This window comes from Chenopodium quinoa, unplaced genomic scaffold (genome assembly GCF_001683475.1).
Source record: "Chenopodium quinoa cultivar QQ74 unplaced genomic scaffold, ASM168347v1, whole genome shotgun sequence".
NCBI classification, from domain to species: Eukaryota; Viridiplantae; Streptophyta; class Magnoliopsida; order Caryophyllales; family Amaranthaceae; genus Chenopodium; species Chenopodium quinoa.
The window spans coordinates 532,020-604,108 of record NW_018744517.1 but is presented as its reverse complement, the minus strand read 5'-3'; the positions used below and the strand labels follow the sequence as shown (position 1 = coordinate 604,108).

The 72,089-nt window shown below is 41.0% G+C and overlaps 1 protein-coding gene across 2 annotated transcripts; it reads right to left on the bottom strand.

The window, feature by feature from the left end:
- Nucleotides 1–46,170: 46,170 nt before the first annotated feature.
- On the bottom strand, nucleotides 46,171–49,692 carry LOC110698357 (NAC domain-containing protein 78-like). Of its 2 annotated transcripts, XM_021875769.1 has the most exons (6): nucleotides 49,221–49,392; nucleotides 48,750–49,027; nucleotides 48,430–48,621; nucleotides 47,276–47,755; nucleotides 47,072–47,198; nucleotides 46,171–46,940 (listed from the first exon to the last, which is right to left on the bottom strand). In XM_021875769.1, the coding sequence occupies exons 1-6, from the start codon at nucleotides 49,390–49,392 to the stop codon at nucleotides 46,519–46,521; spliced, it is 1,671 nt and encodes a 556-aa protein (XP_021731461.1). In that variant the 3' UTR covers nucleotides 46,171–46,518. The 2 variants fall into 2 exon arrangements, with proteins under 2 accessions (XP_021731461.1, XP_021731462.1); XM_021875770.1 differs by lacking the exon at nucleotides 48,750–49,027 and having other exon boundaries at nucleotides 49,221–49,692.
- Between the last annotated feature and the right edge of the window lie 22,397 nt (nucleotides 49,693–72,089).

Below are 72,089 nucleotides of genomic sequence, written 5' to 3'. Positions count from 1 at the left end.
GAGCAACAAATACTTTGTTCTCGGATTTATTGTAGAAGTAATACCCTTTGGTTTCTTTTGGATATCCCACAAAGAAACACTTATCCGATTTGGGGTGAAGTTTGTTTGAAATTAATCGCTTGACATATGCTTCGCATCCCCAAATCTTGAGAAAAGACAACCTGGGAGGTTTCTTAGTCCATAATTCATATGGAGTCTTTTCAACAGCTTTTGACGGAGCTCTATTCAGTGTTAGTGCTGCTGTTTGTAGCGCATGTCCCCAAAACGAGATAGGGAGTTCACTAAGACCCATCATTGACCGAACCATGTCTTACAAGGTCCGATTCCTCCGTTCGGACACTCCGTTCCATTGAGGAGTTCCAGGAGGTGTCAACTCTGAAAGAATGCCACATTCTTTCAAGTGATCGTCGAATTCATGGCTCAAATATTCGCCACCTCGATCCAATCAAAGTGCTTTAGTTTTCTTTCCAAGTTGATTTTCAACCTCTTTCTGAAATTCTTTGAACTTTTCAAAGGATTCAGATTTATTCGACATTAAGTAGATATAGCCATATCTACTATAATCGTCGGTGAAGGTGATGAAATATCGGTAACCTTGCCTTGCGGGTGTGCTCATAGGTCCACATACATCCGTGTGTATTAGACCTTATAAGTCACTTGCCCTTTCTCCCAACTTGGAGAATGGTTGTTTGATCATCTTGCCTAATAAGCATCCTTCGCAATTTTCAAATGACTCTAAGTCAAATGAGTCAAGAACACCTTCTTGAAGAAGTTTCTTGATGCGTTTGATGTTAATGTGGCCAAGACAACAATGCCACAAGTAGGTTTGATTCGACTCGATGGTCTTAGCTTAGTGGTATCAGCTTTTATCGTATGTAAAACATGCAATTTAATTGAACATAAATTTGTAAACTTGAAACAATTATTGTTAAAAGTTTTATACTTGAAGTTCCTAGGTGTCCAACACCATGGATAATATGTTCAAAGCATGATAAAACTAGAAATAGTTTTAATTACATGTCATAGACAAAATAGTGCATGCAAGCACGATCGAAAAATCATCTTCGTCGTCTTCATGCACCAACACTTGATAAGCTTCTCACTTGGTCCCTTAAAAGGCAACATTAAGTGAGTCATACTTGGTATCCAATACCTTATGATAAGCTTAATCCACAAGTGTTAAGGAAGATACCTGAGGCGGATGCTCCATTCCTCTCCTCCTCCTCCCGAAAGAGCTTGCATTCTCTCTTGAAGTGGCCTTGCCCGCCACAGTAGAAGCAACGCATCTTAGCCTTAACCTTGAGATCCCTCCTTCTTGATGGTCTTTTGGTTGCCCCAAATGAGTTGGCCCGGTGCAGAAGCTCCACCACATTCTTTAAGGAATGTGTCTCCTTTGAATAAGAAATATATGCCTTTAATGCGTCATATCTTGAGTGGAGTGAAGTGAGCAAAATATGACCAGCCATTCCATCTTCTAGTGGAATTCCGAGGAGTTCCATGTGCTTGAAGAGCTTAGTCATTCTTGCCACATGGGGTCGGAGGGGCATACCCGGTCTCAACTTAGTGTTGCAGACCGTAGACCAAAGATGGTACCTCTCTTTCGCAAGACAACCTTGATCCGATGGATTTACATTCATGTCCGTAAGTGACCTAGTCACTTCAAACAAGAGTCCATCATTGTTGTCGTTGAAACTCTTAGAGAATCTCACACCGACAACATCCCTTAGTCCTCCAAGGAACAAATCTGGGAAGGAGAATGGAAGTTTTTCATTCCATTCTTCCGGGATGGAGTTAGCCATGAGCTGTGACACTAATTTGCAGTCTTTCGACCATGCACAATAAATTTTGTCACTCAAGAGGGTCTTGGAACAGAGAGTTGGGAGGGAAGTATCCAGAACATACTCCTTGGAACAACTCCGGAGAGTTTTCCTAAGTTCTTCTTCCCATTCATCAAGGTTTGTTAAGTTAAGCTTGATAGCTAACTTATCGGGGAGTTCCGGGCACATTTGGTTGTTGTTTGAGTTACTTGCAGACATAATTTCTACAATTGAAAGAAATTAAAATGAAAAACCATTCATACATCAATAAGTTGAAATTTAAAGCGTTCATGCACTTATTCACACTTATTGAACATTTTATCCACGCATTTTAAGATTGTCCTTTATGGGCGAGAATAAAATGATTCCGGGATCCCAAAGATCAAGAAATGGATAAGCATGCTTTGGCTTGTCTTAGCCATTAAATATCTTAAGGTAAGCAATCCAATTGCTTATAGCTCCAAGCTACTCTCGGTTTGATAAAATGTCGCATCTAATGCATACTTGACATTTTATCTCTTTTGCCACGACATCTAAGGACTCCTTACTGATATCGTTGAGCTTAACCAAGACAACTTGTATACCTAGTATACCTTACGTTCCTAGGGAAGTAGTGATGCCTCACTTTGGCGTAATCCATCACGTACGCGCATTAGTTCGGTAAGTGTTGTCCTTGGAATGGCAAATTTTAGCTCAATATTATTAAGGGACCTAGGGTTTCTATGTTGGTTGATTTAAGTGAACTTAACTAATCATCGCAACATCATAGAAATCCTAGACATGCATCTAGCATATATATAACAATATATATAAGGCATAAAATGGATGCATTTGGCAACTAGCATGACCCCTTGAAATCTTCAATTTCCATGGGTCTTCATCTTGGCTCGTCTTCGTCGAAACGTCGTCTTGAGACTTCTTGGCCAAAATGAAATAAAAGAAGCTAGCTAGAACGACTAAGATTAATCTAAATAGTACAAAAATACTTAACGGTTCGCATACCGTATTTAGATTTACAAAAATACATAACGGAACGCAGTCCGTATTTTCTATCCTAGTCGGGCCCCACTAGTTGCCATTTTCAAACAACCTGTTTTGAAAGAAATTTTTCATTCACCCGTTCACTATTTGTGAACGGCCCATGCAATTTTACGAAATACATAATTAAACACGCAAAACTAGTAACTAAGTTAGGTCGTTAATCCAATTAACGCGCCTAATTAAAACTAGTCAAAGTGGTTTAATCCATTATTTCTAAACGCAAAATGCTAACGCATTTAATTAAGCTCCCACTAAATTCTGCGTCCGTACTTAATCAATCCGATTAATTAAGTCGGCATAACCCGTAATTTGTCAAAATTTTGCAAAATCAAAATCGAGGTTTTTAGCCTCGTTAAAATAAATAATTAAAATTATTAACACGGTAAAAATCGCAAAATCATAGCTCAACGTTAAGAAAAATCATCCAACAAAGCCCTTGGTGGGTGCGCACCATGGCTGCTAGGCAGCCCATGGCATGGCGCCATGGTGCGTGGTTGAGGCCTGCTGTGCCTAGCAAGCAGCGCCTCAAGCCCCAGCTGCCAGGCAGCATGCTTCGCATGCTTGCTAGCACGCTGGTGCCTGCGAGCATCTGGCCTGCTAGGCAGGCGCATCATGATGCTCGTGGTGCACTGGCTGATGCTTGCTGCCCAGCAGCTTGCTTCGCAAGCCAGCCCAGCCACCCCACGCACCCCTGCCATGCATCCCAGCCACACACACACAACTCATAGCAGCATCAAGCCTCGCCCTTGTGTTCACCATAGGAAGCCACATGTGGGCTGCTAGGCAGCCTGGCTAGCCTTGGTGGCACTTGGGTGTGTGGCCTTGATTTGCGTGCTATGACTCGGGATTTTAATCCCGATTTACGTGTGACATGAATTAATTCCAAATTATACTTTAGAATTAATTTTAGGGAAAATAAAATAAAACAACCATTAAGTCTAACTTAAACAAATTTTATTTTAATTGGTGCACAAGCCTAAATTTATCAAAAATTACAATTTTGAACAAAATTAGGTCAAACATTATGCTTAAAATAAAATGAGCTATGTCCAAAATTAATCTTGCCAATATGCAAATTAATCATGGATTTGACAAAAGGAAGTTGGAAAAATAAATTGATCATCCAATGATAAAATTTTCCAACTTGCATACTTGTGTAAAATACCAAGATTACATCTTCCAATATGAAGATTAATCAAATTTTACTCACAAGTAATTGAACATAATGGATTTTAATCAACCAAAACATGAAAAAATCCAAACTTTGTTCGACATGGAATTTAGGGTTAGGGTTCCAATCATTTAAACACTTAAAGATTAGAACTTTTACATTACTTGGGAACTCAAAATACAAAATCACAACAAGTTTTCACACCTTATTGCAATTTATTTGCAAAATTGTGAAAAACAAGTTTATGTGATTACTTGGTATATCAACTTAAGCACTAATAAACACTCCATTATTATGCTCAAGGATATTTTAAAACTAGTAGATTAGTGATGCAAATGTGCATTTAATCTAACCTTCTAATGCTTGCATTAATCAAGGTTTAAAAAGAATTCAAACTTTCGTTGAAAAACGAAAAACCCAAGATAAAATGGGTTTCTGGTTCGAATTTGGCTTCTGGACAACCCTGAAAGTTCTGAAACAGTTCCAGAATGTCGATTCCACCCAAAAATCACCATTTTTGAGCCAAAATCTGGGTTCGACAGCCAAATCGATAATAAAATCGAGTTTTAAAATTTAATTAAAACGAGCATCTAATCTAATTAGATGAACATGAACCAGAAAAATAAATCCTTTAAAACACCTTAATTAAACAATAATTGCAAAAATTAAAAGGAGCGTGGCTTCGATACCGCTGTAGGGTTTCGTAGTGACCCGACACTACGCGGAAGGAAACCCACCAAGACCCGCCCCTTAATTAAAGCAATTAAACAAGCATAATAAACTTAATCAAACAAGATTAAGGATAAGAATTATACCTTTGACGCGTGCTTCGCTCCCAAGGAGCTCTTGCTTCAAAATCTCGAAAAGACGAGATCTCCGACGGATCTTACTTCAAATTCAAAATCTCGAAAAGACGAGATCTCCGAAGGTTAGTCAAGACCCGAACAAAATAACTATGAGTTTTACGAATCAAAGGTTTACTATTTCCTAGAGTTGCCTTTTTAATTCCACTCAAGGTTGTGTCAAATCCCAATACCAAGCTTGTTATTTATAGAGAAATGATCCCTTGATATTTCATCCTCCACCAATGTGGGAGAATGAATTTTGCTAATTAATTTATTTCTAAAATAAATCAATAAACAAATCCTATCACAATTCGACAAGTGTCAAGGAGGGAGAGAGTGTTAGGTGAGGACCATGGAGAGGTGGGGGGGACCAATGCCTTGCTCCCCATGGCTTTCCCAAAGCCTTGGTCCCCACTCTCCTCATAAACCGCCTCACCCTAGCATATTGCCTAGCTGCCAGCTAACGTGCCAGCTGGCTGTGCCAGCTAGCCTAGCATGCTAGCACAAGCCCAGCAGCATCGCTGATGCTCGCTGGTGCGTGCTGGCGCTAGTGCTGGCTGGTGCATTCTGGTGCTGGCGCTGGCGCGTACTGACGCTGCTTCTAGCATCCCTTGCATCCTCGCTACTCCTATGGCCCAGCATGCGTGCTGCTAGCGAGCCACGCATGCTGGCCTCTTGCCACGCACCGCACTCCCACATCATGCGCACCACGCATCTCTCTCGCACACAGTGCCTAGCATGCGTGCTGCTAACAAGCCACGCATGCTTGGCTTGACGTTGCTTGCTAGCTTGCCAGCCCCTCGCACACACTCTTGCACTCCCTCACGCATCAGCCTCGGCACTGCGCACTATGCACGCACATGCCTCGCCCAGGCACCACGCACCACGCATGCGCCAGTGCCTAGCACTAGCTGTGCTTGGTGCGTGTGGTCCTGCCATGCGCCCACCACTATGCTAGGGCTGCTATGGCATCAGGCCATCCTAGGGAACGCATGGTGCGCCTAGTGATGCTGCCTGGATTGCGATGGCGCCCAACCATTCTAGGCCACGCATGGTGCGCCTAGTGATGCGTATAGGCCCTGCGATGGGCTGCTGGCTTGCGATGGTGCCCAGCATCATGCTAGGGCTGCGATAGCGCCTAGGCATGATGCTAGGGCTATGCTGGCGCGCCTGGTGCTAGCGACAGCCAGCCATGGTGCCTAGCCATCATGATAAGGCTGCCATGGCGCGCCTAGAGACTATGATGAGCTAGCATAGCCTAACTATGGCTACGCTCATGCTTGTCGATTGTGATTTTGCGATGCTCGGTCTCGACGCCCTAGGCTCGACTTCCGACGTCTGTATTCGTAAAAATCTGGCGACCCATTAAATCCTTTCGGATAAATTCGACGTCTCGGATCGGAGGTTCGATTGGGTTCGACCCGAAGGGTTCAGTTAAGATTAAGCTGTAATATCAATTGTACCTTGATATTACTGATCGGAAGCGGCCTCCACCTAGGCATTCCGATCACTTGACCTTACTAAAGAATTACCTCTGTAATAATTCTGAACCCTGTATCAGAATAATAAGCTTGTTGGAAGGACACCATTCCTTTCACCTTGTTCTCAAAAGGAAGCCTAGACAAATTATCCGCCACAATGTTCTCCGCTCCCTTTTTATCTCTCATCTCCATGTCAAAATCTTGGAGCGAAAGAACCCAGCGAATGAGGCGTGGCTTAGGTTCCTTCTTGGTCATAAGATAGCAAACCGCTATATGATTCGTGTACACAATCACTTTGGAGCATATGAGATAGGACCTAAATTTGTCCGTGGCAAACACAACCGCAAGCATTTCCTTCTCCGTCGTTGTATAGTTCTTTTGAGCCTCATCAAGTGTTCTACTTGCATAGTAGATGACATGAGATCTTCCTTCTTTCTTTTGACCAAGCAGCGCACCTACTGCAAAATCACTTGCATCGCACATTAGCTCAGAATTCAAGCTCCAATCCGGAGCTTGCACAACAGGAGAGGAAATAAGAACTTCCTTGAGTTTTTGAAATGCCTCAAGACAAGCCTCATGAAAGTTACACACAACATCTTTCTTGATTGATTTGGTCAAAGGTTTGGCGATTGATGAAAATATTTTGATAAACCCCCGGTAAAAACTGGCATGCCTTAGAAAAGCTCTCACTACAGTAACGGAGGTAAAAGGGGGCAACTTTGCAATCACCGAAACCTTGGTCGAATCAACTTCAATGCCCTTTTTCGATACTTTATGGCCTAGGACAATACCTTCCTTGACCATAAAATGGCATTTCTCCCAATTTAAAACCAAACTCGTCTCTGGACACCTTTTCAAAACTTTTTCAAGATTATAAAGACATGTGTCAAAAGACGAGCCACCAACACTAAAATCGTCCATAAAAACTTCAATCTCATTTCCAAGCATTTCAGAAAAAATGAAAGTCATGCATCGCTAGAAAGTTGAAGGAGCATTGCATAACCCGAATGGCATTCTTCGATATGCAAATGTTCCATATGGACATGTGAAAGTAGTTTTCTCTTGATCATTTGGATGGATAAGGATTCGGAAAAACTCGGAGTATCCATCTAAAAAGAAAAAGAAAACATGATGGGAGAGTCTCTCCAACATTTGGTCCATGAAGGGGAGAGGAAAATGGTCTTTCTTTGTATTTTTGTTTAACCTCTTATAATCAATGCACATTCTCCACCCGGTCACCGTCCGAGTAGAGATTTCCTCTCCTCCTTCTCCCTTAATGATGGTCATTCCACCATTCTTAGGAACCACGTAAACCGGGCTAACCCACTTGCTATCGGAGATAGCATAGATTATCCCCGCTTCACGCAATTTCAAGATTTCCTTCTTGAAAACCTCTTGGAGGTTGGGGTTCAACCTCCTTTGAGGCTCAATTGAGGTGGATTGATCATCCTCAAGGTGAATACAATGCATGCACAAAGAAGGGCTAACACCCTTGATATCATCAATGCTATACCCTATCACATCTCTATATTTTCTCAATAGATCATGCAATTTTTCCAAATCAAGACCATCAAGGGTAGCATTGACAATAATAGGGTATTCCCCTTCATTTCCAAGATAAGCATATTTCAAAGAGGGGGGAAGGGGTTTGAGTTCTACCTTGGGATGAGGCTTGGAACTCTCCTCCAATTTCTCCTCTGCTAGCTCGAGCTCATCATCCCTAGGATCATCCTCTTCCTCCTTTTTAGTTTCTTTAATGGCTATGACAAACTATTTTGCTTCTTGAGAGTGGTACTCTTCCTTGCATGTAAGAGCTTCAACCATTGGATCTTGAGGACTCATGATAACCCTTCCCAAGTGATCTAACTCTTCATTCACAACATCAACCCTATAGCACTTCTCAACCATGGGGGTCCCGAGTAGCTTAGAGAACTCAAAAACAATCTTTTCATCGGCTACCTCACATGTAATGGTGTTGTTCTAGCAATTGATCACCGCCCCCAAGGTCTTCAGAGCTTCACAATCAAAAATCATGGGAGTATCAACATCTTCCTCCATATCCATCACTACAAAATCACAAGGCGCATAAATATGCCCAACTTGAATAGGGACATCTTCAAGCTCACCACAAGGTAGCTTCACCAAACGGTCGGCCAATTGGATAGTTTTTCATGTAGGGATATGTCAATATTATGATTTTGAGCAATGGATAGAGGGATCAAACGAACACTTGCTCCAAGATCGGCTAAGGCACCCCTAGCTTCCATGTTCCCAATCTTTACCGGCAAAGTGAAACTTCCGGGATCCTTTTGCTTCTTAGGCATCTTATGTTGAAGTGCACTCACTTGATGGGGGAGAGTGATAAGCTCATCATTAAGCTTCCTCTTATTGGTGAGGATATCTTTCTAGAACTTGGAGTATGAAGGCATTTATGTGACAACTTCAATGAAAGGGAGGTTTATGTGCAACTTCTTCATCACATTAAGGAACTTTGCAAATTTGTCATTCAACTTCCTCTCCGCAAGTCGACCGGGAAAGGGAACCTGTCCATCAAGATTCCTAGCCTCACTAGGATTTGAAGATTTCACCACATCTTTAGACTTCTTTTTCTCCATACTTCTCTCTTTCTCAACAACTTTCTCTTCTTCAACTTCCTTGTCTTCACTCACACTCTCTTCTCCTTCCTTCTTTTCCTCACTATCCCCCTTCTTGGGAACCTCATAAGACGTACCCGATCTCAATTTGATTTCCTTACAAGAGTCGGGTTTCACAATGTTGGAAGGGTTAGTTTTTGATCCGGGAAGAGTAGAAGGTGAGTTGAAAGGAACTCTCTCGGCCAATTGAGCTAGTTGTGAATCAACCATCTTGTTATGAGCCTTGACCTCTTGCATTTGTTGATTCATGGCTTGAAGTTGTTTAAGAATTTGGGTTTGAGTAGAATCGGGTTGAGATGCTTGCTCTTGACTCCTTTGAGTTACTTGATTTTGATTGTGGTATTGGTTTTGATTATTGTGTTGGTTGTTTCTTGGGTAGTTTCCCCTTGGGTTTTGGGTTTGGAATGGAGGTGGGTTTTGGTATTGGGGGTTGGAGTTGTATGGTTGTTGAGCTTGTTAATTCCATTGTTGGGGTTGGTGAGCAAATCCGGGTGGTGGTTGCCTCCAAGCTACTCTACCAACATTTCCCCTATATCCATCTTATCTTGTGTTGTAAGCCGCCACATGCTCCGGGTTCAAACCTCCACAATAAGATGTATTGTGGTTCGTTCCACCACAATTTTGACAAGAGAAAGAATTGACTTGAGAGGAGATTGCCCCACTATTGACACTCGTATTCAACTTTGTAAGCCTTTTGTCAAAAGCTCAATTTGATGTTACAATTGATCAAACTTCTCCAATTCATACTTTCCACCCTTCTTTGGTGCATTCCTCCTTCTACCACCCCAAGAGTAGTTCTTCACTACCTCTTCAATTGTTGCTTCAACTTGATTTTGAGGGACTTTAATCAATTGGCCACCCGCCCCCGCATCCAAGTTAGCTCTAGACATAGGTTCCAACCCATCATAGAAGAATCTCATGAGCAAGCTTTAATTGTATTCGTGATGAGGACATGCTTGTACCAACTCTTTGAATCTTTCCCAAGCTTCACTAAGACTCTCATTCTCTTCTTGTTCAAATGATGCAATCTTCCTTCTCGTCTCGGCGGTCTTTTCTTCGGAAATGAACCTCTTCAAGAATGCCTGGACTACCTCCCTCCATGTCGTGAGAGAGTTGGCTTGACTTGTTTGAGCCACTTCTTTGTTGTACCCGAAACAGATTGTCGGAATAAGTGCATACGGAGGTATTCTTGATAAACTTGGTTGGTTTGCATCATGACACAAATCTCAAGAAATCTATCAAAATGCTCGATAGGATCTTCACTTGGAGAACCCGAAAATTGCTCCGCTTGAACCATTCTAGTGTATTAAGGATGAATAGTGAAATTTGTTTCCGTGAAGGGTAGCAAAATCCCTCCCGTGAGCTCATAATCCTCAGGATTTCCAAACTCACGAAACAAAACATCATTCTCTTGCCTCGCCATTTCCTCGCTTTGAGAACTTGAAGACCAAAATCACTCTCACTATAAAAAATAACACCAAGACCTCGCCCCTCTTCTTGATAAAGTCTTCGGACTTGTCTCAAAGTGCGGTCGATTTCGTGGTCAATGTAGTGTGTAGGAGGTCCATGAGATCTCCTTTGCATCCACCAAATCTAAGCAAACAATTAGCAATGACTAGCAAGAGAGTTAAGAAACAAAATAAAAAGGCAACAAATCCAATAATAACACAATAAAAGTGCAAAACAAGTCGTTTCCCCAGCAATGGCGCCAAAAATTTGATCGGGGGATAATAGGTCGTTACTACTACCCTAGATCAAATCTACAATTTTTTTTCCTAACCTAGCTCTATCAAATTTATGTGAGATAGTGGCAAGTTAGGGTCGAATCCCAAAGAAACGGGAGTAATGCACGATTACTGTGAAATCTAGAATCTATTGCTAGTGACAAAGGGGGGTATTATAAATTGTTTTAAGAAGTTCTATGACTAAACTATCTACTACAAGAGACTTAATCAAGCCAAAAATAAGGAGATTGAACTAGACACTCTAAAATGAAAATGAAAAGCAAAACTATAGAGATAATAAGGCCAAAAAAGCACTAGGGAGAGGGGGTTCCAATCATGACTAACAAGACGACTAATGAAAATCAATAAGGATATATACCGAGGAGTACAAACTCTACTCAAAGTAATTCATTCTCATGCAACGATTCAAAGCAAGTTGATGAAATCAATCAAACCTAAACTATATCATTCTCATGCATCTAATCTAAGACTAAAACATTGGGGTTAAAGGTGCACGCAGTAATTCCAAGCATATTTAAGCACAAATCATCCACTCAAGGTAAAACCCAATCAATAATAAATAGAAACTCAAGCAAACATGATTTTCACCCCCTTCCCTAACTAGAAATCTAAGCTAGAGAAAGGAAAATAGCCATGACAACTAAACTAAACATGTATTCAATCCCAACACAACTTAGCATGATTCTAAATCAAAGAGAGAGCAATGAAATAAGTAAAGCTAGGAAATTTATGGAAGAAAACACAAATAGAACAATAAAACCAAAGACTAGAGAATAAGGAAAAGTGATTACTATTATAAATGTTGAAGGATTAACCAAACATGAAATAGTTGCAATAATCTTGAAGAAAACTTGAATATCTTGATTAGAAAGATTGAAACTTGAAGACTAGCTAATTTCTCTCTCTAAAAGATGTTCATATTTTCTCTCAACAAAATGTTTTTTGATGTCAATGGAATAGTAGTTGGATGAAGATTCAAGCCAAAGACTATTTATAGTCTCTTGTTAAAGCAAGGCAAAAGGCCATGGGAGAGGCCTCTCTAGTCAAGTTGTCGTGCCCTCTCCTTGGTGGGTACGAAGGTGGGAAAACCCAGCTCGCCGCGCCCGCGGCCAACACTGACATGCCCGTGGCCTTGAATGCTGCGCCCATGGCCCTCTGAGCCGCGCCCTCTCCAGGCCATCTCCTAGCCATCTCCCGAAACTTCTATGTAGCTCAGGATCCCCCTTGTCTTATCCGCGGCTACTTGTAGAAACTTGCCCTCTCCTTTGCAGCATCTCCTCTTCCTTGAGTAAGCCACCTTAGCAACTCCAACTCCGTTTGGCAATCCAAAATCCACCCACGAGTGCTAAGGGATATCAAAACACACGAATAGAAGGTAAAAGGTAAAAGAAAAGATAAAAGAGAAGGAAAAATACGAGAGGGACCTAAAGTAACTAAAATAAAGGCAAAAACGGTAAGACGAGGTAAAAACAAGTAACAAATCAGGAGAATTCTATAGTGAAAAAGGGTTAAATGGTGGCATAAATGCCACTCATCAATGCCTGGAAACCGTCCCGACCTTAACAGTTTGTTCTGGCTGTGAGTCATCCTATACGATATCAATATGTTCACCAGTAAGCTGGAGACGGAGCTCATCCGACCGTTCCCCGGTCAGTGATTGCTATTGCTTTTCTTTTTTGGCGGCCACCAACTGGTCGGCCTTTTTCTTTTTGCCGCCTGCTGTTGGAGTAGGTGCCACTTCTTTGACCTCTTCAAGGTCTATTGGTTCGTCACCCTGGTCGGATGCGGCCATAGTGGGCTTGACATCTGAGAGATAACACTCTCTGGCCGTCTTCTGGTCCCCATTTAAGGAGCCGACAGAACCATCATCTTTCTCAAAGTCAGGAGCATAAGGGATGGAATGATAACTTCCTTGGATTCATTCAAAGTGGGACGACCCAAAATCAAGTTATAGGCCGTCAGCTCTTTAACTACTAAGAAATGGACCATCATGTGGCGCCTTCTCCCTTCTCCCCTAGCCGAATGGGTAGATCTATCTGGCCTATCAAATGCACCACTCCACCCCCAAAACCAACTAAGGAATGAGATACCTTGTGCATGCTCTTAATCTTGTACTTGAGCTTTGCCAAGCACCTGTAACTGATGAGATCAAAGGAAATACCAGTGTCTATGAGGATTCGGCCTACCTTTTGGTTAGCCACCTTGCACTCGATGACAATGGGGTCATCATGCGACCTCCTGACCTTCCACCTATCTTTCTCAGTGATGATAACTTCAGAGAAAGTATCCTTGGACGCTTGCCCCTCATCAACTGAGCTGACATCCAGTCGCCTGATGTAGTCCTTGGTACCCCGGATGGTTGGGCCACCTCCAGCAAAGCCACCTTCTATTATATAGATCATTTCTTCATCATGTCCGAACTATTAGCAGATTGAGGCTTCTTTTTGGACGGCTGCCCATGTTTAGTTTGCAGAGTAACGATGGACCTCAGAATATAAGACTTAAGCACTCCTTTGTCAGCTAGACGGTCCAATAGTCGCTTGAGACTATAGCAGTAGTTAGTGTCATGGCCAATGTCCTCATTGAAATGACAATATTTATTCTTGTTCCGGTTATAAGCGGAACCTTTCATAGCAGCCGACTTCTCAATGGTCACCCAGTCTTTGATCTCCGTGAGGACGGAGTAACAATCTTTAAACACTCATACTTGGGGGTGTATGGTTTAGATTCTTTCTTTCTCTTTTGGGACGGCTGCTCAGACACTACTAGAAAACAGTCAATCAACGATGGAAAAAATTTGTCGGAACACCCTGAAATTCCGTCGGAAATGCCCATTCCCAACGGAATTCCGTCGGAAAGCACCGTCGCATTACGCTTTGTAAGAATTTTGCGATATTCCGTGGGAAATTCTGTCGGAAAGGTCCTTTCCGACGATTTATGTTCTGTCCGAGTCAAGTTTGACTTGATGGGAAAGTCCGTCGCAAGTTTCCGACGGAACAGTTTTCGTCGATATGAGTTAATTCCGATAGAAAATTCCGTCGCAACAAGCCAAGCTTTCGACGGAATTTTCCGTCGGAATATTCCTCTTTCGACGGAAAATTCCGTCGGAATCTACTACCTTCCGACGGAAATTTATGTCGGAAACTTTAATAGAAAAAAATTTTAAAAAAAAAGCCCCACCCACCACCCCTACCACCAGCCCACCCCCTGCCCCCACAACCCAAATCCCCACCAACCAGCCCACCCCCTGCCCCTACAAACCAGATCCCCACCCACAAAACCCCTACAACCCAGATCCCCACCCACGAAACCCCCCTAACCCACAGCTACCCACAACCCACCACCACTACAACCCACCACCGAATACCCAGATCTACCCACCCACCTAAACCACATTCCAAAAAAAAAAACAAATTCAAAAGCAGAAAAAAAAAATCAAAATCAAAATCCAAAATCAAAATCAAAAACAAAAAAAATCAAAAAATAAAAAAAAATAAAATAAAACGCGAAAAATCAGAAAAATCAGAAGAAAAAAAATACTAAAACATTAAAAATCGGAAAAATTAGAAGAAAAAAAATTGAAAAAAGCCAAAAAAAACAAAACTAAAACACGAAAAATCAGAAAAAAAAAATAAATAAAAAATAAAAAAAATAGGCGGAGAACTTACCTTGAATTCCATCAAAACCCCTTATTTGGCTTGAATTTGGGTTTTAAAGGTCAAATTCGACCATGAAAACTCTAGATCTAGGGTTTTCATGGTCGAATTTGACATGAAAAACCTTATTTTGTTCTTTGAAAAACCATTAGAAGGCGGTGGTAGTTCATGGTTGCGCAGCGGCAGTGGTTCGTGGTTGCATAGCAGCGGTGGTTCTGGCTTTGAAAAACAAAGGGGGAGGAGAAGGGGAAAGGGAAGGAAAAGGAGGAGAGAGAAACGAAGGGGAAGGAGAAGGAGGAGAGAAAACGAAAGGAGAAGGAGGAGAGAGAAACGAAGGGGAAGGAGAAGGAGGAAAAGCAGAGAAGGAGAAGAGAGAGAAAGAGGAGAGGAGAGGAGAGGAGAAAGAGAAACAAAGAAAAGTCGATTTTTTTTAATATATTAGAACGTTCCGACAGATTTTTCCGTCGGAATATTTGGGTTTTCCGAGGGAATTAATTTCCGTCGCAAGAATTCCGACGGATTTTCCGTCGTAACATACCTTTTCCGACGGAATTTTCTGACAGACCCTAATTTAGTCGGAAAGTTTGAATTTTCCGACAGAATTTAGGTCCGTCGGAACGATTCCCTCGAAAAACGGCCTATTTCTAGTAGTGAGAGCTGTCGACCGCCCAGACTTCCTTTCCCTTTTTATTCTCTTCTTTCTTAGGCGGCTGTGATGGCCGAATTTCTTTTTTATCTAACCGCTTTGGATCTGACTGCTTACTGATGTTGCAGAGTTCGGCTGCCTATATATAGGCGTCTGCCTCCATCAGTGCCTCTTGGAGGGTAGCAACCCTCTTTCTGATGAGGTCGAACTTAAAGGTCGACCCGTCGTTCAGACCTTTGAAAAATTATGTATAGGCCACCTCATCAGACAGCCCTTGAATCTGAATTCTCATCAAATTGAACCGCCTGATATATGACCGAAGCCCTTCTCTATCCCCTGCAGAATGGCTCCCATGTCAAGACTTGTTTTCTTAGCAGGATATTCGTAAAGAAGTTGGATGAAAAAAAGTAAGTAAACGTCTTAAAACTGTTGATGCATCCGGCTGGCAAGTTGCTGAACCATCGTTGGGTGATGCCCTTCAATGTGGCCGGGAAGCATCGACATCAGGCGGCATCATCCAACCCTTGTAGATACATAAGGTTGGTGTAGGCCATGATGTTAACTTCTAGATTGGTGGTATCATCATAAGTACCTACCAGAACATTTTTAACCTTGGCCGGCTGTGTCGCCTCGGTTATTTCCTTGAAGAACACTGAAGATTGTTCCGCAAGTTTTAGCAGACGGAGCTGCCAGTCCAAAGGTTAGACGTTTTGTGTCGCCTGTACCCCAAAGAGGGTTGGCTTATGTAAGGTTGTCCATATGGTATGTGTGACTGCTGAGGCACATACGAAGCCGAATGGATTATTTGAGGGCCAGAGTGGACGGATAGGCCGCCTGACTGGCCCTCTTGGTTTGATTGTGAATACCTCATTGAGGTATTCTGAAAGCTGTCTGGATAACTCGACGTTGAAGCCGACTCAGACAGCTGTTGGCTCTTCTTTTGCTGGATTAACATCCGGGCATCAAAATAAGTCTTTTTTGTGTCATCCAGCTGGACGTGCCAAATGGCCTTCCTCGTCCCTGTCTCAAGGAATCGGATCTTTGTAAGATCGATTAAGAGCCGCTTCCCTCCTTTGAATTAGGATGCGGAGTGGGTCCTCAATCCTTGACAAACTTGTTCCTCCCAGAACAGGAAATCTTCTTGGTCGACTGCTCCTTATTAGAGCCTGCCGACTTTTTCTCGATAAGGTCCTGTATCTCCCCCTTGAAACTTGTCATGAATCTCATGAGGTAGTCTCGAGTGATTGGGGCTGAGTCTTCGGCCGCCTGGGGTTGCCCAGTCGGCTGTCCGAATGGTTGACTAGAACCTGCTTGATCATTGTACCGTTCCCTTCTTTCTATGGGACGAGTGCGCCTTGTTCTCAGTGAACCGTCGGCAGCCACATATGTTTCGACCTCAAAGTTGTCATTAGTGTCTTGGTCCGTATAGACTTCAGCATCAGCCATGGGCCATTTCTCATTAGGAGGCGGTACAGGTTCTTGTGAAGCCATCTTAGAAGTACTCTCCCCACAGACGGTGCCAAATGTTTCGGGGTTTCTACGTCCTGCGGGAGAGTTACAATTCTAAGACTGGATTCCAGGCGCCTGTACCTGCAAAACCAAGGAGACTCCGGTGGGTGGGAGCTCCGCCTCCGACGATCAAGTTAGAACGTGTTCGGATGTATAAAATGCGGAATGTCAATGGGATCAAGCTCCTCTTGGAAGAGAAGTGATCATCCGATTATAGCGAACAGCCTCAATATCCGAGTGTAAACTCTCAAGTGTATTCAATTCTGCAATTAAAGCTATCTGAATATTTTTTTGAATGAATATCGCTCCCCAAGTGGGAATATCTCCCTATTATAGGGTCTCGAAGTAAGTGCCCATTCCTAGGTTACGGAAACCTAGGACTGATTAGGCTTCCGAGGAGTTTAGGGCTTGAAGGTAGCAATTCCAAGTCTGACATCTGTCTGCCATGTGTCATGCCCTGATTGGTCCACTTTGGACTCTTCACTAAGTGATACGTGGCGGACTCTGGTTGGTCCACGTGGATGACACGTGGAGGGTCTTGATTGGTCCACGTGGCGGGGTAAAAATCCCCTAATCACTAGCTAGTCGAGATTTTGTAGACCCCAAGCCATGTAAGTTTTTTAAACCTGATTGAATGACTGTCACATTTATAACAGTCAATATTTTTTCATGTGTAATTGTTCCTGGTGCAACTTTGATCTTGATTTTGCCTTGAGACTCGTAGTAATTTTGGTTGTGATGAGTGCATGATTGAAATGATAAAGATCTTTCTTTTTCTTAATTTAAGCCTCCAGAAGTTATTTTTGTACATTTTATCGCTAATTATTACCCATGTTGAGCTTTACCCTTCATTGAATTAGCCATATTACAAGCCTTCGTCCTCAATTGGTTACTATTCCCAAGCCTAGCTTGGGAGAGTTGTCCATCTTGTGATTTGTGATTTTTATTTGGCTAAAATGGTGTAATAAAGGAGATTTTGAATGGAAGTCCAAAGTTATTATTCAAAAGAAAAAAAAACCTTCAAAAGAATTCAAAAAAAAAAAGGAAAAATAAATGTGTATGAAAAAGAAGAAAAAAAACGAAGAGAGAATAAAGGAATGAAAGAGGAAAAAATATGAAGAAGAAAAGAAAAAGAGTTGAAGAAATAAGGGAATAATAGGAAATCAAGTTGCTTTGGTGTATAGTGATTTTTGATTGGGCTTTTATGGTGTATGGGGAGCGAGATGCTAAACAAGGTTATCTTTAACATGCATTCAATTGTTTTGTTATTGTGAACTATCATTATCACTCTCCTAGCTAGCTCATCTCTCACATTTCCCAAAATGTTTATCCTACCTCTCACCCTAGCCCCATTACAACCCTCATAAAGAACTTTTGATCTTCATGCATAAGTTATGATTGAGTGGACCGAGTTTTGAGTCAAAGTTAAAGAGTATTTGTTGCATTCCGAGTTGACATGGTATAAGTTGAATGTTTGTTATACCCTTAAGCTGGTTGAGACACTTCTCGTGCTCGACTTCAGCATATCTACAGGAAATCATTGAAGAGTAGCTTGGAAAGAGACTGTTTGTGCCTCTAGATTGGTGAGTTAATTGCAGGATTATGAATGCTACGTGGTTCTATATGTATCCGAGCCAGATTTCAGTTTCACTAACTTTACTTTAATTGTTTGCTCGAGAGTCGAGTCGGTCTTATTCTGGTTCCCTAGAAGTCATGTTTGTCTTTTTTCTCCGTCTTGAGTCTAGTGTTTCTTGGGGACAAGCAACTGTCTAGCTTGGGGGAATTTGATTAATCTTATTTATATAGGATTCTTAGGCACATTTATGCTAGTTTTTATACCTTTTTCTTATTCTTTTTAGTCGATTTAAGGGTCGTATTTTTGCATAAGTCATCATATATCGCTCTATTACGCTCCGTTTGTGTATTTCTTAATGTTTCAAGTGATTACATAGTCATTTGGACGCTTTCGAAGGATTTAGAGTTGATTCGGGTGATAGTTGGATGGAAGCCAATAGATTAAGTTGTTGATTGAAGATTTTATGCTTGTAGACGTCGATTTTGATTAGTGTGTACATGGAAAATGGACATAGCATCCTCAAGAGGTCTCTATGTGCCAATCTAGATTGAATTTGAGTGAAAACGAAGCAAACACTAATCAACGACGAGGTGAAAAAGGACCCTTGTGAACTATTTCAGCCATAACATGAGTTCTACATATTGGATTGAAGTGATTCAAGTTGTGTTATCAACTAGACTTGAAGAGCTTTTCATTGATAGGTCGAACGCCTTCATACGATTCCTATATCATAAGTTACAGCCACTTGAAGTCAGGCCTGCAAATCTGCCACTCAAGCGTCCAGCCATCAGGCGATGGAGCTGCTGCACACACAACCCTTCGAATTTGCCTGGCCCACTGGAAAACCATCAGGCCTGCAAATCTTCCACTCGATCAGCAGCCACCCATCGAGCAATGGGTTTTGCGTGAAGAAATTGTACAATTCGTCTTCCACCGATTTTGATTCTCCAAGGGACCAATCACATGACGACTTTTGTTATTTTTATTTCCTTATTTTATTCTAGTTATTTTTTTATTTAGAATTAGGCTTTAATATAAATGCTTGAGAGGATTTTATTTTCTTCTCTTATGCTTTATTTTATGTTTGAACGTTCTTTTAGTTTTCTTCTCCATTGTTAGATTATTTTTCTTCATTAATTCAATATTTGAGGTATTTCATTCAATCTTTCGTCTTTAATTTTATTAATTATGAATTCAAGTTTATTTATTCCTTTTGTTTTATTTATTTCAATTATGAGTGAGTAGTCGTTTTCTAGGACTAAGTAAGGGAAGCCATGTTTATACCTTGATTATTTGTGCTTAATTATTTATAATTTATGAATTAGGGTTTGAATGATTCCAATTGATTTGTGCTTTATTGTTTGATTCATGTAATTGACCAATATCATGAGTTGATTATTTAGCTAATTAAAATTAGAATTGAAATATCATATTTTTAGAGGCTTAATTATGGTGAATTTGATTATGTTAGCGATCGAACTACATATGTTAATTCGTAAGCGTTAATTCCCGACCGTAGGATTAACATGTGCTTTAATTATTCTACCTAGTTTATTTATTAATGAATTGTTTGCATTTCTTGGATTGGTATAAGCATGGTGGACCGAACGTATGCTCTAGACCTTTATTTATTTGAGAACAACCTTATTTTCATTATTGTCCTAGTTTGGTTAATTAATATCAAATCACTCTTAGTTTATTAAAATAGTTTATAATAATTGGGCAAAAACTAATAGAACCTGTCTCCCTATGGGATTCAACCCGTATTTGCTATGTCTCTGCTAACAAAAAACACCGTGCACTTGCAGTATAACTTTATATTCATCACCCCGCGTGGTCAGCATGCCTAACACGCTCGTCCGGCTACTAGGCCATACGTCGGCCTTACTCCCACGAGCCTAGCCCTCGCATGGCTAACACTTTTTCAGGCCATTGCGAGCCTGCGGCTCGGGGTTTTGCCTTGTGACGTGTTGGTTGACTTATTTTCTCATCTCGTCGATTCCTAGATTTGACTCGATGTCTGACGTTCGGTTTCGACGCTCTAAGCTCAGAATCTGACGTTGGAGTACAAATCCTCTTGTTTGACGTATTAAGGCCTTCGGCTTAATTTGTCACCTTATTTTTGTTGCACACTTGGGTGTGACCCATTGTATTTAGTAGAAGGAAAGCTATGAGATTAATATAATTAATCTCACTTATCAGAGATGGCCTCTAGCCCGACTTTTCGATCACTCGACTTCATTGAATAATTAACTCCATAATTAATTCTGAACCCTCAATCAGAATAATACACTTGTTTGAAGGATATCAATCATTTCAATCCCCCACATGTCCTTCCATACAAGTGTGCTGATAGTGTATATTATAGCCTTTTCTTATGTCACTTAATGCCTCTTCATGAACTATAAGGTAAGATTCTTCGTCTTCCTTATTACGTCCAGAAGTTTTTCTCAATTTTCGAGTTTGACTGTCAATAAGTAGATGATTTCTAAAATCCATCTGAGCACAGCTATGCATTTTTACAGTCTCGCTCTTTGAGAGGCCTTGTACCAACAAAGACATGTTCCCTACTGTTAATAGGGGGACATTCCTATTCTTGCATTGTCAACTTCTCTTACTAAGACGCCCTAGCTGGCCGAGTGTTGCCTTTATAATCCCCTTGTACACCAGACGTTTAATAACATCAAAGCAGACTAGTACTCAAACAAGAGAACTAATAATACTCATGGTCGAGGAAAGAGGTTTCGATAGCCATAATGAGTAATATACTTATGACGATTGTTAAGTCTCTTAAAGTATTCTCATAGGTCGATCCGGTATAGCTCCAAACTGATACCTGTGCAAATAATTTATGACAAATTTGTCCTTGTAGCATAAGAAACGGTGCTACAAATCATACTACACACTAATCTTATGCGATCATTAGTCGTCCAATTTTCAAATGACCTCGATTAGGGATAATTTTCAATATGATATTCAACATTCACTTAATAGGTGTTTCTTTATCCAAGACATTGTCTTGAAACCCTATATTGAATATTCTCAAATCGAATGGACTCATTATTTAATTCTAAGCCACAATTAAATAGAAATGGAATAACAATTTACAGAAAAATTAAATAACTCTATAAATGAATGGTTTAACATAGTATTTTACATTAAGATCTCCACACCTTAATTAAAACGCACAAATAGGGAAATAAAATCCAATCTCCAATATGCTTGTTTCCCATTGCCCCAACGTGCCTGTTGTGTTTCACTTGAGGCAAAGGTTTGGTGAGTGGATCGGCTATATTGTCGTCCATTCCAATCTTGCAAATTCTGATTTCACCCTCAGACTTCCATTCCCTTATAATGTGAAATCGCCTCATGACATGTTTGACTTTCTGATGCTCCTTGACTCTCTTGCCTGAGCAATAGCCCCACTATTATCACAGTAGAGGTCTATTGGTCCCTTTATTGAGGGGACAACATCAAGTTCTCCAACAAACTTACGAATCCAAACTGCCTAATTAGCTGCTTCTGAGGCTGCCAAGTATTCGGCTTCCGTTGTAGAATCTGCAGTCGTGCTTTGCTTAGCACTATTCTAACTAAACGCTCCTCCATTAAGACAGAACACGTATCCTGATTGTGACTTGAAGTCATCTCTGTCAGTCTGGAAGCTTGCGTTTATATAAGCAACAACCAAATCCTTACTCCCACCAAAGACCAGAAATTTATCTATGTTCCTTTTCAGGTACTTTAAGATATTCTTGGCCGCGGTCCAATGCGCCTCTTCTGGGTCTGATTGGTATTGGCTCGTAGCATTCAAGGCATACTATACATCCGGCCTAGTACATATCATGGCATACATGATCGATCCAAGAAGCAAAGCATATGGAATCTGACTCATCCTTTCTTGCTCATCAGGTGTCTGCGGACACTGTTTCTTGCTGAGAGTTATGCCATGAGACATGGGTAGGTGGCCTCTCTTGGCTTCCACCAAACAGAATCGTGCCAACACCTTGTCAATATAAGTACTTTGGCTTAATCCAATCATCCTCTTAGATATATCCCTATAAATCTTGATACCTAATATGTATTGTGCCTTTCCCAAGTCTTTCATTGAAAAACATTTTCCAAGCCAAGTCTTTATAGACTCCAACATTGGAATGTTGTTTCCAATGAGCAATATGGCGTCGACATATAAGACAAGGAATGCGATGTCACTCCCACTGACCTTCTTGTAAACACAAGACTCGTCTGGATTCTTAATAAAACCAAACTCACTAATGACTTCATCGAATCGCAGATTCCAACTTCTGCTTGCTTGCTTAGTCCATAAATGGATTTCTTAAGCTTGCATACCTTCCCAGCACCGTTTGTATCTACAAAACCTTCCAGCTGTGTCATGTACACATTCTCTTCCAAAATCGCATTAAGGAAGGCGATTTTGACGTCCATTTGCCATATCTCATAATCATAATATGCGGCAATTGCTAGGATAATCCGGACGGACATAAGCATGGCGACTCGCAAAAAGGTTTCATCATAATCAACGCCGTGAATTTCCTGTAACCTTTTACCACCAATCTAGCTTTGTATACATATACATTTCCATCTTTGTCAGTTTTCAACCCATTTGCAACCGATAGGTGTGTAACCTTCGGGCAAATCAACCAAGTCCCAGACTTGATTTTCAAACATGGAGTTCATCTCGGATTTCATGGCTTCTTGCCATTTTGCAGAGTAGGGGCTCGTCATAGCTTGTTTCTATGTCGCTGGCTCATCTTCATCCATAACTACGATGTCTTGATTCTCGGTTAAGACAACACCGAGGTATCTGTCTGGTTGAGATCTTGGCTTTTTGCGACCTACGTAGGGTAATAGATTGAGCATTTGATTTGTCATTTTGACTTTGAACATTGTCGGTTTGACCCTGACCATTTTCACTAGCTGCTTCCAAAGCACTTTGATTGTCAGTTTTTTCAGGTTGACTTTGTTGCTCGTCTTCTCGAACTTCATCAAGTTTGATTTTTCTCCTACTTGTCATTTTGGAAAGATTCTCCTTTTCCAAAAAGACACTATCTCGAGCAACAAATACTTTGTGCTCTGATTGGTTGTAGAAGTAATACCCCTTTGTTTCTTTAGGATATCCCACAAAGAAACATGTGTCAGATTTTGGTGTAAGCTTGTCAAATATGAGTCTTTTGAATATGCTTTGCAACCCCAAATCTTAAGAAAATCCAACCGTGGAGGTTTCTTCATCCATTAATTCATATACATTCTTTTCAACAGCTTTTGACGGAGCACGGTTTAGTGTAAGTGTCGCGGTTAGAAGTGAGTATTCCCAAAAAGAGATAGAAAGATCACTAAGAGCCATCATTAATCGAACCATGTCTAACAGAGTTCGATTTCTCCTTTCGGACACTCCATTCCATTGTGGAGTTCCAAGAGGTGTCAATTATGAGAGAATTCCATGTTCTTTCAGATGATCGTCGAATTCGTAGCTCAAATACTCGTCACCTCGATCCAATCGAACTGTTTGATTTTCTTGCCAAGCTGATTTTGCACTTCACTCTGAAATTCTTTGAATTTTTCAAAAGATTTATATTTGTGCGACATAAGGTAGACATAGCCATATCTACTATAGTTGTCCGTGAATGTGATAAAATAGCAATAACCATTTTTTGCAGTTGTGCTCATTGGTCCACATACATACGTATGTATAAGAACCAATAAGTCACTAGCCTTTTCTCCCAACTTGGAGAATGGCTGCTTCATCATCTTGCCTAGTAAGCATCCTTCGCAGTTTTCAAACGACTCTAAGTCAAATGAATAAAGAGTTCATTCATGAAGAAGCTTCTTAATGCGTTTGATGTTAACGTGCCCAAGACAACAATGTCATAAGTAGGTTTGATTCGACTCAACAGTCTTAGCTTTTTTGGTGGTATCATTAATAATATAATTTTGATTGTCTAGTCACATTTAGAATGTGTGATCCCATAAAACATATAAGCAAGACATTCAAAACAACCATAGTTATAGACTTGTGATCAAAACAACCCGGCGTCCAACGCCATAGATCAAAATATGTTCGATGGTAAGCAAAACATAATAAAACGAGAATTAGTTCTATTACAAGCCAAAAGACAAATATTGTGCCTACAAACACCACAAAAGGACCATCTTCATTGTTTGGTTGTAGTGGCCCATTCACTTGTGAAGCCTCTCACTTGGTCCCTGAAAATAGGAGCATAAAGTGAGTCATACATGGTATCCAATACCTATGAGTAACTTATATAAAAGTGTTAATGAAGATACCCGAGGTACATGGAACATTCCTCTTTTCCTCATCTTCTCAGAAGATCTTGGATTCCCTTTTCAAGTGGCCTTGCCCACCACAATAGAAGCATCACATCTTCGCTTTGTTCTTGAACTCCTTCTTCTTCACTCTCAAGGGCATCTTGGTAGCTCCATCGGAGTCAACCTTGCGAATCATTTGCACCACCTCATTCAATGAGTATGACTCCTTCCTGGCTGCCATATGCATCCTAAGTGCATCAAAGCCCGGGTGGAGTGAGCCATGCAAGATATGACCCGCCATCTCATCCTCTAATGAGATTCCAAGAAGCTCAATATGTTTGAAGAGCCTAGTCATTCTAATCACATGAGGTTGGAGGGGCATTCCTATTCTTGGCAAGGCAACCTTCCTCCGAGGCCTTGATTTTCATGTTCACAAATGACCTAGTCAAATTATGAACATTCAAGTCCCGAGTCTCGGAAGACATATTAACTAGCTCATTAAGACTATTAAGAAGCATGTCCTAAAGGTATGAGGTGAACTTCCCCTTCCAATCCTCCGGAAGGGAGTTCCTCATCAAATTTGTGACCTTGTAACAATCCAAGGACCATGTTTCATGAGTTTCATCAATCATGAGTCCCTTAGAGAAGAAACTTGGAATGGGAGTGTCCAATATGTACTCCATGGAACTATTCCGCAGAGTTCTCCAGAGTTCCTCTTCCCATTCCTTTAAATTGACCAAGTTTAGGCTAAAAGCCAATTTTTCGGAGAGTTCCACGCACATGTTATTGTTGTTATTAGTTGCAGACATGTTTCTACAATTGAAAGAATTTGCAATGAAAAACCATTCATAAAACCAATAAGTTTGAAATTTAAAGCATACATGCAAACTTTCAATCTTATTAAGCGTTTAATCCATACATTTAAAATTGTCCCTTTTAGGCAAGAATAAAACGATTCCAAGACCCCAAAAATCAAAAGTGATTAAGCATGCTTTGGCTTGTCTTAACACTTAATATGTTAAGGTAAGAAATCCAATTTCTAATAGCTCTAAGCTACTCTTGGTTTGGTAAAATGTCGCATCTAATGCTTTCTTGACGTTTATCTCCATTGCCACGACATCTAAGGACTCCTTACTAATATCGTTCTGTTTAACCAAAACTAACGTGTATATGATGCCTTGCTTTGGCAAGCACACCAACATACCTTAATTCCCTAGGAAAGTAGTAATGCCTTGCTTTAGCATAGCCCATTACTATTCTCATTAGTTCCGTAAGTGTCATTTTGGAATGGCAGATTTAACTTAATATTCTTTGGGACTTAGGGTTTCTATGTTGGTTGATTTAAGTGAACTAAACTAATTATTCAACATTCGAAATCCTAAACATGCATCTAATATCGCAATTATATATAAGCAAAATATATAGGGCATAAATAGAGATGCATTTGGCATGACCCCTTGAAACTTGAATCTTCAACTCTTCAAGGGCCTTCATTGCATCTTCTTGGCTTCATATTCTTAGAACACCGTCTTTGAGACATCACCACTAATTATGAAACTACTAATAAGACTCAACGGCACGCAGTCCGTATTTAGATTTACAAAAATACAAAACAGAACGCAGTCCGTATTTACTTTCTTAGTCGAGCCCCACTAGTTGCCATTTTTTAAAACCTACATTAGAACATCTATTCCATTCATTAACGTGAATGGCCCATGCATTTTACAGATAATTCAAGCAACAATGCAAAACATGCGCAAAACTAGTTACTAACTTAGGTGGTTAATCCAATTAACACGCGTAGTTAAAACAAATCAAAGTTGTTATCCGATTATGTAAATTAACGCAATTATAATAGCTCAAGCGATTAATGAAGCTCCCACTAAATTCTACATCCGACTTAATTAAAATTAATCCAATTAAAATTAATTAAGCCAGTTAACCAAAATTTTGTCAAAAAATTTCAAGTACATGAAAAAACCGAGGCCTAACCTCGTTTTAAACAACATTGCAGAACCGCAAGCCTAGACCAAAGCCTAGCCTCCCAAGCCAAGGGTTAGGTGCTTTTAGGGTGCCTAGCCGAGCAGCCTTGATGGCGCTGGGGCTAGGTGTTGCCTAGCAGTCCCAGCGCACTACTAGCATGTGATGGCCGCACATAGCCCAGCAGTGCAGCACTGGCTGGCCTTAGCAGCCGCACACCATGCTTAGCATGCTTGCGTGCGACTGGCTGGCTGGTGCATGCGCGCTAGCTAGCTGGAAGGTGTTGCTCGACAGCCCAGCTTTGCGAACTGGGTGCTTCCTAGTAGCTCATGCCCTTGCGGTATGCACATGGCAGCCCTCACACACCTAAGCTCGCACACACTCGCATATACTCGCACGCATTACCTCGGCAGCCACATGTGGGTTGTGCTAGCAGCCCAGCTAGCCAAGTTGGTGCTTCAAAGCTTGACGCTTCGATTTTTATGCTCTTACTCCGGAATTAAATTCCAATTTTGTGTGTGTCTTTAAATTAATTCTAAATTTATTTTACAACTAATATTTGAGCAATATTGAAATTAAAACAAGTCTAACTTTATTAAATTCAATTTTAGTCAACAAACCAAAAGTAATTCAAGAACCATTCTTCAAATTATTTTTGGCTCAACTTGATGCTACAAAAATTGAGGGTTATTCTCATAATCAATTTAACCAATATAAATTAATAATGAGATTTGACAAAAATAGTTGAATAAATAATCACGCATCAATGAAAAAATTTATCCAACACTCACTTATGCACATTTGAATATTGTAATCTTCCAATATGAAGAACAATATAATATTTCAAGCACAAGTACGAACATTTAAGACTTCAATCAACTTAAAAATGATTAAAACCAAAATTAGTTCATTATGGATTTTAGAAAGTTAAGATCCAACCAAATAAACAATTAAAGATTGAATCTTTAACATTATAAGGTCTTTAAAAATATATTTTCACCATAAACATTCACACTCCAAGAGATTGATTTGCAAAAATGTGAAATTGCACGTTATGCGAAAATAAGAGCTAACCAAATTAAGCACCAATTATGACTTCATAAACATGCTTAATGAGGGTTAAAATTGTAGAAGATTAATGGTATAATCAAACACATAATCCAACAATTGCATGCCATAATTAATCAAGGTTTAAGGATTTTAAATTTTTCGTTAAAAACGAAAAACCACTTTTTGGGTGGGTTTTGGCTTCTGGAAGGCCATTATTAATCACAATGTGGATATAGTCTAATTTAGAACGTCGATTCCACCCAAAATTCACTATTTTGAGTCAAAATCGGAGTTCGTAATACAAAATTAGCATAAATACGATTTTTGATCCAATTAAAAACGAGCTCCTAATCTAATTAGGATGCTAAACCAGAAATTTAAATCCAATTTAAATCACCTTAATTAATTATTAGTCACAATAAATAAATGCACGTGGCTCATGATACCGTTGTTGGCCTTTTGCAGTGTCCGATACGACGCAAAAACAACACTGATGGGCGTCAGAACGGTCGCACATTCCACACTCATTCAAACACATTTATAAGCAAACATCTCACAAACCAAGCACAATGATAAGTAAGAGTTTGGTCCACAAGGAACGGGATATAATTGCTAAAGATCTTAACACGCAAGCTAGTTCAAAGACTTATTGTTGGTTGGGGGTTCGTCAAGTAGACAAACAAGCTATTGTTCTAAATCAAGTAAATAAAAGCACTAGGGAGTGGGATCCACTCAACCATGGCAATCAAGCATATTGGGAGCAAATAGAGACAAGATATAGCAATGACTACATGTAAGACCAACCTCATGCAATTAAAAAAAACAACTCACACTCCTAAACTTAGATTCCTCATTAGTTTAGCAATTGGAGATACATAATCAAATTTACAATAAGTAATGACATACTTAATCTACATTCCCATGTCAAATCAAGCATATCATGCCATAAAGCCCAAAATCAAGGGTAGCTACTCCTATCATAAAGAACTAACAAGCAATCTCATGTAATCAATTTAATCACAATATAAACATCAATAATTCTCCCAAAATCACTTAATTAACCATTAGGTTGAGTTTTCACCCAACCCCTAGCTCAGAGGACTACTCACAATTCATTTTGAGCAACATGCAAACCAAGTTAGGGATTCTAAATAGTTCAATAATTGGGGAAAAGTGATTCGCTATGGGTATAACTAACATGCAACAACAAATTATCAAGATCAAAAGAGATTCGAATTGAAAGACTTGCAATAACAAATAAAATCAGAAAATAAGTAGAGAAAGGTGAAAGAAGTTACTAATTAAAGCTTCAAATGTTGAATACAAATGCTGAATTTCTGAAAATGATCTTTGAAACTTGTACTACAATGATTAATTTGAGAGTTTCTCAGCTAAAATACCAAAGATGATTGTTACAAACTAAGAGGAAGTTTCTAAGTACTATGCTAAGACTTCTGTCTTTAAATTGAATTAAAGGGGTAGTATTTACACTCCCCGAATTACATAGGTTAATCCGTCAAAAGAAAGGTGGATTTCCAGTTAGGAGCGCCCGCTCCAGAATGTTGCGCGCCCGCTCCTCATGTCTTTAGATGGAGGCAAGTTCAATGATAGCATCGAGGAGCTCCCGCTCCTATCAAGGTGCGCACCCGCTCCTCATGTTTCAGGATGATGGCAGATTGTAGCAGGTCAACTAGGAGCGCCCGCTCCTTACAGAGTGTGCGCCCGCTCCTAGTAACATCAGTAGGTAACAGATTATAGTAGAGCAACTTGGAGCGCCCGCTCTCTTGTGAGTGTGCACCCGCTCCAGCTGCTCTTGGATTTGGGAAGATTGTTGTGATCTTGTAGGAGCGCCCGCTCCTGGATAGGTGCACGCCCGCTCCTCTAGGAGCGCCCTCTCCTTCTTCATTCTTGCTCAATCTTAAGTCTTTAGAGAGTTATTTTTGTGCCAAAAATTCACCTACACCTACAAATCATGTACACAATAAGTGGTCAAATAAACCACTTATCAAATCCCCCCCAAGCTAGCTAATAGCTTGTCCTTAAGAAATTCACAGAGCCTTAAACAACCGAGAGATTAGTTTGCACAAAGAAAAGCACGTGCATAGATAAAAGAATCCTTAAGCAATAAAACTTAAGCATGAGGTATATGCCCAAGATCAACCACGGTCATGATTAGCCAAGGCCTAGCTAACCTGTTGGGTTTTGTAGTGTCCAACACTACGCGGAATGAAACCCTCCCAAAATCCGCACACAAATTAAAGTAACTAAACATACATATTAATTAATTAACAATCACATAACTAATTAACAAGGAGAGAGAAAGAAGAAAAGGAGATCTTACCCTTGATGCATGCTTCCTCTTTCTAAGAGCTCGTACCTAAAAGCGTAAAGCTTCACTAATTCGCAAGCCTCCGGCGGATCTCACCCTCGAGACCCAACCCGAACGGCTCTTACCCCGAAGCTTAGTCGAGGCTAGACAAAAAGAACTTAGAGTATTAGAACTAAGGTATTCTCTTCTTAGAGATCCCTTAAAGTTCACAACTCAAGTGTCCCTTCCCAATTACAAGTGTCAAGTGGTGAGCAAGGGGTTAGGTGAGGACCATAAGGTGGGACCACCCTCCCCTTGCTCCACAAGCAAACCCACACACACTTCATGCACACGCCCCACCACATTATCCAACTGGTGTGGCCTACCTTGGGCGCCTATAATGCCTTGTTGGCGGCCTGGCCCCTAGGTTGGGCCTGCTGGCTAGTAGCGTGTATGTGCAACCCAGCAAGCATGCCTCGCATGCATGCGAGCTGCTGCTGGGCGTGCTGCCGCTGCTGCCGCAAGCCCTTGGAGCTATCTGATGATGTGCTGCCTTTGCTAGCTAGCTGTTGCTTCAATACTTATGTTAGGCGTTACCCAGCACGCAAGCACGCATAGCCCACAGCACACGCACGCATAGCGTGTTGTTGCTGCTGATGCGATGCTTGTGCTATGCGCAGCCTAGCTGCTGCTACGCTTGCTGCTGAGTGCAAGGCACTAGAATGCTAGCACGCATGGTGCGCCAGCTGTTAGCTTGCGTGCAACCAGGTGCACCAGCACCCAAGCATGCTCGGCCAGCAAGATTAGCACGCATATGCATGCTTGGCTTGCGGCACAGCCATGCATTGCAATTGGTGCCCTATGCTAGCCTAGACTTTGCATGGCTAGGACAATGCGAAGCTACGGCTTAGCTTAAACTTGTCTTTTGCTTGATTTCTCGTCTCATCGAATTCTAAATTCGACCCGACTTACAACGCTTGGTTTTGACGCTTTAAGCTCGATATCCGACGTCTTTATTCGTATACTCTAATGACTCATTTTAGCCTTCGGATTAATTCATCTTTTCCTTTCGGTTACTCTATTGGGTGTGACACGAAGGGTTCAATCAATATTAAGCTGTAATATTAATTATGCATTAATATTACTGATCGGAAGCGGCCTACAGCTAGGCATTCCGATCACTTGACCTCACTGGATAATTAACTTTCTAATAATTCTGAACCCTCTATCGGAATAATACACTTGTTCGAAGGACACCATTCCTTTCAATCTCCCACTTGTCCTACCGGACAAGTGCGTTGTTAGTGTATAGCCCATTTCCTATGTCATTTAATGTCTCTTCATTAACTACAAGGTAAGATTCTTCGTCATCCTTATTACGTCCAGTTGTGTTTCTCGATTTCCAAATTCGAGTGTCAATAAGCAGATGATTTATAAAATCCATCTGAGCACGGTCATGCATTTTCACAGTCTCGCTCTTCGAGAGGCCTTGTAAACAACAAAGACATGTTCCCTATTGCTAATAGGGGGACATTCCCAGTCTTGTATTGTTAGCTTCCCTTACTAAGAGGACCTAGCCGCCCGAGTGTTGCCGTTATAATCCCCATTTACGGCAGGAGTTTGACAACATCAAAAAGGACTAGTACTCAAACAAGAGAACTTACAATACTCATGGTCGAGGAAAGAGGTTCTGAAAGCTATAACGAGAAATATACTTTTGACTATTTTAAATCTCTTAAAGTATTCTCATAGGTCGATCCGGTATAGTTCCAAACAAACCCCTTTACAAATGATTTATGACAATCATGTCCTTATAGCACAAGAAACGGTGCTATAAATCATACTACACACTAATCTCAAGTGGTCATTATCGTCCAACATTTAAATGACTTTGGTTAGGGATAATTTTCGATTAAAATATTTAATGTTCACTTAACAGGTGTTTCTTTATCCAAAACATTGTCTTGATACCCAGTTTTGAATATTCTCAAAAAAATCGAATGGACTCATTATTAAATTCTAAACCACAATTAAATAGAAATGGAGTGATGATAATTTGTTGAAAATTAAATTACTTCAAAAACTGAATGGTTCAACATAGAGTTTTACATTAAAATCCTCAAATTTAATTAAAACACATGAACAGGGAAATCAAAGCCAATCTCCAACGCGCTTGATTCCCATTGCCTCAACGTCCTTATTGTGTTTCACTTGAGGTAAAGGTTTAGTGAATGGGTTGGCTACATTATCGTCTGTTCCAATCTTACAAATTCTGATTCCACCCTCAGACTTCCATTCCCTTATCATGTGAAATCACCACTTGACATGTTTGACCTTCTGATGTTCTCTTGGCTCCCTGACCTGAGCAATAGCTCCATTATTATCACAATAGAGGTCTATCGGACCCTTGATTGAGGGTACAACATCAAGTTCACCAATAAACTTACGAGTCCAAACTACCTCCTTAGCTACTTCTAAAGTTGCCAAGTATTCGGCTTTAGTTGTAGAATCTGCAGTTGTGCTTTGCTTAGCACTCTTCCAACTAAGAGCTCCTCCATTTAGACAGATATGTACCCAGACAGCGACTTGAAGTCGTGTCTATCAGTTTGGAAGCTTGCGTCGGTGTAACCTTCAACAACCAAATCATTACTCCCACCATATACAAGAAATTTATCCTTGTTCCTTTTCAGGTACTTTAGGATATTCTTGGCCGCAGTCCAATGCGCCTCTCCTTGGTATGATTGGTATTGGCTCGTAGCACTCAAGGCATACGATACATCCGGCCTAGTACATATCATGGCATACATGATCGATCCAATAAGCGAAGCATATGGAATCTGATTCATCCTCTCTCGCTCATCAGGTGTCTGTAGACAATGCTTTTTGCTGAGAGTTATACCATGAGACATGGGTAGGTGCCCTCTCTTGGCCTCCTCCATGTTGAATCGTGCCAATACCTTATAAATATAAGTACTTTGGCTCAATCCAATCATCCTTTTAGATTTATCCCAATAAATCTTGATGCCTAATATGTATTGTGCCTCTCCCAAGTCCTTCATTAAAAAGCACTTTCCAAGCCAAGCCTTTACGGACTCTAACATTGGAATGTTTTTTCCAATGAGCAATATGTCGTCGACATATAAGACGAGGAATACGATGTTACTCCCACTGACCTTCTTGTAAACACTAGACTCACCTGGATTCTTGATAAAACCAAACTTACTAACGGCTTCATCGAATCATAGATTCCAACTTCTGCTGACCTGCTTTAAACCATAAATGGACTTCTTAAGCTTGCATACCTTCCCAGCATTGCTTGGATTAACAAAACCTTCCGACTTTGTCATGTACACAGTTTCTTCCAAAATCTCATTAAGGAAGGCGGTTTTGACATCCATTTGCCATATTTCATAATCATAATATGCGGTAGTTGCTAGGATTATCTGGATGGACTTAAGCATGGCGACTAGCGAAATGGTTTCATCAAATCAACGCCATGAATTTTCCTGTAACCTTTTGCTACCAATTTAGCTTTATGTACATATACATTTCCATCTTTGTCGGTTTTCAACTTAAAAATCCATTTGCCATCGTTAGGTGTGTAACCTTCGGGAAAATCAACCAAGTCCCAGACTTGATTTTCAAACATGGAGTCCATCTCGGATTTCATGGCCTCTTACCATTTTGCAGATTCGGGACTCGTCATAGCTTGTTTGTACGTCGCTGCCTCATGTCCGTCCATAACTAGGATGTCTTGATCTTCGGTTAAGACAACACCGAGGTATTTGTCTGGTTGAGATCTTGGCCGTTGCGACCTAGAAAGGTAATAGGTTGAGCATTTGCATTGTCATTTTGACTTTGCGCTTTGTCGGTTTGACTCTGACCAATGTCAATAGCTGCTTCTAAAGCACTTAGATTGTCAATTTTGTCTGGTTGACTTTGTTGCTCGTCCTCTTGAAAATAGTTTATATTCATTTAGCCAAGCCCTATCAGAGATGAATATGATGAAAGAGTAATACTTAAATGTTGATGAGAAGGGAGCAGTTATAGCAAAACAAATGTTAAATTATCAAAAAAAAAAGCGAGATATCATCAAGAGGCATATAGAAGAAAAAGAGGAACAAATTATTCAATGTTAAGTTTTACTTGCATGCGAAATAACACCTCATCGAAAACGTTGAAAAACTTCTCCAAAAACTAAAGGAGGAATTTTGTCACCTCTTAGGCTAGTTTGAATGCCTTTATGTTAATTTAAACATAAAATTGTAGTTTGTCTTCAGTCATGTTATTTATTGTATTAGTTTGTAATGTTGCTGCTACCTTTATGTTGTAATGCTTTTATTAGATATTGTAATGCTTTTATTAGATTTAATGATTGTGTTAATTAGTTAATGTTATTTAAATATAAGTCTTTTGGTGTTGTTTTCACCTTTTGGTAACAAAGTCCATGTTTAAATTTTATTGATGATGAGGGAAGATCCTACCTTCTAGAATGGGATGTCAGATATAGTTTCTTAATTGGATGGAAATCTGGATACATTATCAAAAATCTTATCTGAAATCTAATACTCAATCTAAAATCTGATTGTCTAGACTTGTGTGAAATAACATTAAATTGTTATTAAAAGGAAATCTAGATACCTTATCAAAAATCTCACCTTCTGAAGTTGTGTGCCCATACACCTTATGAATTTCTACATAAAGTGGTTTACCTTTGTAGTTAATACACACAAATAAAAATACCTTTTGTAACAAAAAAAACCTAAGTCTAAACACTACTCTCTAGTTTCCATTGTTAGCAAATATATAGAATTGGACTTTGATTCAAATTCATCTAGTTCATAAGGTTCGGGAGTTTTTGAATACATGGTGAACGATTATGTTGAGTGGAATGAATAATCACTCAACGACGTAAAGAAGATGAACTTATTGAGGAAGCTATCAATTCCACAGTCAATTCCATTGTTGTCCCTCTTGTGACCTCAGTTTTTCAATTCCCATCCACTCATGCTCTAAAATAAAAGGGAGTATGTACCAAGAAATCATGAAGATGATGACTCAAGGTTATACAACGATTATTTTAATCCCAAGCCACTTTACAACGACACTATCTTTCGTTAGAGATTTTGCATGTGTAAACATGATTTCCATCGCATTGTTACAACACTAAGTGAAAGTGATTTATACTTTCAACAAAGGCCTGATGCTTACGTAAGACTTGGTGCATCTACATTACAAAAATGCACTACAGCTATGAAGATGTTAGCTTATGGTTTAGCAGCCGATGCAGTTGACGAATACCTCAAAATTGTGGCAAGTACAGCTAGAGAGTGTCTTGGACATTTTGTCAAAGGGGTTATCTCAAATTTTAGACAAGAATTCAAGAGGAGGGCGACACCCACGGATATAGAACGAATTCTTCATGAAAGTAATGTTCGTGAATTTCTTGGTATGCTGGGGAGCATAAACTACATGCATTGGGAGTGGAAAATTGTCCACGTCCTTGGAAAGAAATGTACCAAGGAAGAAGTAAAAGATCAATCATAATTTTAGAAGTCACAAGACCTGTGGAGATGGCATGCTTTTTTTGGCACACCAGGCTCCCTCAATGTATAAATATCCTCCAATGGTTTCCAATGTTCAATGATATTTGTGTAGGTCGAGCCCCACAGATTAACATCAATGTCAACGGAAATACATGCCATATGAGTCACTATCTTACAGATGGTATATATCTGTAGGGAATTTTTCAAACTCTTTGAGCCCTACATGTGGGTCATGTTTTTAAGCATGGCGGCGCTCTAAGAAAAAGAAGCTAGAGAAAAAAAGAGTCGCCAACAAGTTTTAGGAGCTTGTAAACCATTCACGGGTGTGGAGGTTACACCCCATTCACAATCTCCAAGATTGCTAACTCCATAGTGGTCTGGAACCATGACTAGATTTCGGGGATGATGGTACAAATTTGACCTAAGAGAAGTCAAACCCGCCCAAAATAGGCCTCTAATTGATTCTTTTGATATTCATGCGCGCTTTTCGATCAACATACATACATTAAATCAACCCTAAACCTATTTAATCTACATTGGTTGATTATAAAAAAAATCTATTATTGGTGATCACTTGAATTAACGTCATATTAGCCTAAATCAAATTATTAATTATCTTATTAGGCGTGATTTCAAGTACAAATTCCCCTTAAACTTGCAAAGAATGGCGTGATCAAGCAATAACAATAAATCATGAATAATCAAGCAACATATGACTAATATAACAATCATCATAAGAAAATCATCAAAATATCATTAATAGTAAGATCCTAGGCATGATACTAAACGGATTAATAACAAATCCTAGCATGTCACTAATAGCGAAATCAAAGCGTTATCCTAAACATGATACTAGAAATCAAAATAACATCTTAAACATGATTTCAACTCCTACCTAAATCAAAAGAAAAATTAAATAATTGAATTACTTACTTTAATGTCTCGACTTTCTTGCTATTAAAACAATACACACGTTAATCAACTTCAAGAAAGTTAAATCAATAAAGTAAACAATTAATTAAGAATTTAAATATAAATTTGGGACCAAACCCTCAGAACTATCAAACTTTCACGTCGAGGTCAAAGGCAACGTCAAGTATGGTTTGGAGTATTCGAATCTCGCGAAGGAAGTATTGTGGATGATTTAGATGTATCAAGAATATATTTAGGCTATGGCTAAGAACATTGGAATTAAGAATTTCAGGATATGATGAGAAGATGATCTGAAATGGGGGAAAACGACATCTATTTATAAGGAAAAAAGATATTTGAAGCAATCAGAAAAGATCATAATTTGAATCGGAATAGAACTCTTTTTGACGCGGGGCGATAGGCTTACTGCGGCGTGCTAGGTGCCAACGCGCCACGTTGGTGCTATCGTCGTGCGTTGGTCCTGCAGTTTTGCGATTTTTGTTTTTTATCATAACTTTTGATCCAGAAATCGGAATAAGATAAATAATATATTTTTGGAAAGCTTTAGAATTCTACTTTCCAACTCTATTAGAATAATTTTTATATCTTCTGTGAAATTTGAGATATGATTAAAATAGTGGAACAGTGTCAGTTTTAGATAGAGGTTAGTATTTTATTCACATCTTTTTCGTTTCTAATCGGAATTGGGATTATGATATATCATTGGAAAGAAAATTTCAAGGGCTATCCAACCATCCAAGATTTGGATAAGAAATATGACGTAAAAAACTCAGAATGGCTCGGTTTACAAGTATCCAACAAGTTTTGGGCTCAGTTTAGTATTTTAGCCATAACATACTTGTTTTAAGTCGGATTTGGGCTTATAATATATCGTTGGAAAGATATTTTCAAACCCCATCCATATAAAATATAATTGGATCAGGATTATGGACCAAAATAATCTAGTTTGGACGTTTTTATGGATTGGACACGAAATAGATGACTTTGAGGACACGAAATGAATGATTTTGGATTTAAAGACACGAAATTAATGACTTTAGATTAAAACATTTTAGGAATTTTTAGGAATATGGTCAAGGATTAAGGAAACTTTGCGAGACTCTTCAACTCTTTACCGAACTCATTAATCAAAGACGTGAAAGGTACTCATCACTGGGTTTGGTTTTAGGGAGACACAATTAGGTGTCTACAATATCCAAATGTGCAGTATTTATCCCGGCAATCAAGCTTCTATAAACCGCCAAAAAAAATAATTTACAAAAAGTAAGAAAGTTATCGCTAAGGTGTTGAACGTGCCATTGGAGTGTTACAAGCTCGATTCGCTATAATACGGCAACCAGCTCTCGTATGGTCGACATAAATATTATGTATGACATGTATTATCATGCACAATGTGATTGTTGAAGAGGAGCGAGAAAGCTATTTGCATTATGATGCATCTGAATTTATCTCTACCAACCTTCAAATGTAGGCGAATCTTCAAACCAAGATAACAATGAACCATTCACAGTGAGACGTGGAAGAGTAGGCAAACCAAGTTTAACGGGTTATATGGAAAATAGAAATAATGTACGAAACATGGAGATTCATATGTCATTGAAGAAAGACCTGGTTGAACAATTTGGTAATGAATGAAGATAACTAGTAACCAGAGAAAGTTTTTTCTTGTTTAAGGATATTTTTGTTGTTAGCTTTACCTTATTAGTTGTAACGTACTATTTTAAAGCCAATTAATTGATTGTTACATTGTTGTTTAAATAGTAATATAATTTAACGTAGTTAGTTATTTTAATAAATTTGAAACCACTCATGCTCAACAAGACTTATTTATTAATTACTATAAAGAATAATTAAAACATAAGGTTATTAATTTATTATATTATCAAATTAAGTATTGATTACTTTAATAATTAATAGAATTTGTTAACATAAAATAACTTAAATCAAACATATATAACAATAATAACTGGTGGGTGTTGATAAAAGTAGGAGAGAGAATTGTGGGGTGACTCACTGTTGTAGCAAAAACTAAGGACGACTCACAATAGTAACTCAGGAAAATGATGTGGAGAAAAAAGAAAGTAGGAAAGAGAAAATGGTGCGTAACCCCATCAATATGGGTACTCTATAGGGTTTCGTAGTGACCCTCACTACGCGGAAAGAAACCCCCCAAGACCCGTCCCGATAACTAAAGCATGCAAGACATAATTAATACATAATTAAAAGAATAAGGGATAAAGAATTGTACCCTAGACGCATGCTTCGCTCGCTAATAGAGCTCTGACTTCAACCTCGCAAATGCAAGGCCTCCGACGGTTTGTACCCTCGAACCCGACCCGATCGTCCTAAGCCTCGAAGGTTAGTAGAGGCCCGGACAAAATATAAACTTGGAGTTTTACGAATTTCAAGGTATAATCAAACAATGGAGTTTCCTTTACTATACCACTCAAGTGTGTTCTTTCCCAATTACCCAATCCTTGGTATTTATAGGGAAATGAACCCTTGATTTTCATTCCCAAACCAATGTGGGAGAATGAATGATATTGATAATTAATTTAATTCTAAATTAAATAAATAATCAAATCAATCACAATGCAACAAGTGTCAAGGGGAGAGAGAAAGTTAAGTGAGGACCAAGAGTAGGTGGGGGGGACCATTGCCTTGCTCCCCAAGGCTTTGCCCAAGGGTTGGTCCCCACCCCTCACAAAAATGGCTCCAAGCATTGGGTGAGTTGGCTACTTGCTTTGTTGGCCAGCTAGCACAGCCAGCCCAGCATGCAAAGCTAGCATGCACAGCGTGCATCTGCCAGCACGCATCAGCCAGCCCTCCCAGCACTTGCGTGCTGCTAGCGAGCCACGCATTGTGCTGGGCGCTGGGCGCTACCTGGCGAGATGTTGTGCGAGGCTGCCAGCACTGGGCGTAGGCACATGCACGCATGCACAGCCCAGCGTGCTTGCTGGCTGGTGCGTAGCGATGCACCATGCAGCCATACGCAAGCCCTTAGCGAGATAGGCATGTTGCGTGCCAGTGCTAGCAAGGCCTAGCCTTGCGATAGCAGCTGGGCACTAGCGCCTAGCACATATGTCATGCTAGGCTTTTGCCTAGTCATGCACAGTGCATGCTAGCTCGAGCTAGCCTAGCGTTCACATGGCTAGGCTATTGTGATGCTACGGCTATGCTCGAACTTGTTGCTTGTGATTTTGCGACGCTCGGCCTCGACGCCCTAGGCCTGATATTCGACATCTGTGTTCGTAAAACTCCGACGACTCATTTAAATCCTTCGGATTAATTCGTCGTCTCGGATCGGTTGTTCGATTGGGTTCGACCCAAAGGGTTTAGTTAAGATTAAGCTATAATATTAATTATACCTTAATATTACTGATCGGAAGCGGCCTCCACCTAGGCATTCCGATCACTTGACCTTACTGAAGAATTAGCTTTGTAATAATTCTGAACCCTCTATCAGAATAATACACTTGTTGGAAGGACACCATTGCTTTTATACTCTTAGGTTTAGAGAGAGAGAAAGTGGTCCAGTAACTCCGTAAGAGGAAGAGAAAGGGTAATGGTTTGGTAAGGGGGTGGTGGTGGCTAGGCGTGAGTAAGAAGGGAAGTAGTGGATTGGTGGGCTGTTGTAGAGTGATAAGTAGGTTTTTTTTTTATAATTTTATTTAAAGATCTAATCTTAGTTAATTTTTACGTTAAGATTATGAATTTTTTTTTATTAAGGTCTTTTTGCATAGCTAAAAAAAAGGAAAAAGAAAAAAAAGAAAATAAAAAAGGAGGACTACCATTTCAGTGTTGTAAAAGTATAGGATCACCACTAAGATTTTTCTTAATTTTTATGACTTTTACTAATTAATTATTAGAAAATGGTCAAAGTTGTATTTTTGACGTGGGTGTCAGCATATTTGGTCATAATGTAAGACTTAAACAAACAAATGGAATAAATTTTTATCATAATTATTATTTGACATAAAATTACTAAAGGTCACAGGCACCCCTCTACTCATGTGACTCGATAATGATCCAATTTCTAAAGAGACTTGATTTAAACATAAGCCAAATCCGAAAAGGACAAACTCTATACTCATCTAAAATTGACTTGATCAGTCTTGAAGTTGACCTAATACCATGACCTGACTTAAAAGTCTTTCTAAACATGAAATAAATAGTAACTCATATTTTCTCCATTTCATTGAAAATTGCATCACTTTATCTTAGGTACTATTCTATCCACATATTCTAGTTTTGGTTAACTTTCATGATATTTGGTTAAACATATTAATTATAAAACTATAACATTAGCACATGTGAAATAAAAAGTGTCACAATCTTAGGAAAATGGAGGAATTATACAACTTTGATCAGATTGACCGAAAGCCTATATGACATGAATAACCCGAGTAAAATCAGTTAACACCTAATTCACTTTATGACTAATTTTTTCATACATAAAAATAACACAAATTATCTAAAAAGGCGGGTGTTCATTAATTTATTGTAAGAAGGGTTAAAGTTATCTTAAAAGTATTTAAAATTACCATTTATACTATAAAAGTAGTTATTTTTCTAATACTCCCTCCGTTCTTTTATTGTAGACCTGTATTCCTTTTTTGGCAAATCAAAATTAAAGGGAAAAATTGATAAAAAATAATCTCAACTTTTGCCCATTCGCTCAAAATAATCCCAACTTTGGATTATTTTTAAATAATCCAAACTTCGAATGTCATTCGCTCAAAATGTCTCAACCGGTCACCAAACTTGTTATAGCAGGTTAAGGTGACTCATGTCACCACGTGATTGGTTAGAAAATTAAAAAAAAAAATTAAAAACTTACAAATTAAAAATTAAAAAAATTAAAAATTAAAAAATTAAAAATTAAAAAAAAACCCTTAAAATATTAAACAAAAGCCCAGCCTTACCCACAACCACCCTCCTCACCACCAGCCACGACCCCTCCCGAAACCCCTTACCTCTTCCAGAGCCCCGATCCCAACCGCCACGCCACACCAGCGTCGACGCCGCCATTCCCCCTACCCCGTGAACCACAAAACCTCCACTTTGAGTCCCTTAAAAAACCTTCCCCCACCACATAAAACTCCCAAATCGGCCCTCCCCCAAGCTCAGAACCATTTCGACTAAGGGTTTCGAGGTGGGGGAGGGTCGATTAGGGGGTTTAATAGGTGGGGGAGGGATTTTTTTAGGGATTTCGGTTTAGGGTATTGGGGTTTTTGGGCGGGTGTTTGCTGGTTCAAGGTTAGGGGGAAGAGGGAAGGGTGGTGCCGGCACCAGCGAGGGAGAGGGCGGGTCAAGGCCGAGGGCTAGGCTCAAGGCTGTCGGATGGGTGGCTGGGTGTTACGTGGTTGGTGATTCTTTTTGTTTCAATTTTTCTTTCTTTTATATTAATTTTCTTAACTAATCACGTGGTGACACGTGTCACTTAAACAAAATATTTTTAATAGGTTACCGGTCACTTGGGACCATTTTGAGCGAATGGCCTATAAAGTTTGGATTATTTAAAAGAAATCGATAGTTGGGATTATATTGGGCGAATGAGCAAAAGTTGGGATTATTTTTACCAAATTTTCCGAATTAAAGACCTATTTCTATTTTAAGGTTGTACTATTTGAGAATATTCTCCACTTTTTGTCGAGTTGTCATCACTTTTTTGTACTAATAATGACTTTTTACATCAATTTCCAGCACTTTCTCTCTCCCATTCTTCAATTATCCCCAACCAATTTTTTTTTCTCTCTATCTCTCTCTAACCCCACATGCACTTATATAATTTCACCAACTTTTTTAATTTCCGTGAAAAAACCCGAATAAGTATATAATAAAGAGACGGAGGGAGTAACAAATTTTATCTTCTTATAAAAAAACTTGTAATGTATTAGATTAATCATATTATCCTTTATAGTATGTAATCATGAATCTATAAGAAATTAGACATTAAAATAAAATTCAAGCCAGCAGAAAATTAAAAGTTACCCACAAATTGACGTCTTACCATAAATTTAACGCACACCCGCTTTACACAAAACTTAGTGCAAAACTAAAACCAACGTAACAATCAAATTTAACAGTTTTATTTTTGAGTTTATCTAAAACCAGGAAATTCTAAGTACATCAGTTCTCGGGGATCTCTGGTGTTGTTTCTTCTACTTGGTGGAAACGTTTTTGGGGTCTGTCTCTTCTCCCTAAGTTACAATGTTTTTGTTGGAAGCTTCTTCATAATGTTTTGCCTCTTTCTGCGAACCTACAATTACGTGGATTCCTGGTGGATGGTACCTTCCTGTCATGCTCATCTGGAAACAACTAGCCATCTTTTTCGTGATTGTTCCTTCTCTTCTGGCCTCTGGGCCGATGATTTGTTTAGTTTTTCTACTGATCAGTTATAGGCAAAGTCATTCTCTGTGTGGTGGGTCGACTCCATCACGGAGTTTCGCATTTTTGAGAATTGGGAAGGACTCGTTTCTTATATTTCTTTCTTTTAGGCTATCTGGCTTGCCCGTAATCAAAAAAAATTTAGACAGGCGATGGTCTCTCCTAGCATGATTTTTCTTTTTCATGAGGACTGGGTTTTAAGGAGCAGAAAAGCTCAGGCTTCTTCGCCTCGTTCTTCTAGTGGTTCTGTGTCTCCTCGACGAGCTTCCGACGCTGGTTTCTGGCTGAAGGGGGAGTCTTCTACGGCTTTCGATGCTTGTCTTCTCTTTTATGGTGCTTGGCAGGTTCAAGACTGCCATGCTGGTGCTGGTTGGATTCTTAGGGAGGTTTATTCGGATTTGGTTCTAGGTGGGTGCTTCCGAGCTTGCCATTCTTCCTCGGCTCTTTCCAGGCAGAGATGCAGGCATGTCTTTGGGCCCTTCAATTCAAGCAGTTGTTCGTAAGGGTTTTTATCGTCTCCTTATTTATACATATTGTGCGATCTTGTTTGATATTTTGTGTGGCCATTGTTCGTATGATATTTCCTACTATTGGTTAATCAAGATATTCGGTTTACTATCTCACAATTTTCAGCTTGAAAGTTGTGTAAGGTTCCTCGTCAATGGGTTGCTCCAGCTCACTGGTTGGCGGTTAAAGCTAGGCGGCGAGAATTTCTGTTTTAGTCCTTTTAGCTTTGTTATTTTTTTCCTTTTCTTTGGTTTTCTTAGCTCTTCTTGTTAGAGCTGTCAATTCGGGTAAACAGGTCGGGTTTGGGCCGGGTAACTGTGGGTCGGGTCAACTCGGGTCGGGTCATTTCGAGTTTATGTCGTAACCTATACGGGTCGGGTTCAGGTTGGGTCATGCTTGAGTCGAGTAACGTCGGGTCATACATCTTATCTGGTTTGGGTCGGGTTTAGGTCGGGTTACATCCGGGTCGGGTGAATAATATGTCAGGTTTAATTCGGGTTTTCACAGTTTAAAACGGGTTAGGGTCATTCTCGGGTTCAAGTCGGGTTCGGTTCAAGTCAATAATTTGCGGGTTATAATCAGGTCGAGTCATTCTCGGGTTTGAGTCGGGTTCGGTTCAAGTCAATAATTTGCGGGTTATAATTAGGTCGGGTCATTTTCAAGTCGGGTCATTCTCGGGTTCGGTTCAAGTCAATTATTTGCGGGTTACAATCAGGTTGGGTCATTTACAAGTTAGGTCATGTTCGGGTTCAAGTCGGGTTTGGTTCAAGTCAAAATAATTGTAGGTTATAATCAGGTCAAATCATTTCCAAGTCAGGTCATGTTCGGGTTCGGCTCTCAAATATTGGGTTAATTTGGGTATTGGGTTGATTTCAGGTCGGGTCATATCATGTTTGGGTACATTTTTTGGGTCAGTTTGTTAACAGTTCATGTAATGACATTCACGTTTAATTATTGTCAATTACTTCATTTATTGTAAGAGAAATAATTTCAGATAAGTTTAAATTCGAGGTAATAAGTTCTAATAAGTTTAAATAAGATATATATAATAAGTTCATATTAATTCCAATAAGATAGGTTTAGTTTATATTTTTAGAAGATATGTTCAAACCCCATTCTAATCTATTCACATTGATTCCACTCATTTTAGGGATAACAATTCCTGATAAGTTCATATTCAAGATGACATGTTTAGATAAAATACAATAAGTTCATATAAATTCGGATAAAATAGGTTTAGTTTAGATAAGTTAAAATACAATAATTTTTTTTTCTAAACTTATTTTATTTGAAATTATCTAAACTTGTTTATTTTTTATAAGTTCGTATCCGAGTTCACGTTTTTTTTAATGGCTTTTTTTTTAAAACATTTAAATGGCATTATTCAAAACATTTAAATAAGATTAAATAGGCAAATGAATAATAAAATTATAAAAATAAAATACCAATAAAAGCCTTTTAACAGCTCTAGTTCGGGTCACCACTTTCTTGAGTCCACACAAGTCAAGTCATAATCAGGTACAGGTAAATTATTTGAGTCAGATTATCATCGGGTCATTGTCATATACTCATGATCGCATTCAATCATTATTACGTTCAATTTAATCATTATCCGTTTTTTAACTTTTTTTTTTGAATTTTTTTTTATATAAAATATAAGATAAAACAAACAAGCCTAAGGTCAAATATTATTTGTAAACCATAATTGACTACATTAATGCACATGCATCTACAAAGTAGTAGTATTCGTAAACCATAATTGCTTAATTGAAATATAGAATGAACTTGCACCTAAAAAGTAGTAGTATTCGTAAATCGTAATTACTAAATTTAAATAAAGAATGCACATGCATCCAAAAAGCAGTGGTATTCATAAATTTTTATAGGTTTTTTTGAGACATATAAATTGTAATACATTTGATAATAGAGAATTTTATTGAAAATATTTGAATAAGCTTAAATAGGAAAATAACTCATAAAATTAGGGGGAAAAAAAGAAAAAAAAAAAAAAAAAAGATATGATTAATCCTACATTGCTGGTTAATTTCGGGTCAATAACAAGTCGGGTTGATTTCGGGTCGAGTTAGTGATAGATCAGGTTGAATTTCGGGTCGGGTTAGTAATAGGTCGATTAAATCCAGGTCGGGTTAGTAATAGGTCGGGGTAAATTCAGGTCGGGTTAAATTCGAGTTTTGACAGGTTAGGGTCAATTTCGTTCAGGTCGGGTTCGGTTCAAGTCAATATTTTACGGGTTATATTCGGGTCGGGTCATCTCCAGGTCGGTTCATGTTTGGGTTCGTATCTCAAATACTCGGGTTAACTCGGGTCTAGGGTTGGTTTCAGGTTGGGTCATATCGAATTCGGATCATCATTTTTTCGGATTTAGACAGGTCGGTTAATAATCGGGTTCGGGTCAATATTTCGCGTCGAATCAGCTTTTGACAACTCTACTTCTTTAAAAAAAAAAAAAAAAAAAAAAAAAAAAAAAAAAAAAAAAAAAAAAATCCCCTTCAAGCAAATTAAAATTTTCAAACCTTTTTTCTCTTCCCACTGACGTGGATAACATTGATGACATATCGTGGCAAAAAGATATCCAAAATCTTAGCTAACCTGAAAATTCCACAGATGTGTGCTGTAAACTTGCGTAGTACGCAACAAAATCAAAGGTCAGTGGAAGAACACGTGAGCACTACTGCTCTTAGAAGAAATAAGCTCAGGCTGATATACAAACTTTCTACTCCCTATATCAACATTCAATTTGAAGGAAAAACCACTACTTCAAATAGCGATTTTAGGGTAAAATTACTACTTCAAATAGTTCGTTTATATGGTAAACTGATATTTCAAGTAACGGTTTTCCTTTTAAATTTAAGGTTGATATATCAGCTTTATTAACTTGTATTTTCCCAGAAGAAAATTGGTACAATTAAAACTCCGTAGCAATTGGGAAGCGTTACGTACAAGGACCTTTCTAGAATTTACATCAATCAACTCGAATACCTCATAAAATGAAAACACCTAATTATGACATTAATTTTAAGAATTCCGTCATTCACATTAGCATAAGATGCTGTTTGATACTTAAACATAAAATAACAGAATAACAATCAGAAACACAATATTTTCCAGTTGATCTGATGTAATATTTAGCTTCAGTCTGCAGATTTATACACCACATGTTTACCATATGAGAGCTACTAAATCAAAGGATAAACGAGAATGCCAAAAGGAAACAGTATAGAAAAGCCGAGAGTATCAATCTTTACTCTACATTAGGCCATTACGGCAAAAGTAATAAAATTAAGGGTATCCCGAATTCTGGAATATAAAGACCAGAGCATAATTCTCTGTTTTTCTCAATCTGCTGTAAAATTGCTGTTACTTTGCATAGATGTATAAACCAACTTTGACACTTGCAGCAAAAGCAAAGAACAGGAAAAACATAAAGCTTAACCATCCGTGAGAAGTTGCTGTAGAAATCTTGCTCGACAACAGGCCCGTCAATGATTCAAGTCCCACAGGGTTCACCGCCTCAAGAAAGTCAAAGGAAAGGAGAACATTGACATTACCAGTCTTGTCAAAGGACCAATGTAGTCCTGCCAGTCCACTTCTGCTGACCCCAATAGGCATGTCCCTTATTCTGATCATACCAGCTGTCACATTCTGGGCGGTAGAAGCCTGCACTGCAGCGCTCAAACGTGCAGCCACGTCCTTGGAAGGCAATTCTGAAGCAAATGCTGATGGAGCAGGGATATTCCCCAAAAAACGGTTTGCCTGACTCAGGAAAGGATATTGGATATCTGCACAAGAACATTCAGCAAAAACATTTAGGAGAGAAAATCAGCACAGGAAAAACAGGAGAAATTAATGGATATTAGAATGCAGGATTAAAAAACAGAGCCATATGAAAGCAATATCCAGGGGTTCGCACCAGTCTTAGATGGCTTAGCCTTTGAGTTTACCATGAATTGCTTGGAAGATGATGCAACATCATCAACATCACCTGTTTCGTTTAGTTGACTTCCTGAAGGAACTTGCCAAGTTGTATCAATCATATTCTGCAGAACAATAAACTGTTAGAGCTTGCAAATAATATTCTATTAGCATACAGTTAAGTTTATGCAGCATTGCTTACCTGTTTGAAGGAGAAACTTTGATCAGCATCGATACTGATCTGTTCTGGAGAAGAATCAAAATTAAGATATGGTCCAATATCAAAATCATCTTCCAGATATGATCCAAGAACATCAAAATCATGGGTATCTTCTTGAACAGGTTCCAGAAAGTCAACAGCATCCAGGAAAAGCCCATCCTCGGGGGGTGCATTCCCAGAGAGTAGATCATCCAGCAAATCGCCAGGAGCCTGGTTACTCAAGTCATTTGGTTGAGCCATATGCTCATTTTTCACAAGAAATGCAGTGTTCTCATCTTGCCCAAGATCATAAAACTCCTGACCATCCAGAACCTGCAAACTACACTTACCTTCAGACTCCCCAACAACGGAAGCCTGTTCAGCTCCAGTCACATTATGGGAACATTCAAGATAGTAGTTGCTATCAACAGGGTTGAAGCTGACAGGAAAAGGAACATTTGCTGGAAGTTGGCAATCAACAACCTGGCAGAAGAGATGTTAAAACTCTTGAAAACAGCAATGCAATTACAAAAAGAAAACATTTTAAAATCCAGAAAAACAGCTAAGTATTAACTATTGGCCATACTTCTATACAACAATGACCATATATATATCCAAAATAGCAAAATCATGACTTCATGACCATATCTCTAGCCAAAAATAATATGTAAACAGCAAAAAGGAAAAACCTATGCTCTTTACATAAAATCAAGTCAATTCAACCGCAGCCATCACACAAAAGAGACACAGACAAAGGTTGCATTACCATCAAAATCAGAAAATCTTACCAATGAAATAAAGCAGGTACAGTTATACCACAAGATTTGTCATGACCTTAGTGTCACAAATAGCAGGCAACTAATAAGCGTAGCAACAAAATAGTTTAAATCCACCAGATAGAACCTCTTTCAATAAAGACTTATAAGGTATCTTCATGTTAGCGGAAGGTCACGTGCTGACTATGTACCCAAAAAAGCATATACTCTCCCTTGTCAAAGAATAGGTTGTCAAGATAGTCCTTTGAGCACCAAAATAAAAACTAAGTAGCTATCTTAAGAGTATTGATGGGGCATAAAAACAAACTACTCTGCAAGTTCTTAAACATTCTTAGTGAAATAATCCGACCAAAAAGACAAATTAGGAGATAAAAGACAAACCTGCTCCAGATCATTCTGTTCAATGTATGCATCATCATCAACATAGGGATCTTCAAAAGACACCTCGGCAGGCACCACATCTTCCAGACTATCATCTTCCCACTCTTCCTCCACGAGTGGAGCTCCATACTTCTCCCCGTTTTTCGGTCCTGTTCCACTTTTTTGAAACACCCTGCACAAAACAAACCCTTCCTGCCCAACGTAAACACTATATCAATACACCATAGTCCATTTCATATACTAAAACATATAAATTAATAATAAAGAAACAAACCAACCCATTAATTAAGTTCAAGCAAACATATATGATATATCCTCACCGGCATATAACCAGCCTTCTCTAGCACATCGTCATTGAGTTTGTATTCATGCATTACCCAATTGGTACGCTCGCCGCGTGGAGCTCTACCTTTATGATAAACCAGCGTTTTTTTCATCCCAACAACCCGAGACTTATGGTAAACAGGCCTATCTTTCCCGGTTGTTTTCCAATACCCCTCATTTGTCGCTCGGTTCGTCCTCAATCCATTACCATATTTCCTATCCAGTGCACTAAAAAAATACCACTCCAGATCTCTACTCTTCAACTTAGACAATCCTAATAAAATCAATAAATATAACCTTAAAATATTCAAAGGAACACAAAAATGACTAATCAAATCATCAAAACAATCATTTACCAATCAATAATGAACTAAATTACGAAATTCAGAAATTAATGCCCAAACTTACGAAATTCTATGATTTTTTACAAAAATAGAAGCAATTAAGAGATTCGAGAAATGGGTAACCTGGAAGATCAGAGGGTTCAACTTTGTAAATATCGATTTCAGAGATCGCATCGACACGAAAGGGTTTGCCGCTAACCTTACGCCTCAGATAATACCACACCAGTTCTTCATCTGTCGGGTGAAATCGAAAACCCGGCGCAAGAGATGTTGAAGCTGAAGAATTTCGTCCCATCAAATTCAACAAAATTGAATCAAATATTATAAAATCGGAAAAAGTAAAACAGAGATTAAATTAATTGCGATTGTGATTGAATTGTTGAGAAGAATTTTGGGGTGATTGAAGAGAGAGAAAATGGATGAGATTTGAGAATTTGGGAATTAGGGTTTTTGGGCCAGTCGATTTCGCAAGGTCGATGCCATTGTTGTTGTGAGGGTTTGGGGAATCGGGAGAATGTTTGGGAGATTTAATTTGTGAACCTTTATTTACATTTTTTAATATTTTTATTTTTATTTAATATTTATTAAATTTTAATTCATTTTTTCATACTTTACCTGCGTGTTTATATTTTTCTTAACCTTGATCCTTGAGCGCTTGACTGGGAGATTATCGGCCGAGGATTCAACGTCAGGGTATAGGTCACTTTGATGACAACTTTTATTTAATTCAATTCAGCAAAATTCATAGTTCATCCGTTTAAGATGATTTAGTTTGATTTTGTGCACTATTTCACCCAATTCGCTTTGATTACATTTTGTGATTTCATGTCAAAAAGTATACTCATGTGGAACTTTATTATATTCGTCCCAACATTTGTTAAGGGCAATTATGTAAATACGGTTGGTCAATGATAGCAGCAAAAAGGGATGTAAGCGGCAACGTCAGGCTGGCTATAGTCGACAACATATTGTATCATCAACAATAGAAGCCATTGTCAGCGACAAAGGCAACAACTAATTCCCGATTTCTTAGGAAAAGATAATTATTTGAGGTCGAGTCTACGCCCAGCCTCATGAAACTCTGTTGAAGAGATAAGTATGCGAATAACTAAATTTCCTAAGGATGAATGAAGGTGACCAAAAATCAAGAGACTCCTCCCTATCTTCACTCCGCACTCCAACGGCTAGCAAAAACCCTAGCTTGGTTTTATATAGTGACGATTGCTCCTTGGACGAACACACAACATCTCTTACGTATTCCACAATCCAATAATCATTATACTTTTCCTTCTATTATTTCTATACTATAGTAAAAGTTTGGTAAATCCTCATTCTACCTGCGATTTTTACCTTTTTGGGTTTTTCGCGTCACCAATTTTTGTGTTCTTGTTTCCTTTACACATTTTTACATTTGTTAGATTTAATTTAGTTCTTTTGCAACCTTTATTCCACCACAAATCTTACATACAAAATTTGCATTAACTTAGCCTCGTCTGTTGGGATACATCTAGATTAAAATCTTCACCCCTACAGATATAATTCTTTCAAATTTGCATAAATGTCTTCTAACGACATGACCCTCGATCAAATAAGGGAAGCCTACGAAAAAATACTAAGGCGGCTGACTTTGCTACAGTCCAAGAATCAAATGAGTGCTTGAGCCAAGAGAAGGAAGCCTCTCAAACAGATCCGGAGTCACTCTGAAAAAAAACTATATAAAGTCGGCTCTAAGCAGTCGTTGACAGCAGCGTCTTTAGATCGTCACTATCTCATCCAAAGCATCCGTGAACATCGTGGAGCAGCCGCACGATACGGACACTGAGACTAGTGACGACGAGATGGAGACAGATCAACTAAGGTCCAAAGCATCAACAACCCTCCGCGAACTGGTACCCAACAGCGGCAAGCAGAAAAAATGGAGGGCATATAGTCAACCAGCTACACGAAGAGTGTAGGGTTTCGTAGTGACCCGACACTACGCGGAAGGAAACCCACCAAGACCCGCCCCTAAATTAAAACAATTAACAAGCATATTAAACTTAATCAAATAAGATTAAGAACAAGAATTATACCTTTGTCGCGTGCTTCGCTCCCAAAGAGCTCTTACTTCAAAATCCCGAAAACACGAGATCTCCGACAGATCGTACCCTCGAGCCGACCCGAGCGTCCTAAGTCTTGAAGGTTAGTCAAGACCCGGACAAAATAACTATGAGTTTTACGAATCAAAGGTTTACTCTTAATTAGAGTTGTTTTTTTAATTCCACTTAAGGTTGTTCATTTCCCAATACCCAAGCTTGGTATTTATAGGGAAATGAACCCTTGATTTTTCATCCTCCACCAATGTGGGAGTGTTGAAAATCAATGATTTATTTAATTTCAAAATTAAATAAATAATCAAGTTAATCATATTGCGACAAGTGGCATGATCACATGCAAAAGAGTGGTGGCCAAGGTTAGGTGGGGGACCATATGCCTTGCTCCCCAAGGCCTTGAGTTGGTCCCCACATCCTTGCACAAAATCGGCTCAAGGAAGGCTAGCTGGCTGCCAGCTAGCGTGCCAGCTAGGGCTGCCAGCTAGCACTGCCTTGCTGCCCAACACCCTAGCCAGACAGCCAGTGTGTGCTGCTGTTGGGCTGGTGCTGGTGCTGTGTGCTGGCGTTGGGCGCTGCTAGCACATAGTGCTGGCACTGGCCCCCAGCAGCCTACGCACAGGCTGGCACGCACACATACCTTATGCACCATTGCTAGCACAGCCAGCATGCGTGCTGCTAGCGAGCCACGCATGCTGGCCCCTTCCTCCGCATCGTGCTACGCACCACGCAACACGCAGCGCGCTACGCACCACGCAACACTCGCACACGCATCAGTAAGTTCCTAGCACTGCCATACTTGGTGCGAGGCATGCACATGCGCCAGTGCCTAGCACTGCGATGGCTGTGCTTGGTGTGTGTGTGGCCTTGCCATATGCACCTAGGCACCCAGGCTAGTATGCTGCTAGCTGTGATGGGCTTCTTGGTGCTTGTGGTGCTTGCGATAGGCTGCTATGCGCACCCAAGCATCCAGGCTAGCACGCTGCTAGCTGCGATGGGATGCCTGGTGCTTGTGGTGCTTGCGATAGGCTGCCATGGTGCTTAGGTATCATGCTAGGGCTGCGATAGCGCCTATGCATGATGCTAGGGCTGCGATGGTGCGCTAGCACACCTAGTGTGCTTAGGCTTGCGCCTAGCCATGCTAGGTGCATGCTAGCTCGAACTAGCCTAGCATCCACATGGTTAGACCATTGTAGTGCTACGGCTATACTTGTCGCTTTGTGATTTTGCGACGCTCGGTCTCGACGCCCTAGGCTCGATATCCGACGTCTATATTCGTAAAACTCTATCGACTCATTAAATCCTTTCAGATTAATTCGTCATCTCGGATCGGTGATTCGATTAGGTTCGACCCGAAGGGTTCAGTTAAGATTAAGCTGTAACATCAATTGTACATTGATATTACTGATCGGAAGCGGCCTCAACCTAGGCATTTCGATCACTTGACCTTACTGAAGAATTAGCTCCGTAATAATTCTGAACCCTCTATCGGAAGAATACACTTGTTGGAAGGACCCTATTCCTTTCAAAGAGAATGGGTAACAGGGCAAAAATCCCCCTCCGATGTAGACCAAGATTTTACTTCAGCGGTTGATGGCCTCAGATAAGCCAAACTCGAAAGTCTTGTTCATGATGAAAAGGATGTCGGGCGTCCTGATGAGTGTCATTTATGGCACTCGTAAGGTAGTTTTCTCTCTTATTTTATGCTCGTTTTTAGCTTATTTTGTCGTATTTTTGAGTAATAATGCTTGCTTTGCGTGCTTGTGTGTTAGTTTAGAAAAATGCGTGTTTTTAATGGTTCTATTATCCTTTTCAAGCATTTCTTTGCTATTCTCTCGCTTCTCCATTTCTTTGGCTTGTTTTGTAAGGGTGTCGGGGTTCCCGTGATTCAAATATCAAGAAGGAATCGCAAACATAGGTAAGGAAGTCAACAGAACCAAGTTCGGGAAGCTAGAGCACAAGTGAGCCAAGCTTGAAGACAAAGCAAAGCACCCGGGGCAAGTACGTAGGGCAAGATTTTTCTACTTGCCTAAGCTTCAAAGGCTTAAGTTGCTATTTTTGGCAAGTGTTGGCCCAACGCCTGCACTCGGCACCTGCTCGAGCTCTCCTACTCTGCCTCAAAGGGCCTAATATGTGCCGCGCAAGGTCTAAAGCAAGCAAATATGTACCGCGCTTCAGGCATGATTATCGCGACGCATCGTACCGCACCGTGGTGCGTTACAGGCTACCGATTCATGGCACTCAACACCGTGGCGCAGTGCGTGCTAGTGAGAAGCAGTGTGTAGCCTGTACCGTTCAACGGTTAATACTACGTGATGTGGCGCTTTGCACCGTGGCGCGGCGCCTAGTATCGTGCCACAATACACTTTGCTATGCGCGGTACAATTTTTTATGCCTTGGGCAAGGCTTGTCCAGCTGCCCGAGCCCAGAAATGGGTAGCTCGGCCAAGTTCCTTGGCGTGCCCATGCCTGATTATCTTGCCCTAGCTACCCGGCCTGCTCGACTTTTTGCGCTTTATTTCTTTTATCTATGAATAGTTCGGGACTTCCCCTTTGTAATCCAACTTTAGAATACTTCATTTTAAACCCTCTTTCATAAATAGGCTTAGGTTGAGAGTTTCTTTCTCTAGATTAGGCTTAGATTAGGAGTAGTTTTAGAGAGAGAAGGTGAGGGAAAATCAATGAAGAATTGAGAGATTGAAGAATCTAGTGTGACAATTGCTTTGGATATCTTCTCAACTATTCAATGAGTATTTCTTACTCTATCTCACCTTTATTGATTTCTTTAATTACTTGTTTGATTTAGTTTTGTTGATTGATCCTTTCATTAGTGTAGGTGATCTTCTTCATATTTTATTGATTCATGGTTTCAATTACATGCTTTGATTTTATGATGAAGTGTAGTGAGTAGTTTGTTTGCTAGGGTTTGGGTATGTAAAACATGTTTGATTGATTATTGAGATTAATTTGAGAATTTAGGTTGATTACTTGTTGAGATTAAATTGATTGACGGAAGTTTGCATGTGTTTAGTTTGATTAGGCCTTGATGACTAAACTAGATTGCATTGTGAATTCATTTGACATGGCCAATTGATTTGGATTTGCAATTATTGATTGGTTTGATTTGTGATTCTCTTGATTTGTCACTCTTAGAGGGAAACTAATTTAATGATTAGGAAATAACTCTTCAATTCCTATTGATATAGCTTGACCTCCCCCAAATTGGTGCATTTATCATGATTACATGTTGATCCCCATTCCCTAGTGTTTAGTTTTTTTGATTCTTGGATTTGGTAGTTCATTAGTATTAGTTCTCTATATTCTTCACCTCTGACTTTGACCTAGCTTAGGCGTTAATTGAAAGCACTTAAGCATATCCGTTCCTTGAGGTTCGACCCTTAACTTACCCTTATACTTGTATGTAGGTTAGTTAAGTGATATAAATTTTGTTTAACCTTAGGGAAGATTAGTGAACGACCTAGTTTTCCCTTCGTCATGTCCTTGCGCCGGTGCAGACCGAAGTTCCCGATAGATTCACAGTGACGCCCTTCAGCGAAGAGATCTCTATAGCCGCATTCCCCGGCTACTGACGTTGCCAACATTCACCTCCTTATATGACGACACTTTGTGTCCAGAGCAACATGTCGAGTATTGTAAGCAACGCATGTAGCAAGCATCAATCTTGTTCGAGTATTGGAAGGCATGCATGTGCAAATCCTTTGGAGCGACATTGACCGGACTAGCCTCGAAGTGGCTTGTCAAGCTTCAACTAGGTAGTATTACTAGTTTTGCTCTTTTAATTAACAAGTTTTATTCCCACTTTAAAAGTAGCAGGAAGTTTGACAAGCAAACTAGCGACCTATACCATGTTAAGTTTTACGGTGCTCCAAACACCGTGAGGAAATGAAACCCCGCCCTAGACCAATGTATAATAAATACGATTAAACACATAAATTCATAAACATATAATTAAGGAAAGTCGATATACCTTTGTAGCGTGCTTCGCCTTGAACACGAACACGGACCTTGAGCTTGAACTGGCATGCGAGTTGGAATCCCAAATGGAATTCCTCAAACGCCTCACAAACGGCACGCCCAACCTTGGTTGTCCTGAGTTAGCTTAGAACTCCGAACAAAACTCTACTATACTTAGAGAATAAGACTCTTGGTTTTCTCACTCTTAAATGGAGATGCCAAGAATCAATTCTCTTACTCAAATCCCAAAATGACTTGGGTATTTATATAAGAGGCACTCCATTAAAAAAGCTAAACCCTAGCCATTTAATTTAATTCCAAAAGAAATTAAATAGCCACAACAAAAAATTGAACAACACTTATTATAATACTGGGGAGGTTAGGTAATAAGGACCACTTACGTTCCCTCTAAGAAGAAGCAAAGAGCAAAAACCCTAAAACCCTCACCCATGTGGTCGGCCCTAACCTTGGGCCTCAAGGCATGCCCATATGGCTGTCTTACCCTCGGTTGGGCCTGTTGCCCCTTTGCAACCCACGCCGCTACTGTCGAGCTGCTACGCACGCTAGTGCGTGATGGTGGGCTGGCTAGCCTACCACGCCCATGGCTGTTGGGTTGGTTGCCATGCCACGCGCATGGATAGCCGGCCTAGTTGCCACGCTTGCGCATGGTTAGCTGCCTATATGCTTTGCCCTCGCATGGCTAGCACCATGATATGTCAGTGCAGGGCTACGACTATAGGTTGGCCTTTGTGTTGTTTGACTTATTTTCTCGTCTCGTCGATTCCTAGAATCGATTAGATGTTTGATGCTCAGTTTCGACGCTCGAAGCTCGAAATCCGACGTTTGAGTCTTAAATATATTTACCAACGTATTTGCGCCTTCCGGCTTAATCCGTCGCTACGGTTGGTTACGTGCTTTGGGAGTGACCTGTTAGGTTCAGTTAAGAGTAAGCTGTGAGATTGATTATATTAGTCTCACTGGTCAGAAGAGGCCTCCAGCTAGGCATTCTAATCATTTGACTTCACTAAATAATTAGCTCCGTAATTAATTCTAATCCCCCTATCGAAATAATACACTTGTTCGAAGGACACTGTTTCGGGTGATTATAGTCCCTCGGGAGAGTTACAATACGGAGTATGCGCGCCTGACTTCTGTACCTGCAAAACCACGAAACTCTGGTTGGGTGGAGTTCCGCCTCCGACGATCAAGTTAGTTTGATTTACGGATGGGTAAATGTGCGGAAGGTAAATAGGTTTTTCTCATTCCGCAATTAATATTGCTTGGGTTTTGTGTATGTATTTATGAATGCCCAATAAATGAGGAGGATTCCCCTATTTATAGTGGGGGACACATGTTCCCTGATTAGGGTTTTGATGCCATGTGGCAGCATCCGATTGGATCCCGTTGGGCCTTTGGTGGGCTGCCACGTGTCACGATTCTATTGGGCCACGTGGCATAGGGTATTTTTACCCTAAACATTTGCCCCTCACAAGTGTGACGTAGCCACATGTCACCTGTGACAGGTGTCAAGCAATGAGGAGGCGACGATTAAGTTGCTTCCTGCCTCTCTCTCCTAGATTCAAAATTTGAAAGGTTAAGGCAGAAGGTGGCGATTTGCCTTCTGGTCTTTGCCTATAAATTGAAGCGCACACCCTCTCTCCTCTTCACTTTACAAAATTTTTCAGAATTTTCTTGAGAGCTCTGACACCGGCTGCTAGTTTGTGCAACCAATTGCTTCATTGAAACGCATACGGATACCGGTTGAGGACTTCTTCACTTATTCCCCCCAGGTACCGTCTGACTTGATTCTCTTTCTTAACTTGAGTAGAACCACAGACGGTCATACACCGTCTGGGACTCCATAAGCCCTTTTTATGCATTGCATTTGGTAGACCCACAGACAGTGTGGACCGTCTGGGGAATTTTTAAACCATGATCCTCAAAGATAGACCCTCAGACAGTGGCGGACCGTCTGGGGTATCCTTAAACAATGAACTACTCTGAATGCATACCATAGCCCCACAAACGGTGGATACCGCCTGTGAACCTTTATACTGGTTTTCACGTAGTTGCACTCAAATGACCTACAGACGGTTACATACCGTCTGGGGCATCTTTAGACCTTGCTTTTCAAATGGTAGACCAACAGACGGTTTGGACCGTCTAGGGTATTTTCAAACCTTGGCCTTAAATAATGCATTCCATAGGACCACAGGCGGTGATATACCGCCTATGATATCTGCAATCAATGGTTTTCAAGAATTTGCATTCAAAGGACCCACAGACGGGTACATGCCGTCTGGGGTATCTTCAGACAATAACATTTTGCATCTAGTAGACCCTCAACCGGAAAGATTCCGCCTGGACCACCTTCAAACAACTGTCAATAAAAAAACTCATTTCATAGACCCTCAGACGGCAAGGAGCCGCCTGGGGTGTCTTCAAACAGGATTCTTCAAAATCAGACCCTTAGATGGTTCTGGACCGTCTGGGGTGTCTTCAAATAATAGCTCTTTAGAACTGGACCCACAGACGGTTATGGACCGGCTGGGGGTATATGCAAGCTATGCTTTAAGATTTAGATATTTCGCGCCCTTAGCCGGGCTTATACCGCCTGGGGGGCGTTTGAATAATGAACTTCATAGCTTGCTCATGACCGGCCCTTCAAACACCCTCAGCCGACTCTCATGCCTTCTGGGGGGTCTTTAAGCAACCTTCAACAATTAACACTTGAGGGATCCTTAGTTTCTGATAACCATTCAATGGAGCCTCAGACGGAGGTGCCCCGTCTAGGATATTTTTGAGTGAACTTTATTGATCCCGCATGGGGTGTTTTTGAATAAAACTTTGCGATACCGTCTGTGGTATCTTTGAGCAAGCTTCCTTGATACCGCATGTGGTATCTTTGAGCAAGCTTCCTTGATACCGCCTGGGGTATCTTTGAGCAAGCTATTATGATACCGCTTGGGGTATCTTTGGGTGAATTTCTTCCAAAATGCCTGACTATTTGTGCTTCAGGTTTTCAACACAATCTGACTTCTCCGCCTGTGGCATCTTCAAGCCACATCTTGGAATTTCAAGCCTTCAACCGTCTTCATAAATACAAGGTATCATCCTTGCCCTTTTTGTAACCTCTTGAGTTTACCGGCTGTATAAGTTAGAGAACAATGGACTCTCCCAATACACACACGGCACGGCCTAGGATAGTTGCCAACCGGTCACCGGGTACGGCTGAATCTAGGACTGGGGATACCGCCTGGGGGTGTGGAGTACACCCTTACTTTTCAACAAGTCCGACCGTCTCTATTCTTGTGCAGGACAGAATGGCTCGGATTAGGGGAACGACTATTGATCCCGAGTACAAGTCAGATAATTCAGCCGGTACACCGGTTGAAGACGTTCCTTTTGATCAACTAGGCGTTCCAAGTACGCTTGGTGATAAGATTTTAGAAGAGTCCGGGAGCTCAAGCGATGAAGAAACTGATCAAGAAGCCGGATCATCAGAATCCACCATGACGCCGGATGCCCCACAAGAAAATGAAGAGGCATACAGCTGGCCGACAGTAAACAACCCATTGGAGGCGCACATGAGCGACCGGGACGTTGTGACATTAAACGCAACACTTGAAGGTTTTTTGAATAAGCGTCCGGTAGGGGACGGCTGGGAGTTGGGTGTCCCGCCTGCGAGCTCGTCAGTTGTCTGGGAGGATGACTTGAATCATGCCGACAACTACTTCGGATGCTATGAGGCGACATTCAAAGCCGGCCTCCAGTTCCCCCATCACAGATGCATTAAAGCCATTTTAAGAGGCTACGACTTGGGGGTCTGGTAGCTTACACCCAACTCTTGGGTGAACATCATTGGCTATATTGCCGCCTGCGAGATGCAGGACGTGACGCCTAGTTAGGAGGCGTTCGCGCATATACATTACTTAAGCCGTGCCCTTGGCGGTTGGAATGCCTGGTACACTCTTACCACGCATCCGGAATACAAAATGACCTTGGAGAAGCCCTCCAAGTGGACGAGCTGGAAGAGCAAGTTTTATTACGTCTCTTCCCCTTCAACGGCTGCTAATCATTGTTCCTCTATTCTAGGTCCCTCATCCGGACTGGTTCAAGAACCAGGCGTTCCTCTCCGCCTGTGGTATCAACACTTTTTATGACAAAGGTCTACTACTTAACCGACAATTTATGCCGTTTGTATGATATGAAAATGATGCTAACATTTTCTTGTTATTTTGCAGAGAAAGGATTAGAAATGACTCCTCCTGGAATGACGCCGGCTAAGTCAGCCGCTGAAATCAGGAAAGAACAACTGGAGCAGAAACGGGCCCAACTTGCTACCCGGGCCAGTGGGGTAAGCACCGGCTGCCATAAAACCGTTTGTATATCTCGTCAATAACCTTGATTCTGACTTATTGATTGTTTTTTACAGACGGGAAGCCAGAATATTCCCCGCTCAATTTGCCAGATGATGAGACCGGGTGGGGAGCTTCCTCAACCGCCTCCACAAAGGCGCAGGGTCTCAGAAGGCCCTACTCCGCCATCAACCGGCAGAACTCCAGCTCTTGTGAGGCCCACTACTGCAGGCAAAAGTCTGCAAAGTCTTGGCCTAAGCTCTGAGCCGGCTGAGACCGGATCTAGGGAGCCTGCTCCTTCTAGCCGGGTGCCGGCTATTGCTTCCGGCTCCAATGCGGTTGGGGGTGGTGGCACCCCTCAGCCGGATGACCAAGGTATGGACTCCGCTTTTGACCCCCCCTAGACGCTTGGGTCAGTTTGAGTCAAGTCTCATACTTCTCAGTCGGGAGACTCGGTCAGGAACCGACTGAATGTAGGAGCCATTTATTCCCAACACTTAACCGATATGTCTCATGATGTAGATATCGCTTCTCGCTGGCCGGACATGCAAAACTATGCCAGGAGAATGATAAGGACCTTTAGCAGGTCCGAGAAGGAGGTTGTGCCGGGTGTCAGCCAGGTCAACCTGGACTGGATCACCTCACTGCTGGCTGAGGTAAGTTGCCGGATGGGGTACTTTTGTGCAAGATTTGCTAGCTGATGCATTTAAGTTTAATTTTGCTAACTCAATTACCGGTTGCTCTTGCAGGCGATGCTGAGGGTGTATGGGTTAAAAACCCCCTTGCGGAAGAAGCAAGAGGAGGTAAGGGATGCCCAGAAACGGGCAGCCGAATTAATTGATGTATGTCAATACAACTCCCTAATGCATGAAATCCACACTTAAGCCCGGGAGATGAAACAGGAGGAACTCTTCCAGCAGCTGACGGCTGCTGCTGATACTGCTAACAAGACGGCCGCTGACCGTCAACTCCAAATCGACCAGCTCAAAACCGACATCCAAGCTCTGAAGGATGTGGAGAAGGAGAAAACTGGGTTGAAGGAGGAGGTCACATGGCTGTAGGGGGAGCTGGACAAAGCCAAAAATGATTAGGTTAAGTCCAAGAAGGAGGCTCTGGAGGAGCAGACAGACGGAGAAGTGCCGGGTGAGGGAACTCAGACCCAGCAGACCCAAAATGCCCCTAACGTCGGTCAGGACCAGCAGCCGGAGCAGCAACAACAACAAACTCATCAGCAGCAGTAGTAGGATTTATTTTCTCTTTTTTCTAACTGGCCTGCGTGCCGTAAATTTCTGTATCACTTTTCCCGGACAGTGGTCCGGTTAACATTTGAAATATTTTTAATATATTTGTATCGACTGCGTCGGTTTGCTTTGCATATTTTTAATTCTCTATTTTTTGCCTTTTGCTTTGCGTCAAATCATGCGATATGCCGAATGTGTGAACCCTCTTGCCCCTGGATGGTTGTTTGCTTATAGTTACCAACTCTAAGCAGGCAGCCGTCCATAAACATCCGGACAAATGATTAGGCGGTCCTTGACCGTTGTACAACAGGGTTGGTTAGTTGAATTCGTTGGCTGCGCTGGCTCAGTTCAACGTCTATGCAGACGGAACCGTATCGGACGTATACGTTTTGAATGGTATCCGAATATATACAAATATGTGGATTACCGCCTGTATTGCTTTTGAGTAATAACCAAGCACAAGTGTAGTTGACATTGTTGTCAATGACCGGTCGTATTACCTAGGGGCAATAGCCGGTTGTAATATAAGACATTTAAACGGCTGTATGGCCTTGGGGCTATAGCCAATGTCAATTTGAGGATGATTTAGTGAAATTCGGGATAGAAGCGGGGTCCGGCTGTAGTGCTTTTGAGCGAAGCCGGCAGCTTAGCAAGATTTAAGTTACCGTCTGTATTGCATTGGGGTAATAGCCGGTTTTATCTTGTTTGCGATAGGTCATTCAAACGTACATGGGTTATCTTCAACCTAGACGGTTGAAGTCGTTTGAGAATATGACGCATAGAACAATGTACCACCTGGAAGGGAGATGTTCTCTTCAACGAATTCACCCGGATGGGCGTCGCCGGATGCCTGTTTTGTATTTAAAACAGACGGTTTAAGATATATTGGCTTTGTGCCTTTAATCAGCTAAGTTAGGTACTTAGGATGCCCGGTTGTGCATTGCACACGGGACTTTAAATGGTGCCCGGTTGTGCATTGCACACAGGATTTAAATGGTGCCCGGTTGTGCAATGCACACGGGACTTTAAACGGTGCCCGATTGTGCAATTCACACGGGACTTTTTACAAAAAATTGGAATAAAGTATCCTTTGTTCATTTACTCTATTTACAAAAAGTAATTACAATTTCCTTAGAAGTAGTACTTTTTCAAGTTATCTACATTCCAGGTTCTAGCTAAATGCATGCCATCTGGTGTTTCCAGGCGGTAGGTGCCGTCTCTAATTTCTTCAAAATCCGGTAGGGGCCCTCCCAATTTGGGGTTAGTTTTCCTTGTTCATTTGCCCTACCGGTTGACTCCATTTTTCGTAGCACAAAGTCCCCCAATTTGAGGGGCCGCTTGTGTACGCTTCTGTTGTAAGCCCTCGTCATTCTTAGACGGTATATCTCGTGACGCAAGGCAGCATTGCCCCTACGTTCCGGGAGAGAGTCCAATGCAAGACACATGGCCTCCCAATTAGCCTCTTCGTCATAAAGCATGACTCGAAGTGTTGGCTCATAAAGCTCAATTGGTAAGATGGCTTTAGTGCTGTATGTTATGAGAAACGGGGTTTCATCGGTTGCCCCCTTTTCGGTTGTTCTGATGGCCCAAAGGACGTAAGGTTACTCATCCGCCCAAAGACCACCGGCTCTTTCAATCTTCTTTTTTATGCCGTCTGAGATGAGCTTGTTGAAGGCTTCAACTTGGCCGTTTGCTTGGGGCCAGCCAACAGATGCAAAACAATGTGAGATCCCCTGATCTCCCAACCAATTTTTGAGGGTAGGCGTTTCAAGTTGAGGACCGTTGTCAAACACCATAGACATAGGGACCCCAAACCAGGTGATGATGTTTCTCCAGATGAAGGAGATGACGTCCTTTGTCTTGATGCCTTTGACCGCCTCTGCCTCAACCCATTTGGTGAAGTAGTCTACAGCCACCAGAATGTATCTTCTGCCGCCTGTGGCAGGCGTATAGGGACCCAGGATGTCCATGCCCCATTTTGCAAATAGAACCGGGTTGTAGATAGCTGTAAGGTCAGTTGCCGGACGGTGTATGAGCCGGCCAAATCTATGGCACTTGTCGCATTTTTTCACCAATTCCATGGCGTCTGCCACAAGGGTGGGACAAAAGTAACCTTACCGCCTAACCCTCTTTGCTAGAGACTTGCCGCCTATATGTGAAGCACAAAAGCTCGCATGGAGATCCTCTAGCACCTCTTTTCCCCTTTCTGGGGTAACACACTTCAACAACGGCTGGAGGTAACCCTTTCTGAAGAGTTCTCCCTTGTACATTTCAAAGCTTAAAGCTCGTTTCTTAAGTGTTGCCGCTTCTGAAGGGGCATCCGGCAAAGTTCTGTCTACCATATAATCCCGGATGGGTTCCATCCAGGTAGACCTTCGGTCAAGAATTCCAATGGGGTCATGCTCAATACTTCTTTTTTCCATGACCTCCCAGAAGACTGACCTAGGCGTATCACAAGTGGTGGATGAGGCCAATTTGGACAGAGCATCCGCCTGATTATTTTCTGATCGGGGCACCTGACTCAGATGGAATTTGTCAAGTGTCCTCGCCGCATCTTTGACCGCCTGAAGGTATTTGATCATTGCTGGATGTGTGGCCTTATAGTCACCATTGAATTGGCTAACAATCAATTGAGAATCAAAACAAGCGTTAACTTTTCTTGCCCCTGCCGCCTTACACATGCGTATTTCGGCTAGCAAAGCTTCATACTCAGCTTCATTGTTTGAAGCTTGAAACTTGAACCGTAGTGCATATTCATAAGTTTCTCCTTCCGGAGATTTGCAAATTATGCCTGCACCACAACCGTTCGAGGTAGAGCTTCCGTATACGAATAACTTCCAAACCTGATCAGTATTCTCTAGCTGTGCCGGCCTAGTCATTTCAACAATGAAATCGGCAAATGCCTGGACTTTCATTGCCCACCTTGGTTCAAAAGTTATCTCCAAGCTTTGCATTTCAACAGCCCACTTGATCATTCTGCCGGATGACTCTATGGTAGTCATTGGACGCTTGAGTGACTGATCAGTATAGACGGTCACCGGGTGAGCCAAGAAGTAGGGCTTCAACCGCTTGACAGCTTTGTAAAGAGCCAACCCAAATTTTTCGATCATTGGGTACCAGAGCTCAGCATTTCTGAGTATATGGCTGATGAAATACACCGGGAGCTGCTTTCCGTCTCTCTCGGGAAGGAGGACGTCACTAAGGGAGTGATCTGAGACGGCTAGGTACATGTAGAGAACCTCCTTAGGCAAGGGGCTCACTAGCCTTGGCAAAGAATGCAAGTGTTGCTTTAACCTCTGAGATACCGCCTTAGCCTCTTCTCCCCACTCAAATCTGGACCTCTTCCTGATTGCTTGGAAGAAGTAAAGGCATTTGTCACCTGACCGGCTGAGGAATCTTCCTAGTGCCGCCAGGCAACCGGTTAGCTTCTGGGCCTCCTTGACAGTGCGAGGTGACTGCATGTCAATCACTGCCTGCACCTTATCAAGATTGGCCTCTATGCCTCTTTGATCAATCAGAAATCCGAGAAACTTCCCAGACTCAACACCAAAGACACACTTTTTGGGATTAAGCATGACCTTATGCCGCCTGAGGGTGGTGAAGGTTTCTTGGAGGTCGGCTATGTGACCCACTTGTTGCTTGGATTTGACTATCATGTCATCAATGTACGCCTCTACATTCCTTCCGATTTGATTTATGAAAACCGTGTTTATCATTCGTTGGAAGGTAGCAAGCGCATTTTTCAAGCCAAACGGCATCAACGTGTAACAGTACAACCCCTGATCAGTGACGAAGGCCGTCTTTTCCTGATCCTTCTTCCATAGAGGAATCTGGTGGAAGCCTGAGTAGGCATCCATAAAACTCATCAAGGCATGGCCGGCTGTAGAATCGACCAGGCTGTCAATCTTTCGAAGGGGATAACTATCCTTCAGACATGCCTTGTTCAGATTTGTGTAATCTACACACATCCGCCAGGTACCATTCGACTTCTTGACAAGGACAACATTTGCTACCCAATCCGGGTGATAGCATTGCCGAATGAACCCGGCATCCAGAAGCTTTTTGACCTTGGCGGCTGCCGCCTGAGATCTCTCCTCTCCATGATCCTTCTTCTTTTGCCTAACCGGCTTTATTTTGGGATCAATAGCTAACTTGTGGACAGCTAGATCCGGGCTGACGCCTGACATCTCTTCCACTTCAAAGGCAAAGATGTCTTTGAATTCTCTTAGAAGTTGGAGCAAGTCTGCCCCTAACTTTTCATGAGCAACCGTCCCAACTTTGACTGTTCTGTCAGGGCGCCTGTCGTCCAAGACGACATCAATGCTCTCACCAGCCGGCTGGGGTCGGGATTCATCCGGCCTTTCCCCGGCTAGTGATTGATTTTTTGTTTTTCGGGCGGGGGCTAACTGGTCCGCCTTTCGCTTTGTGCCGGCTGCCTTGGGAGCGAGCACTTCTTCGAGGTCAGCAGGCTCCTCGTTTTGACCGGCTGTGGTAACAGTTGGCCTGACATCTGAGAGGTAACACTCCCTACCCGTCTTCTGATCCCCTCTTAGGGCACCAACGGATCCATCATCCCTCTGAAACTTGATCATCATAAGAGATGGGATGATGACAGCCTTAGACTCGTTGAGGGTGGGGCGGCCCAGAATAAGGTTGTAGGCAGTCAATTTCTCGACCTCCAAAAAATTAACAACCATGTGCCGCCCTTCCCCTTTATCGCCTAGCCGGATGGGTAGGTCAATCATTCCCACCGGATGCACTACTCCTCCCCCAAAGCCGACTAGGGGATGGGGAGCCTTGTGCATGCTGCTAGGCTTGTACTTGAGTTTTTTCAAGCACTGGTAGCTGATTAGGTCAGACGAGCTCCCAGTATCGATTAAGATCCGGCCAACTCGCTGATTGGCAACTTTGCATTTAATGACCAGGGGGTCATCGTGAGGCCGTCTGACCATGCTCCCATCCTTTCGACGCCTGACCCTCATCTTCTGGGTTGGATAGTTTCCGGATGTTATCCTTGGCACCCCGGATAGTAGGACCTCCGCTTGCGAAGTCGCCTGCAATGGTGAAGATATGCTCTTCATCCGTTTCAGAGCTAGCAACTGGCTTCTTGGACGGCTGTCCCCCACTTGATTTGGGGTTTCCCTTGGACTTCACCAGATAGGACTCCAGGACCCCTTCATTAGCCAGACGGTCCAATAGCCGCCTGAGGCTATAGCAACCATTAGTGTCATGGCCGACGTCCTCATAGAACCGACAATACTTGCTTTTGTCTCTGTTCTTGACAGAGCTTTTCATTGCAGCCGGTTTTTCAATTGTCACCCGGTCCTTTATCTCCATGAGGATGGAGGAGCAGTCTTTGTTGAACTCGTACTTTGGGACGTATGGTTCCAACTTCCGTTGTTTCTTCTGGGACGGCTGACCTGGATGTCAGCTGCCCAGACTTCTTTTATTTTATTTTCTTCTTTTTTGGCCGGCTGGTTAGGCCGGATGTCTCTCCTGTCGGACCGCTTGGGCTCCGACGGATGCCTGATAGAGCAGAGCTCAGTTGCCTGTATATAGGCCTCCGCCTCCATCAGCGCCTCTTGGAGGGTGGCTACCCTCTTGCGGACTAGGTCAAATTTAAAAGCTAACCCATCCTTCAGACCCTTGAAGAAGTCTGTATATGCCACTTCGTCAGACAGCCCCTGAATCTGAATTCTCACCAGATTGAACCGCCTAACATAGGACTGAAGTCCTTCCTTGTCACCTTGCTGGATAGCCCCTAGGTCGAGACTTGTCTTTTTTGCAGGGATATTCATGGAAAAATTGGACGCAAACAGGTATGCATGCGTCTTAAAATTGTTGATGCACCCAGCCGGCAACTTGCCGATTCATCGTTGGGCTATGCCCTTCAATGTGGCCGGGAAGCAACTACACCAGGCGGCGTCATCCAACCCCTGTAGGTACATGAGGTTGGTGTATGCCATTAGGTGGTCTTCCAGGTTGGTGGTACCATCGTAGGCGCCAACCAACACATTCTTAACCTTGGTCGGTTGTACCGCCTCGGTTATCTCCCGGGAGAAAGCAGAAGGCTGTTCCCTAAGGTTTTGCAGTCGGAGCTGCCAATCCATGGGCTGGACCTGGTAGGCCGCCTGACCCCCGAAGGGTGCCGACTGCATGAATGGAGATCCATACTGGGCGTATGGCTGTTGGGGCACATACGGGGCCTGCTGCTGGATCACTTGAGGGCCAGTACGTGCATATATACTGAGTAACTGACTCCCCTGGTGTGTCTCCGAATGCTTCATTGAAGTATTTCGGAAACTGTCTGAGTAGGTCGACGTTGAGGCCGACTAGGACATGTTCTGACTTTTCTTCTCCCGGATGAATAACCGGGCGTCAGAGAACATCTTCTTTGACCCATCCGACTGTGTATGTCGGATGGCCTTCCGTTGCCCCGTTTCGGGGAAACGAAGTTTTGAAAGGTCGATCAGGGGCCCATCCGTCCCCTTGTGTTTGGGGTGCGGAGTAGGCACTCGGTCTTTGATTTGCTTCTTCCCGGAGGGAGAAGGCTTCTTTGCCGACTGACCCTTGCTGGAGCCAGCTGACTTCCTGATTATATCTTTGATTTCCCCCTTAAAACTAGTCATGAGGTTCAAGAGTTCGTCTCTGGTGACGGGGGCAGCATCCTCTGCCGCCTGGGGTTGTCCAATAGGCTTGCCGCCTGGGTTGCTGGGACAAGCTTTGTCTTGGCTCCGTTCCCTTGTTTCCTTGGAATGGGTGCGCCTAGAACAGAATGATCCGTCAAGGGCCATGTAGGTTTCGACGTCGTAGTCGTCCCCACTGCCATTCTCATGGTCCGTATGGACCTCAGGGTCAGCCGGAGGCCGGCTGCCCTCTGCATTCGGTACAGGATCGGATGCCATCTCAGTAGTACTCTCCCCAGAGACGGCGCCAAATGTTTCGGGTGATTTTAGTCCCTCGGGAGAGTTACAATACAGAGTATGCGCGCCTGACTTCTGTACCTGCAAAACCATGAAACTCCGGTTGGTGGGAGTTCGCATCCGACGATCAAGTTAGTATGATTTACGGATGGGTAAATGTGCGGAAGTTAAATAGGTTTTTCTCACTGATTCAGAGAGATTATGCAATTAATATTGCTCGGGTTTTGTGTATTTATTTATGAATGCCCAATAAATGAGGAGGATTCCCCTATTTATAGTGGGGGAGACATGTTCCCTGATTAGGGTTTTGATGCCACGTGGCAGCATTCGATTGGATCCCGTTGGGCCTTTGGTGGGATGCCACGTGTCACGATTCTACTCGGCCACGTGGCATAGAGTATATTTACCCTAAACAGACACCGTTTCTTTCAATCTCCCACTTGTCCTCTCGGACAAGTGTGGGGTATGCGTATTGCCCTTTCCTATGTCACTTAATCCCTCTTCATGAATTATAAGGTAAGATTCACCATCATCCTTATTACGTCCAAAAGTGTTTCTCGAATTTTTGAGTTCGACTATCAAGTACAGATGATTATTCAAAATCTATCTGAGCACGACCATGCATTTTCACAGTCTAGCTCTTCGAGAGGCCTTGTTAACAACAAAGACATATTTCCCATTATCAATGGGAGGACATTCCTAATCTTGTATTATCAAGCTTCACTTACTATGGGACATAGTTGCTCGATTGTTGCCTATATAATCCCCTTTTACGGCAGATATTTGACAACATCAAAACAGAATAGTGCTCAAACAAGCGAACTTACAATATTCATGGTCGAGGAAAAGGTACCGATAGCCTTAATGAGATATATACTTATGACGATTTAAAATCTCTTAAAGTATTCTCATAGGTGGATCCAGTATAGTTCCAAACTAATACCTGTGCAGATGATTTATGATATTCATGTCCTTCTAGCCCAAGAAACGGCTCTATAAATCATTCTACACACTAATCTCCAATGGTCATTAGTCGTCCTTTTAAATGACCTCGATTAGGGATAATTTCGATATGACATTCAACGTTCACTTAATAGGTGTTTCTTTTCCCAAGACATTGTCTAGATACGTACCCTATTTTGAATACCGTCAAATCGAATGGACTCATTATTTAATTCTAAACCACAATTTAAAAAAAATAAAATAATAATAAAATTACTCCATGCATATGAATGGTTAACTTAGTTATTTACATCAACGTATCCAATACTTAATTAAAACACATAAAACAAGAAATCAAAGCCATTCTCCAATGTGCTTAATTCCCATTACCTCAACATGATTGTTGTGCTTCAATTGTAGTAATGGTTTAGTAAGTGGGACGGTTACATTATTATCCGTTCTAACTTTGCAAATCTTAACTTCACCTCTTTCAACCCATTCCTATAATAGGAGAAATCGCCTCATGACATATTTGACCTTCTGGTGACTCCTTGGTCTGAGCAATAGCCCTATTGCTGTCACAAAATAGGTCTATTGATCCCTTAATCGAGGGGACTACACCAAGTTCATCAACGAACTTTCGAATCCAAACCATCTCCTTAGCCGCTTCAGAAGCAGCCAAGTACTCGACTTCAGTTGTAGAATCTACAATTGTGCTTTTCTTACCACTCTTTTAACTCACCGCCCCTCCATTCAGATAGAATATGAATGCAGACTTTGATCTGAAGTAGTCTTTGTCGGCCAGGAAGCTCGCGTTAGTGTAACCTTCAACATCCAAGTCCTTACTGACTCTAGCATTGGATTGTTGTTCCCAATGAGAAATATGTCATCGACATATGAGACTAGGAATGCAATGTCATTCCCACTTATCTTCTTGTATACAAAAGACTCATCCGCGTTCTTGATGAAGTCAAACTTTCTTAGCGCTTCACCAAAACATATATAGATTCCAACTCTTATTAGCTTGCTTTAATCCATAAATGGATTTCTTAAGCTTGCAAACCTTTCCAGCATTATTTAGATCAACAAAACCTTCAGGTTGTGACATATACACAATCTCTTCCAAAATACCATTAAGGAAGGTAGTTTTGACATCCATCTGCCATATTTTGTAATCGTAATATGAAGAAATTACTAGAATTAGCTGGATAGACTTAAGCATTGCAACTATCGAAGATGTTTCATCATAATCAACGCTGTGAATCTTCCTGAAACCTTTTGCTACCAGACTAGCTTTATATACATATACATTTCCATCTTTATGAAAGGAATGGTGTCATTCGAATAAGTGTATAATTCCGATACAGGGTTTAGAATTAATTACGGAGTTAATTATTTAGTGAAGTCAAGTGATCAGAAAATCGGGCTAAAGGTCATCTCCGATTAGTGAGATTTATTATATTAATCTCACAACGTTCCTTTGACTGAACCCAATGAGTTACACCCAAGAGTTTAACCAAACTAAGGCAAATGATTAAGCTAAAGGCTTTAAAACTTCGTTAAAGATAATTCGTACTCAAACATCAGATTCTGAGTTTAGAGCGTTAAAACTGAGCGTCAAACATCGAGTCGACCCTAGGAACCGATGAGACGAGAAAAAAAGTCAATCAACGTGTCGTAATAGATACGAGGCCTTGCCGCACCATGGCTCATAGGGTAAGGCTGAGCTATTTGCTTTGCATGGGCTGCTGAGCCATGCCGCAAGCAATGGCCCAGCAACACATAGTAGCAGCAGCGCATACAAGGCTTAGCATGCTGCTGGCCTAGCCAACCAAGCTAGCAAGGTAGTGCATCAACGACCAATAATCTGAGCTTTGGGCACAAGGCTGCTAGCGTGCAAAGCCTTTCTGCCCAACGCCAGCTGCCTAGGGCTGCCCAAAAGTGGGTAGGGATGCCCCTTGGCCCCCTAGCCCCTTGTGGTCCTCCCAATCACTCCTCTTGTGTGAGTGCTAAGAGTTGATTTCTTATTGCTTTTGCAATTTAATTTAATTTCTAATTAAATTAATTGATAGAATTTCACCTTTAATGAAAGTCCCACATTGAAGGATTTCAAGGGGATATGAGATGTCAACTCTATAAATACCCAACTAAGGTTTTGGGGATTGACACAAGAGTTGGACTCGAAGGCATCTCCGCATAAAAGTGAGAAAACCTTTGTACGTAATTCTCTTGTAGTAGTGTCAGGTTTCAGTCTAGCCATTAAACCCGACCAAGTTTGGGCACGTGGGTGGATTCCGTTGGAGGAGCCGCAAGTGAGGTTCTTTCTCCATAACCATCAAGGTATCCGAGGTTCTTGCTCGTGAGGTTCAAGAACGCGTCAAGGGTATGATTGCTTAACTTCTTATGTGTTTATGCTTTATTTATTATATGCAATTTAGTCGTAATTATTTATCCATGCAGTTCGGGGCGGGGTTTGGTTTCTACACGGTGTTTGGAACCGTAAAACCCAACAACGGTATCACGAGCCTCTTGTATATAATTTTTACGACTAAATTAATTAAGGAGATTTAAAATTTGGATTAGCACCTAATTAGTTTAAGGTTTCGATTTTATTGGATAAAATCAGATTAATGCTAAGATATGCTAACAAACACAGATTTCGACACATGAGTAGTGAGTTTTGGGTGGAAAAGGCATTCTAAATTAGACAATAACCACTTAGTGGTTATAAAACGGCTTGTAGAGGCCAAAATCCGCCTACAAACATGTTTTTCGAAGGGTTTTTTGCTTGGAACGAAATTTTTTAAATAATTGGACCATAATTAATTATGGCATATAATGGTTGATTATATTATATGAGTGATTATGTATTTGATCTACTGCACTTATGCTCCTCTTAATGCATGTAATTGGTAATTTTTAAATGATTAAATTGGAGTGCTCAAAATTTCACATAAACTTGAACTTGCTTAAATTTGCAATTGGATTGCTCTAAGTGACTTGGTTTATGTTGGACTGTTAGTAATGACCTCTAAAATGTTTAATTGTTGAATCTTTATTGGATATTTGATTTAGATCTTGACTACTAAAACCCTAAATGAACAAACTTTGAATTTTAATGATTTTGGAAATCGATTTGAGATTCATGTTAATATTTATGTTTGAATGTTGTTCTAATTCATTGGATGGTTGAAATATTCAAACATGTTGAGTCCTAATTGAAAAAAATAATTTTCATTGGATGGTTAATTAATTTATTTGGTTAGTTTGTCAAATTCATAATTATATTAATCATTGGATGAGTTAAATTAATTATGTTACATGCCCTAAAATTTTTTATTGTTTCAAAATAACCTAAAATTATGAAGGAATGGTTCTTGGAATAATTTTAGTTGTTGCACCTCATTTGGATTAATTTAGTTAGACTTAAAATTAATTAAAAAATGCTGAATGTATAATTCAAA

What these genes read in the sequence shown, in the direction of transcription:
- LOC110698357 (XM_021875769.1), bottom strand. Translation starts at nt 49,392, where the DNA reads ATGGGACGAAATTCTTCAGCTTCAACATCTCTTGCGCCGGGTTTTCGA. An exon ending in TGAACCCTCTGATCTTCCAG is followed by an intron (nt 49,028 to 49,220) that starts GTTACCCATTTC and finishes TGATTTTATTAG; the next exon opens with GATTGTCTAAGTTGAAGAGT. An exon ending in AAAGTTTCTCCTTCAAACAG is followed by an intron (nt 47,199 to 47,275) that starts GTAAGCAATGCT and finishes ATTGTTCTGCAG; the next exon opens with AATATGATTGATACAACTTG.